This window comes from Rhopalosiphum padi, chromosome 3 (assembly GCF_020882245.1).
Source record: "Rhopalosiphum padi isolate XX-2018 chromosome 3, ASM2088224v1, whole genome shotgun sequence".
Classification (NCBI taxonomy): Eukaryota; Metazoa; Arthropoda; class Insecta; order Hemiptera; family Aphididae; genus Rhopalosiphum; species Rhopalosiphum padi.
Window position 1 is genome coordinate 81,075,389 of NC_083599.1, and position 72,089 is coordinate 81,147,477.

The 72,089-nt window shown below is 31.9% G+C and overlaps 10 protein-coding genes across 10 annotated transcripts; 7 read left to right on the forward strand and 3 right to left on the reverse strand.

Moving 5' to 3' along the window:
- Positions 1 to 480: 480 nt before the first annotated feature.
- LOC132926132 (uncharacterized) lies at positions 481 to 1,083 on the forward strand. The gene is made up of 2 exons (XM_060990471.1): positions 481 to 526; positions 593 to 1,083. The coding sequence occupies exons 1-2, from the start codon at positions 481 to 483 to the stop codon at positions 1,081 to 1,083; spliced, it is 537 nt and encodes a 178-aa protein (XP_060846454.1).
- Positions 1,084 to 10,190: 9,107 nt separating this feature from the next.
- On the forward strand, positions 10,191 to 12,208 carry LOC132926134 (uncharacterized). Its single transcript, XM_060990472.1, has 6 exons — positions 10,191 to 10,230; positions 10,497 to 10,871; positions 10,943 to 11,476; positions 11,581 to 11,675; positions 11,735 to 11,934; positions 12,082 to 12,208. The coding sequence occupies exons 1-6, from the start codon at positions 10,191 to 10,193 to the stop codon at positions 12,206 to 12,208; spliced, it is 1,371 nt and encodes a 456-aa protein (XP_060846455.1).
- Positions 12,209 to 27,417: 15,209 nt separating this feature from the next.
- Positions 27,418 to 28,998, forward strand: LOC132924500 (uncharacterized). The gene is made up of 2 exons (XM_060988862.1): positions 27,418 to 27,572; positions 27,654 to 28,998. Exons 1-2 carry the CDS (start codon positions 27,418 to 27,420, stop codon positions 28,996 to 28,998), a joined length of 1,500 nt encoding a protein of 499 aa, XP_060844845.1.
- A 2,445-nt stretch (positions 28,999 to 31,443) lies between these two features.
- Positions 31,444 to 33,360, reverse strand: LOC132926135 (uncharacterized). Its single transcript, XM_060990473.1, has 5 exons — positions 33,340 to 33,360; positions 32,868 to 32,986; positions 32,760 to 32,801; positions 32,453 to 32,646; positions 31,444 to 31,458 (listed from the first exon to the last, which is right to left on the reverse strand). Exons 2-5 carry the CDS (start codon positions 32,983 to 32,985, stop codon positions 31,444 to 31,446), a joined length of 369 nt encoding a protein of 122 aa, XP_060846456.1. The 5' UTR covers position 32,986; positions 33,340 to 33,360.
- A 1,437-nt stretch (positions 33,361 to 34,797) lies between these two features.
- Positions 34,798 to 39,177, reverse strand: LOC132926136 (uncharacterized). Its single transcript, XM_060990474.1, has 7 exons — positions 38,812 to 39,177; positions 38,067 to 38,338; positions 37,776 to 37,998; positions 36,872 to 37,135; positions 36,430 to 36,801; positions 35,061 to 35,591; positions 34,798 to 34,916 (listed from the first exon to the last, which is right to left on the reverse strand). The coding sequence occupies exons 1-7, from the start codon at positions 38,969 to 38,971 to the stop codon at positions 34,798 to 34,800; spliced, it is 1,941 nt and encodes a 646-aa protein (XP_060846457.1). The 5' UTR covers positions 38,972 to 39,177.
- Positions 39,178 to 43,335: 4,158 nt separating this feature from the next.
- On the forward strand, positions 43,336 to 43,839 carry LOC132924059 (uncharacterized). The gene has a single exon (XM_060988136.1). It carries the CDS (start codon positions 43,336 to 43,338, stop codon positions 43,837 to 43,839), a length of 504 nt encoding a protein of 167 aa, XP_060844119.1.
- Positions 43,840 to 43,901: 62 nt separating this feature from the next.
- Positions 43,902 to 44,327, forward strand: LOC132926137 (ATP-dependent DNA helicase PIF1-like). The gene has a single exon (XM_060990475.1). The coding sequence runs from the start codon at positions 43,902 to 43,904 to the stop codon at positions 44,325 to 44,327; it is 426 nt and encodes a 141-aa protein (XP_060846458.1).
- Positions 44,328 to 48,808: 4,481 nt separating this feature from the next.
- On the forward strand, positions 48,809 to 50,386 carry LOC132926138 (uncharacterized). The gene is made up of 3 exons (XM_060990476.1): positions 48,809 to 48,938; positions 49,602 to 49,864; positions 50,003 to 50,386. The coding sequence occupies exons 1-3, from the start codon at positions 48,809 to 48,811 to the stop codon at positions 50,384 to 50,386; spliced, it is 777 nt and encodes a 258-aa protein (XP_060846459.1).
- A 15,298-nt stretch (positions 50,387 to 65,684) lies between these two features.
- On the reverse strand, positions 65,685 to 66,626 carry LOC132926140 (craniofacial development protein 2-like). The gene is made up of 2 exons (XM_060990478.1): positions 66,321 to 66,626; positions 65,685 to 66,239 (listed from the first exon to the last, which is right to left on the reverse strand). The coding sequence occupies exons 1-2, from the start codon at positions 66,624 to 66,626 to the stop codon at positions 65,685 to 65,687; spliced, it is 861 nt and encodes a 286-aa protein (XP_060846461.1).
- Positions 66,627 to 67,758: 1,132 nt separating this feature from the next.
- Positions 67,759 to 69,444, forward strand: LOC132926141 (tigger transposable element-derived protein 7-like). Its single transcript, XM_060990479.1, has one exon. It carries the CDS (start codon positions 67,759 to 67,761, stop codon positions 69,442 to 69,444), a length of 1,686 nt encoding a protein of 561 aa, XP_060846462.1.
- Positions 69,445 to 72,089: the final 2,645 nt, after the last annotated feature.

Genomic DNA, 72,089 nt, shown 5'->3' on the forward strand with positions numbered 1-72,089 from the left:
TTACCAAAAATCCTAATGAATGTTGACAAAATTGTCTTAACGCGTTCATACACCGGTGATTGTTGACATTTACAACCAGTGTTTGGTAAATGTTGACCACACTTGAAACACGATGTATGTAAAAGGTATTTTTGTATTATTTTGTAAAATTAAAACATTATCGGCCAATCACAATATGCATTGGATACGTTTGGGCATTAGTATTATTATCGCATGAGACAATCCGATTGTCAATCGTTTGCTAGATAATATAATATAAATATACTCTCGTCAGTATCGACGCGTATTCTAAGTCTACAACTGTGTAAGTGTAATATTTTATTATTAATTGTATTATATTAAAATTAAAATTAATAATGGATCAAAATATAAAAGACATTTTTTACGAAAAGTTTAGTGAATTTTTTTTAAAAAAAAGGGAAGATAATTGTTTTTATTTAAGCACTGATAAATATAATAAATATATAAGTGAAGTTATAAATGCTAAACGATAAAAGTGATGACAAAAACCAAAATGAATTATTAAGTATGTAATTCAAAATAATAATAGCTATTACAAAAATAATTTAAACAAATATTTTGTATTTAAAAGACATAAATGAAAGGAAGGAGAATACAATTAAGAATAGAGCATTGGCACTAAATGGACTTCAAACACAAGCAAGTGTAATGCTGCGATCGTCAAACCAAAAATTTCCGTCTGCTCAAGTAGGTGATACTGTTCGAGTGCGTGTTCCAGATATCGATCGAGGACGTATGGATAACCAAAATATTTTGGCTGTTGTAATGGACGTCGATAATGACTTCTACAAATTAGGAACAAAATATGGAATTAACAGTCAGCTGTACACTAGAAATCAATTTGTAGTGTGCAAAGAAAAATTGATATCGTTAAACGACGTTTTATCCAATAAGACAATGTCTTTGAGACAGGTATCGACAGCTGCTTCCAAAAGTGGTGGCCAAGGTTATGCACGATGCAATTGTAAAAAAAAATGTAATATAAAAAAATTTAAATGTAAGAATGGGGGAGTACTTTGCAACAGTAAATGCCACGATAGCTTACCATGTTGTAATAAATAAAACTTAAAAATAATATATACTACTAAACTATAAATTAAAAAATTAATTTGTTAAATTATATATATTTATAAATTTATTAGCTATCTATTTGATTATATGTATATGTTGTCAACACGTCAACATTCACTAAATAACTATTGCGCATGTCAACAAATACTGGTAAATGTCCGGATTGTGAGATATTTGAAATAATTGATGACATTCACCAAAATTATCGGTAAATGTCAACATACACCGGTGACTGTCAACATTCACTGTCATGCGGTCATACACCTTAACATATATAATGATTAACTTTTTAATATTATATATTCTATAAATTAATTTGTATTCATATATACCTTTATAAAAACTGAACATAGATTAATTGAATAGAACAAAAATAAAAATTCGGTAAAACGGGAATTTTTACGCAAATCCAGTTTCGGAAAATATCAATTTTTTATTTTATTGTACCTACCTAATTCACAATATTCATAGGGACTTGACATTATATTATTTAAATTTCACTATACACTACTATGCATAGGTATAACATACTTTAAAATATGTAGATTAATTTTATGGTATTACTTATTTATTACACAAACCTATTTACACCGCTCTATGGTAAGTCAGTATCGAATCAAAATTGAATAACATTAATATCTATTAATATATTTATGTAAAAAAATAGATGTTAGTTTAACTGTGTTGACATCTACATTAATTTACAAATATATTTATAAAAATAAAAAAAATCTTTGTCAATGCGTTGGGTAGTATTATATAAATATTTGCTATTAAACATCTATAATATTATACTAAACGTCATGTTTTCAATAATGTTCAATGATTATGTGTGTACTTTTTATTTTTTGTGTCTTGTTGTTATCCTCTTTCTTTATTAAAATAAAAAATGTACAGTTTGTATCATATGTACAATAAACAAATAGAATTAGTCCAGTCATTTAACGATTTTTTGACGAATTAAATAGGAAAGTTTTGAAACTTTGCAAAAAGTTTGGTTATAGGCTCCTGATTAACCTAAAAAAAGTCGCCATCCCTCCGAGGCTCGGAGTGTCCGCTATCTTGGATTTTATTTGCGATTTTTCAGTTTTTTTAAATTATCTTTGAAAATCCTAATTTTATCTCAAAAATATTTCTATACAAATATGTAGCTGAAAAAATTTTTAACAAATATGGTTTCATTATTCTTTTTGTAATTTGAATATGATAAAGCAAAATTTATCTATGTGTTATAATATTTGACGCGAATAACTGAGAAAATAACCGTAAATACATGACATTTTGGCAGAATGTTTAAATTGGAATATTCTACATCACAAAATGTTCAAACAATTTTAATTTTTTTGAGCTATTATAGGGAATAATAAAATATATAATATATAATATACATGACTTTTTTTTATATATATAAAATCAAAGTTTAAATTTTTAAAATTCTACATAATATCGTTAGTTTGAAAATTATTTTGTAGTTTAAAACTTTTATTCAATTTTTATGGCTTTTAGGATTGAAATAAGGCCTATATTTAGTATATTTAGTATATTTTCATACGGACCTATAATCATGCATTGTATTTATTCTGGTAATTTTAATGAGGAACACAAAATTAAAAGAAAACGTCGAATGCTAGGTCCAGTTATTTTTAAATCTGCAATTGCCTTGGTCAATGAAGGTATGGCCTGTGAAACATATAGAGAAAAAGAATCTACGCGCCTTATGAAAATGGGTAAGAAATACATAATAAACATTGTTCACTCCAAATGTTATTTAATGTTTAAATTATTATTTGTTTACATTCGTACATTTTTAAATGTCATTATGTACCTATGGAAATAGAGACATTTATTATATCTATAATGTATACATATATACAATATAAAATAGCTCTACACTGTTAACTATACCAGAAAAGAACAACAATTTATCTAATAATGAAATCATTGAACAAATTTCTCCTTTACATTTAACCAACACATCATTTTCTCAATCAAGTTCACCTGAATATTTATACCGAACAATAGACGAGGGTACTGTAGAAATAATTAATAAACCAAACTATGAAAATAACAAGGATCAACCAAAAATATAGAAGACACAAATCATAATTTTGCAACATCACCAGCCAAACATATCGCAGATGGTAATAATGAAATCTCGCCAAAAATACTACGATCTAATTCCAATGAGTTCCCGGAAAATGTATCTACTTTACGTTGTCCGTTATGTAAATCAGGAAATCTTCCTTCGGCAAATGAAGGTCATAAGTGTATGATATGTTCGGTTTTAGTTCATGATATTCCATCTTGCTCTACTCAAAGAAAAGGGAACAAAGACCTTAGACTTTGTTTAGCTTGCTCTGAAGATGTTTTGGATGTTTTGGAAGAATTGGAAGAAAATAAATCTGTTGAAACATGGAATCGTACTTCGAAAAAGCAACGGAATTCAAAGTCCTACCTTTGTCCCAACCCTAACCTGCGGCATCTTCAGTTAAAAAGTTCAAAGCATATACAATCACTACCAATATTAAAGAATGGCTCGCGTGCACAAGAGTTAAAAATTTGTACCATTAAAAATCTCGGTAAAGTTATTATGAGTAATACTTGTGCATTCGTTACTGTTTCTGCAATTTTAATGGTATCCATTAATGATAGTGATGAGTACAAAGTAAAGGTCGACGAATGCAATAATGCATTTTTAAAATTCACTGCAGAACTTCTTACTAATGGTTTAACATCCAGAACATACTCAAAAAGAGCTGAGATCATGGTAATAAAATATTATCTAACAAAGTTAATTTTATAAAAACATATTAAACATATATTAAAAGGATGCTACATCTGAATGTATTGTCTTTATCCATTTTACTGTATATATAAAATTAGAATGAATTAACATATAACCATTTAAATGTATGATAATTATCAAGGACACTTGAGAAGTTTTCATTGATATTTTAATAAATAAATTTATTTAAAACTACATTTTTTCTACATTTTCAAATTATTTTAACTATTTTTGTAATTAAAATCTCCCAGATTCCCTAGATAATAATCCTATCTTTAAATTTTCTAATAGGTCAATTAACTCTAATTTTAAAATTATTATAGTAAAATGGATAGTTGTGAACGTACAATTTGCTATGTTGTACCTTTGTAAGACGGAATGAATACATCCCGCATGTGATGTCCTCTTAACATATTAATAAAATAAGATCAATATAAAATATAAATGTACATACCTGTATTTTATTCTAGATAAAAAAATTAAACCCAGAGTTGGAAATATTAGGATACAATACAACTTTGGCCAAATGTGAGACTGTAGCCAGTAATATATTTAATTGTGCACTGGCGGAGGTACCTTCAGCTTATGATTACATATAATGTAATATAAAAAGTTGTGGAAGGACAAATGAAGGGCCAATACCAATAAATATAATAACATATACTACAAACAATGATGGCCTACATGGATTGCAAAGTTATTTAAGGTCTAGAGTTAATATTGAAAAAATGACATGTGGTTAAATTAATGATGGCGAACCATGTGGAGGATTGAAAACAAAAACAACTACAATCTTCTTCTTCCAGTCTTCAATCCTTAGATTGGTTTGCTGCAGTTCTCCATGCTTCCCTATCATTACTCAATTCCTTTAGTTTTTTATAACTATTCTTCCCCATGTCACTCATTAATTGCTTCATATACTCCATCCTTGGTCTTCCTCTTCCTATATGGCCTTCAACGTCGCCTTCTATGACGGTTTTTGTTAGACTCTCATGGCGTAGTAGATGTCCTATCATTTTAGCTCTTCTAACTTTTACGGTATGCCATAGTATTTTCTTTTCTTTTATTCTAATTAGTACTGCTTCATTCGTTATTCTATCAATCCATTTAATTCTTAACATTTTACGATAACACCACATTTCGAAGGCCTCTAGTTTTCTTTTCTCTATTGCACTGATTGTCCAGGTTTCACAGCCATATAAGGCAATACTCCATATATATATTTTTAAGAACCTTTTCCTTACCTCTAAGTCCATACTATTGGTGGTTAGTAGGTGTTTTTTATTCTGGAAAGGCCCTCTTCGCTTGCGCTATTCTACTTAGAATTTCATCTTTACTACGGCCATCTTCTGTTATTTTACTTCCTAGATAATTAAAGTGTTGTACTTGTTCTATGCGTGCGTTATCTATGTATATATTAAGTTGAGCAGGGTTTGTCTTGCTGCACGCCATAACCTCTTCAGACCTAGTGTACTCAAAACAAGACAATGTTATGTAGTACCAAATGCCTGATACCAACTTTTAGAAAACCATACTAGATAACTGATGTCCTAATTTGTACACAATTGATTTTACAAGTGAATTACCATTATATTATTTTAAGAAGATAATATATCATTTGCTGTAACAGCTAAATCTTATTTTTATCATGTTTATGCAACTATCTAGTGTATATTTATTTTTTTATAATAATCATGAACCCAATTAAATACCAAAATCAACTTCGAACATTTTTTCTAAAATTAGAATACTATTAACATAAAATATTACAATGTAAATAAAACCAATGTTATTCCAAATTAAACTAGAGATCTCAAACAAATATTACAAATCGTTATCGATAAGATAATATTTTTTTATATTTATTAAATGTACACTAGAATAATGTACTCAAAGTAGGACATTCGGTAAATAACCATCACGATTACAATTACATATTGACGCTCAACTCGGTCCACGCGTGTCGTATTTTTTTGTTATTTCTAATCGTAATTATATTTTTTATTTTAAAATAATAACTAAAACTAAAAATGTCGAAACTTACACCATATGAAATTATGTCTTTAATACATGATGGCAATACATCCGATTTTAATGAATGCAGTGACGATGAAATTTCTTTTAATGTAAACGAATTTGAAGTCGATGCTATTAATTGGGATGAACTCGACGTACTTCAAAGAGAGCTGGAAATAGCAGATAATTCAAATGTCCAAGACTTAAGTATTTTAGTGAATGAAAACTCGATTGACGAAGAAAATAATCAGGTACCACATATTATAAATTCATCTATACAAAATAAATTTACTAGTGACTTTGCATGGGGATCAAATTTAAAATTTTCTAATAAAAGTAAGTTTATTAGAAATCAACTAATGATTTTAATCAATACCAAAGAACTGAATGGACTCCTTTGGATTATTTTAAGCATTTTATTCCCGATCAAATTATGGAAAACTTTTCGTTCCACACTAATTCTCGATACGTTGAACAATGTGGAAAATCTTTAAAAACTACACCAATTGAAATTAAAAAATTTTTTTGGAATTTCGATTTTTATGTCGAGTATGGGTTATCCACAAATTCGAATGTATTGGACAAAAGGAACTAGAGTTCCTTTAGTTTCAAATAATATGGCACGAGATCGATATTTTTTAATCCGCTCTAATTTGAAAATTGTCAATGATTTTTCCATATCGGATGAAATAAAAAAAAATGATTTTTCTCTGGAAAATACGACCAATTTTAGATAGTGTAAGAAATGGTTGTCTTCAATTAATAAGGGATACACATCTCAGTATTGACGAACAAATTATTCCGTTTACTGGCAACACTCGATTAAAACAATACGTCAAAGGTAAACCTAACCCCGAAGGACTTAAAAATTTCGTATTAGCTGATAGAAATGGCTTAGTTTTAGATTTTTTTATTTATCAAGGTAAAAAAACTACAATTGATCATGCCGATTGTGAATTTTCATTAACTTTAGCTGAATCAGTTGTGTGGCATTTAAGCGAAACAGTCCCACCCAAAACGTGTTTATATTTTGATCGATATTTCACCACTTGAAAAATTAGTACAGATACTACTAAAAACAAAAATTTTTCTACGGGTACAGTAATGAAAAATCATTTGCCAAAAAATATAACATTAATGTCAGATAAAGCAATGATGAAATCAAATAGAGGTACTTCAAAACAATATGTAAGAGAAGATAAAAAAATGGTTTTGGTAAAATGGTTTGATAATAAGCCATCCATTTATTATCTTCGGAAAGTGGAAAAGAACCAAAAGATACTTGCCGCCGATGGTCAAAAAAAGAATTTAAAAAAAATTGATGTTGAAAGACCTAATTGTGTTAAAAATTATAATACATTTATGGGAGGTGTCGACTTGTGTGATCGCATGATAGCTCTTTATCGAATGAAATCTCGAACAAATAAATGGACAATTCGTACAATTTTCCACTTTGTAGACTTGAGTATTGTAAATGCATGGATATTATAGAAAAAAATTATGCCATTGTTAGATTTTCGCATTGAAGTAGCTCGTACTCTCATTATGGATGGTGGAGAAGACACCTACGTTAGCGATTGTGAAGAAGATAATTCACAAGAAGAAAATAGAGGCTGGTATAATAATTTACCACCAAAAGAATTTCGTAAAAGTGGACAACATTTACCAGTAGCAGAGGAACTTAATTTCCCTACCCTAATAGATGTCGTAGAGAAGGATGCAAATTTAAAAGTCGTATTAAATGTGACAAATGTAATTTATTCTTGTGCCTTAATAAAAATAACAACTGTTTTTATAATTTCCATAAATATTGAATTTATAACTAATACTTGTTAATATGTTTAATTTTTTTATAATCAAAAACTTATTGTATTTTTTTGTCAACTATCTACAGTTAGTAGTAAAAAAGTTTTAATATTTTACTTTTTTTTTATGTTCATACAAGAAGAGTATTTCTAGTAAATTATATGAATTATTTTATTATTTTTTAAATTTAAGTATTTTTAGAGTCAAACTGTTACTTGTCAATTAGTATTTATTGCTTATTATTTTAAAGTTAAAATTTATTTTAATTAACTTAATTAAAAAATATAATAATTTATTTTGAATTATTATTTAACCGTATGTAAACCTAATGTCCTTTTTTGAGGACAATGTTTTAAGTTCAAAAAACCATTGATAATTGTAATCAAATCGCATACAAATAGTATTTTTCTTATCCAATATATGTGTACAATAAAATGTAATAAGATTGGTCACACTGAATTGTTGAAAAATTTTCAGGCGGTTCGTCGATTTTATTGCATGTCCTATTTTGTACACATTAGTTATCTGCCATGATTTTTAAATATTCCCTTCGGTCTGAAGAAGATAACCTTTGTCTTTTTTTTATTTAATCGCATTCCATATTTGTCCCATAATATTTTATTGACCTTAGTTAAAATATTTTGCAGGTCATTTTCTGTTTCTGCGCAGAAAGCGATGTCATCAGCAAATCTCAGAGCGATAATTGTTTCTCCACCTATTCTAACTCCTTGCTTTACTTCTATTCTTAGTTCTTTCATTACTTCTTCAATATATAGATTAAACAGCATGGGTGATAGGTTACAGCCCTGTCGTACACCCTTTTTAATTTTTGCTATTTCTTCTTTTCCATCTATACGTATTAATAAAGTTTGGTTTTTGTATAAATTATATATGCATCTTCTGTCGTAATACTTAATTCCAATTGAATTCAGAATATCGAATAATATACTCCACTTTACATTATCAAACGCCTTCTCTAAATCGACAAAGGCTATGAATGTATCTTTGTTTCTTCTAATTTGTTTTTCAATTAGTACTCTCAGTGTTAAAATTGCCTCCCTTGTTCCTATGTTTTTTCTGAATCCAAATTGATCTTTACTCAGATTTTCTTCTATCTTTTTATCTATCCTGTTTTTGATTATTCTGGTGATAATTTTGGCGGCATGTGTGATGAGGTTTAATGTTCTGTACTCTTCACATTTTTGTGTTCCTTTCTTTTTTGGAATCAGTACCACAATACCCTTCTCGAAATCACTAATGGTTCTTCCCTTTAAATATATTTCATTGCATATTTTGTACAGTTCTTTTTTAACAACTACGTCTGTGTATTTAAGTAACTCTGCTGGGATTTCATCTACACCATACGCTTTATTGTTTTTAAGGGAGTCCATCGCATGATCAAATTCTGCCTGCAAGATATAATCACCTTTATCATCCTCATCTACATTATCTTCTTCCTCAAATATCATAGTTGAATTATCTTCATATAATTCTTCCAGATATTCTTTCCATCTTTTAGCCTTTTGATCAGCTTCTAGTAATAATTCGCCGTTTTTGTTTACTAGGGTTCCTGCGTTTTGTTTCCTTTCACGAAAAAGCTTTTTGGTTTCTGAAAACGCCAGGTCAGTTCTTCCTTTTTTTGACTTCAGTCCCTCTTTGAAAAAGAAAATTCATCTAGTTGGTTCTTTGGGGGGGGGGGGGGGGGGTCAAAAGTAAACATTTTCCTACAGTTTTCAAAAAAATCGAGAATTGAAAAACAAAAAAAAAGCGACAGAAAAAACGGCAATTTTACGAAAAACCACTTTTCGACAAAATCGATTTTTTGATTTTGCTGTAACTCAAAAACGAATCATTGTAAATACTTAAAATTTTCACCAAATGTTTATATTATGATTATCTATTTACGGTTAAAGTTTCAAAATATTTTTTTAAGCTACTTATAGACAATTGAAATTTTCAACTTTTCTAAGTTTTTTTTCTTCAAATGCCGATAAAAAAAGTTTGGCTATCTAAAAAATTTTTAAAATTTAATACAAGGTTAATTATAAGTTGTGCTTATCGTAGTAAAAAAAAAAATCAAAAATCGTTAGTCACAATTTTTATTTCTAAGCATTTAAAGTTCAAGTGTTTATGAAATATATCAAAATTTAAATTAAATTTCATACGCTCATATTGCGTATGTTGGCTAAATACTCTTTTATTATATAAACAGATACTATAAAGTAACTAGAGTAACATATAGTAACTATACTATTTATTTCAAAATAGAATATATGACAATATTTAAATATAATATATCCTAAATCATCTCTGTTCAGAATCGTTTTTCGTATACAATGATACCTATCATTGCATTCAAATTTAACCTACCTTAGTCCGAGGTCCACCCCACCCCTAATGTACAGCAGAGCGATACTCACTTACCCGATTTTTTAAACATAATATTATAGGTGATGGTGACAGTTCAGTTTCTACTCGTTTGAAACAAATAATGCCTTACGGTCCTAAATTTTTGGTAGAAAAAATAGAATGTAGAAACCATCTTTTGAGAAATTTAGGACAGAAATTATCTGGTCTAGTAAAAAATACAAAGTACCCAATCCATATCAGAACATTTTTGAATAATCAAGTAAAATTAAACAAATTTAGATCAGCTATAACTATGGCAGTACAATATAGAAAATCTTTAAGGGATTGAAATAACGAACAAGTTAAAGGTTAATCGATTAATATTTCATTATTATATTTTAATTTAGTAATTATTTCGGATGTTATACTTATAATTAATCTAATTTAGGCTTACGTGAAGATTTTTCAAATGGGCCTTATCACATACTTGGTCAACATACAAAATGTGCTAGTTATTTTTGCAAGGGTTCAAAAATAGGACAAATTAACCTTGTACCAGAAGCTGAAAAGTGTGGGTTGCTTTGCGAAATTAATCAAATATATTCTAGAATCATTGATAATGCACCAAGTTTATTGTTAGATGTTGATAACAATATCTGTGAGCAATTCAACAGCGTAATAAATAAACATTTAGCTGGAAAGCGAATCAATTTTTCCCAGAAAAATTCCTATAACAATCGCGTTGAGGCTGCCGTTGTATCTTTTAATACTTCTGGGAAGTATATAAGAAATGTTCATAAAAAAATTACAAATAAAAGTCCAGGTACATAAAAAATAATAATATAGTTTAATTTGTATTTTATACAAAATTAAATATGGTTTTGGTCTGTTTAGGATGTGTAGGTAAAAAATATTTAGGTTTTAAACAGAGAAGGCTACTTAACAACCGTAAAAGAAAATTACAATTTTCCACCAGTAAGGTAAACAAAACAAAAATACGAGCAAAAATATCTACAGGTCCTGACGTAAACTATGGTTTAGCAGAGCCCTTGGAAAATGTCATGATTAATGAAGAACTAGAAAAAAAAAAATCTGATTTTATAAGTTCATTATTAATGTCGGTTGAAGCTCGAAAAAAAATAGAATTTAATACCCAAGATCAGTCTAATTCAACTTTATGGCATGTTGAACGTCGAAATCGCTTAACAGCGTCAAATTTCGGTAGAATATGTAGAATGAGGAAAAATACATCATGCAAGGCTACTGTCTATGACATTCTATATCAAAATACTACGTGTAAGGCTATGGAACATGGCAAACTAATGGAACCGTTAGCCAAAATTAGTTTTGAAAACTTAACCAACCACAAAGTACAAAACTGTGGTTTATTTGTAGATGAAGATATTCCTTATCTTGCAGCTACACCAGGTAAATATGAAATTATAATATAATTACTATGCAGTGATTTATACATAATTAGTTTTGCATATAGATAGGTATTACTTAATATATAATATTTGTTCATTTTTCAGATGGTTTAATAGGTGATTCAGCAATTATAGAAATTAAATGCCCATACTCTGTAAAAGATTATTTTAATATACGAGACGCGATATCAGATAAGAAGGTTATAAAATAAATTTAAAAATTATTTTAAAAATTAAATATTCCTATATATGATTCTAGATACTATTTTTGTACTTGGACAATGATGAAATAAAATTAAAAGTTCAAAGTTTATACTTCTATCAAGTTCAAGGTCAACTTAAAATTACAAAGAGGGATCTATGTTATTTCGTTATTCATACTAATTCTTGGACTCAAATTTTAAAAATTAAATTTGATTTGTCATTTTGGAAAACTAAAATGGAAGAACAATTGAAATTGTAATTAAAAAAAATATAATTTTTATCTATAATATGGCTGATAAGTTTAAAATATAATTGATTTTCTTATACTTCTAATAGACATTAACTGTCTAACATATTTAATACATTAATCAATTTTAATAGATGTCATTTTTTTTTTTTTAGGTTTTATATGGAATGTATGCTGCCCGAAATTGTGGATCCACTTTATCCAAAAAGGATGTTAAAGTCAGATATCAGAGAACCACACAGAATAATACAAGCTAATGCTGAGCAAAAAAAAAAAATGTAATTAAAATATAGAACTATAGAAAAAAACAATTATATATAGATTATCTGATTATAATATAGTTATATATATTATATTATTAATATAATTTTAATTAATTATACCTAAATTTGATTTTTTTATTTAAATAAAAAATTAGGCAATAGGTAATATTGTAGTTTTTATTTTATTTTATTTTATATTAAATAGAATTTTCAGCCAAAAAATTTAAATCGACATTTATAAAAAAAAACAAAAAAAATCGAATATTTCAAATGCCTCTAAATAGCAGAAAAATTAACGAAATATTTCGAAAAAAAATCATGTAAAGAAAATGTCACTTTAAACAACTGGTAGAAGTTTCAAATTTCTATGTCTTACACTTTTTGAATAAAAATAAATATCAAAAATCGTTTGAGGCTAAATCGTTGTTTTACGTGATTTCGTAATAAATAATAAATTGTTCATAAAAATTTTTGGTGTTAGTCCGGCAGAGTTTTTTTTACAGATATTCGAAGAAAAAATTATGGACAATCTGGTACCAAATTTTCAAATCTTAGCTATAAATACTTAAAATTTTATGAATTTTCAACTATAAAATAATTTTTAATTATATTTTAAAAAGTAATTAGGTTATAAATATAATTCGAGCTATGTTGAATAAAAGATTATATGCTGTATGTAATGCAAATATTATTTAAGTAAACAGGAGCTTTATTCAAGAAATGGTTTGTGACTTGGGCTAGGAACAAGCGCGCCGCATGCTAGTAAAGCAGTATGGAAAGTACAGAATTCATAAGAAGTACATGGGTGACAATATTTACGCAACGAGTGACTGCGTTGACGCTAAACGTTCTATACGACTGTCTGTGAGATAATAATATACCTCTCCCGCGACTACGACGCGCGGACCCAGTCACGTAGACAATGGGCGTGGCTACGGCCTGCCGAGACGGCGGCGATACGGCGCAGAACGCCATCTATCGAGCGTTGTATACGTTTCACTTTCGGTGTAGCGTCCTCTTAAGCCACTTCTTTGGAACATTTATATTTATTAATTGATTAAAAACAATATTAAATAAAGTTGTATCTACATTCAATTCAAGCTGTAATAAAATGTATGTTTCAACTGTGTTATTGTATTATAAAAAAAGTATACATATTTACTTTTAATTTTTCTGCACAGGATAAATAATTTCTTCAGATAAATTATTTAAACTGTCATCACTTAAAGAAATTAAACTATAATTATGATCATGCTCTATTGTTGGTATGCTAATACTTAGTATAAATGGTACAGCTCCTTTTTTAAGTCTATGTTTTTTTAAGCATATCTAAAATATATATTACAATATATCATATAAATCATAGGTATATATTAAAATAATAATTATTTATACCTAAGAAATCTACAGTTTTACATTGTACATAAATAATAATACATTAGTTAAATTGTGTTGTATTGAATTAAACTTAGTTGTTTAATTATATTTTATATAGGTACTCACAGAGTACTTTGAAAGTCCTTGTCCCGACACCCATTGATTAATAATGTCATATTTTTTAAAATGTGACGCACAAACTCTAAACAGGCTTTCTAAATTCATTCCAAGACTTTTTTCCCATTCTTTGAGCAGTATATTATCTTTTGGAACACCAAAAGACGATTTGTGCTGATTCGCACAAATCAACACACAACACTTCATTTTATTAATATTTTAAATTAACTGACAGAAAAATAAGTACATTTACAGTGTACACGCAAGTGAAATAAAATAGCAAAATACAAAATATTTTCTTCAATAACTTCAAAAAAAAAAATTATATTTTAGGCGGTAAAAATATTGTGATAATCACGAAAATGATATCTTAAAACGTGTGGTGATAACGGACGAGGTACGGGTAAGTTTCCTCCGTTATTACCGACAGTTGCTAATTTCGACGTATATGCGGATACGTCGAGACGCGAAGTTATTACCGCCCGTTCAAGGGTTAGGTAAAAGAGAAAAAATTAACACAGTTGTTTATTTTTACTCGGGCGCAAAACGCCGAAAGAAATCACAGTTTTATTGACAAATAAAATATGGTTAAAACACAAAAAAATGTCGTCGGCGGACGTAGTTCGAATGAACAACAAAAGTCACGCGGTAGGGGCGCGTAGCGTACAAAAGTTCGCGAACGAGCGAGGAAAACGGAACGACTTGTTCGTAGGAACGGCGCGAGCGAAGAGGCTCGTACGAAATCGCCTCACGGGCGACGTGCCGGCGATGAGAAGTAGTCGTGCGCGGAGGGGGGCACAGTCGCGACAGTTCGGGCGATGACAACATAACATAAAATAAATATACACATACAAAATATAATATAGTGACAGACTAGGGTTGGCAAAACTGCTCTCGCGAAAGCGAGTGGTGATACCGGCCGTATCGCCACATTACTCCCCCCCTGAAAAAAGATCGCGAGGTTACGTGCGATTTACATCCGTGGCGGAAACTGCGTATGTGTGGTCGGCGACGGGATCTTCGCGTGCGATGAAGGCTGGCTTGAGACGGTCGATTGAGATCCATGACATTGAGGTGTGACGCTGGACTTTGAACACTTTCTCACGTCGTTCGAGCACGGCGAAAGGTCCCTCGTATCTCGGCTGTAGGGGGGTCTTGACGGCGTCGATTCGTACGAAAACGTTACTGACGCGGTCTAATTCGATGAGTACGAAAGCGGTCCGCTGAGTATGATGATTCGTACCTGGGCTGTACCGCAGCTGGTTCATGGACTTACGCAACGCTGCAACGAGTTCCGGAGGTTACGGCTCTGCCGGTGCGGGGTGGAAATACTCGCCTGGTAGTCTGATTGTTGTGCCGTAAACAAGCTCGGCCGGTGTTTGTTCGATGCCGGCTTTGATGGTGTTGCGTAGCGCGAGGAGCACGACGGGCAGCTTGGTCGTCCAGTGTGGTGATTCGTGCGCGATTAGCGCGGACTTGAGCGTTCGATGAAAACGTTCGACCATGCCATTCGCCTGAGGGTGGTAGGGCGACGTTCTGATGTGCTGAATGCCGAACGTGGACATGAGCGATCGAAAAAGCTCGGACTCGAACTGTCGGCCTTGGTCGGTCGATATAACGTCAGGAACGCCGAAACGTGAAATCCAGTTATTGACTAGCAGTCGAGCGACCGCGTGTGCGGACATGTTGTCGATCGGCCACGCCTCGAGCCAACGCGTGAAACGGTCGATGACGGTGAGGAGATATTTGTGTCCGTTGGAAGACGGTAGGGGTCCGACCAAGTCGAGGTGTATGTGACCGAAACGTCGCTCGGGCGGAGCGAAAGGCGTGATTGATGACGATGTGTGCCTTTGCACCTTGGCTCGTTGGCACGCTTCGCAGCATCGGACCCATTTCGAAATTTCCCGGTCCATGTCTGGCCAGACGTACCGCGCTTTGATAAGGCGAAGTGTGGGGCGACGTCCGCCGTGAGCTTGCCCGTGAAGCGCGTTGAAAACCCGGCGGCGATGTATCAGTGGCACGAACATGCGCGCGTTGCCTGTCGAGAAATCGGAGTACAGGACGCCTTCCGGCGAGGTGCACGGTTGAAGAGATAGCGAACTCGGTTGTTTGCCCGCGATAATGTCTTGTAGCTGCGGGTCGTTAGACTGGTCGATTGCCCACTGCCCGAGCGAGGGTAGCGATGAGTTCTCGGCGATCTCGAGCCTCGAGAGTGCGTCGGGGACGACGTTGTCCTTGCCTTGCACGTGTTCGATGTCGTTAAAGAATTGCGAGAGAAAAGAAATTTGACGTACCTGTCTGTCGATGATTTTCTCGGTCTTCAACGTGAACATGTAGATGAGCGGCTTGTGGTCGGTGCGTAATGTCGTGAGACGTCCTTCGATGAAGTGTATAAAATGTTGCGTACCCGCGTAAGCGGCTAATAGTTCTCTGTCGTACGTGCTGTATTTTTGTTCTGCGTGGGACAATTTTTTGGAGAAAAAGCCGAGCGGCTGCCAGGTGTCATTGACCTTTTGTTCGAGTACGGCGCCCACGGCGATATTCGATGCGTCCGTGTTGAGTCGTAACGGTGCGTCGGGGACGTAGTTCGGATGAACAACAAAAGTCACGCGGTAGGGGCGCGTAGCGTACAAAAGTTCGCGAACGAGCGAGGAAAACGGAACGACTTGTTCGTAGGAACGGCGCGAGCGAAGAGGCTCGTACGAAATCGCCTCACGGGCGACGTGCCGGCGATGAGAAGTAGTCGTGCGCGGAGGGGAGCACAGTCGCGACAGTTCGGGCGATGACAACATAACATAAAATAAATATACACATACAAAATATAATATAGTGACAGACTATGGTTGGCAAAACTGCTCTCACGAAAGCGAGTGGTGATACCGGCCGTATCGCCACAAACGTATATGAGCGCTAGTTGTATATTCTTATAACAGTTTATCGAGGACACTTCGGGAACCACATTTAATGTTCTTATCACAGCTCGTTGCGCAACCAGTATATCTTTAATCGTGGACTCAGTATAATTGTTGGAGAAGACGTAACTTTTTGGAAATTACGGCATTTGTTGTTACTACAGTTAATATTTTGCACACAGCTAGGTTCTTCCTTCAATAAACCGTTAATAATATGACTTATATTGCACTCAGCATTAAGTAAATACACATTATTAATACAGTTTTGTGGTTCAAAAATAGTTCGTAGAAGTTGCAATCGACTGTTATAGATTTTTGAAGAAGGACCATGCAAAACAATTTCTTTTATAAACATCAGTTATTTATTCTCAGACGAATTAATGTATAAGCGATATGAAGGAAACTCAATATATCCCACGGAAATTCCAAAAAACAATGAATCAAATACACATGTATTGTTGATTATAATTTTTTTTTTTGTCTTGACTGCAAAGAGTTGTCAGATTTCCATTTTTTAGTAATGTATTTTTTCGTTTAACGTGTGTGTGCCTTGTTCATGAGGAGCCGATAAAGTTCTGGACAGGGTTCTAAATATTTAGTCCTCCTTTTTTTTGAAGTACTTGGCATATGAATCTTTTTTTCTTTCGAGTTTATAAGTGGTCCTGTCCTTATATTTTTTAGACCTCTCCAACATTCTTCTGCATTAAGAAGTGAATCCAGAAAGTGTTATTTAGAGTATGCGATAAAATTTGGAAAGAAGAACAAATGCCAACAAGCTGGCATGAAGCAGTCATCATACCACTACATAAAAAAGGGGATAAAATGGAGTGTGACAACTACAGGGGCATATCCCTCCTGAATACAGCTTACAAAATATTCTCCAAAATCCTACTGAAACGTCTGTTGCCATACGTAGACGAAAACATAGGCAGCTACCAATGTGGCTTTAGAAAAGGGAAATCGACAATAGATCAACTGTCAATCATAGGACAAATCATTGAAAAAAGGTATGAATACAGACAGAACGTATGACAGTTGTTCATAGATTTTAAAAAGGCGTATGACAGCATACATAGACAAAGTTTATATAACATTATGCATGAATTTGGGTTTCCGAGAAAACTGATTAAACTAGTCAAACTCTGTATGGAGAACACACAGTACACAGTGAGAGTAGACAACACAATTTCCACCCCCTTTACTGTAGACACAGGCTTGAAACAAGGGGATGCTTTGTCCCCAATCCTATTCAACTTGGTGATAGAAAAAGTTGTAAGAGAACTACAGTGCCTAAGAGGCAGCCTAGTAACAAACAACGAAAATGGACTGCGTATACTCGGTTTCGCAGATGACCTGGATATTATAGGAAACTCGCTTACAGAGATAGCAAATGCATCAAGGGAACTGGAAAAAGCCGCGGAAAAAGTTGGTCTAACAATAAACACAAACAAGACAAAACTAATGGAATTAATAGATAGTGACATAGACCCCCAACAAAGGGAAGGACTAAGTTTTGAAAAAGTGGAAGAATTCAAATATCTAAGGGCAACTCTGAGCATAAAGAACGAATGGTCTAAAGAAATAAATATACGTATAAACAAAGCGGAAAAAACCTTCTACGCATTACTGAAATTTCTTAACTCAAAAACGCTCTCGAGAAGATCTAAAACGAGATTGTATGTGTCTATTATAAGACCCACACTGACTTACGGATGTGAAGCCTGGACTACAACGGTGACGACGGTAAGGAGGTTAAGAACTTGCGAAAAATATGTGGCCCTGTGTTTGACACGAATGTGGGATGTTGGCGAAGAAGATTCAATAGAGAACTACAAGAAATTATGAACCTGGCTCCAGTTACTAGCTTCATCAAAGGTCAAAGGATCCAATGGCTAGGACATATCCTAAGAAGGGAAGAAAACGACCCTGTACGCGATGCTTTCGAGTGGAAACCTAAGGGAAAACGACCGAGGGGGACGTCCCAGGAAGAGGTGGATTGATGGAGAAGCGGAAGACCTGAAGGAAATGGGCATAGAAGACTGGCGTGTAATCGCTCAAGACAGAGAAAAGTGGCGGGATATTGTAGTGACGGCTAAAACTCTTAGAGAGTAAAATGGCCAAAAGAAGAAGAACTATTTTATAATGAAGTTAAATTTATACTTTTTATCAAATGGGTTTTAAATTTTTAGAGTTAAATAATAAATTGTTATATTAACTGCTCACCTTTGATATAAATAACAAGTTATACCAGACATAATTAAGAATTAAAAAATAATTATATTAAGAATTTGCAAAACTTGTTATTTTTGTTTTAAAGATTATCATCATTTATCACATTGTTATTATTACATTTTAAAATGTTTAATCAATTAATTTTAAAACACTTTAATTTCTTTAATGTAAATTTGTTTCTTTTTTTTCATAACTTTTCTAAACCATATCTAGGTACTTATAAATAAATCAACCTCTAATTCATTTGGAAATATTTCAACAATTAACTTTGCTATTTTCCGAAAAAACAAATCAGTGCCCCTAGAATAAAATATAATTAATTATTTGTTATTTGCAAGTACATATTTTAATATTTGCAAAATGTTTACTTATAAGATTGATTAAAATTTATAAATAATTATATATGATTACTTAAAAATATTTTAGAAATTTGTAAATGGATAAGAAAAAAATAAATTTGACTAAGGTACTTGTGTTGGTCTTGAAACAGATGGTTAATCAATAGCTTAGTTAATACATTTTGTCCCTCATCAGATAAAAACCCATTATTTAACTTGGCATTATCAGTGACATATCTTCCATCATTGGTTGTATTTAACAGTTCTAATACAGTCTATATATACAGAATATAATACATAAGGATCATACATCAATATATAGGTACCTACCATATATATTATATTTTTAAAATAAAACTTTAATTGAAATTATTAGCTTACATAATCAGTCCATTCCATAGGTTTGAAATTTCCATATTTAGAATGCAATGTTGTTGAAGAATTAGATGAAGAACATGGCCTTAAATATGGTTCAAATCTATTACATTCGGGAACCTTTGCAATAGCGCTGATTTTAAAGTTAACGGACTGACGGTCTGGAATGGACTGGACTATCTAGGTCAAACAAATTTGGACTGCTAGTGAAGTTTTCATTGACTTCAACAAACTTAGGTTTTGTATCACCATATAATATTTCCTCATTAGTTTCAGTATCCTATATATGTACAGAGAGATTGAGATCAGTAAAAATAACACCTACCTATGTGGATATGTCCTTTTATGATTTAAAGTAATGTAAATAATATTTAAAATATAATAATTAATAACCATTAATATACTTACTTCCAAAAGCTGGCCAAGAGAGGAAGAAGTCATGATATTAAAGTTGTAGGTGAACTGGTGTCTGGCGTTAAATATAAAATACACAATTACACAATAATCACTGTACTGAGACAATAAGTGAAAAACTGAAAAGACGAACAACGAGAACAAAAATACCGCGAATATCAAAAATATTAACAAAAGAAATACACAAACTAATAATGTTATTTATATAATATAAACAAGAACACAGCACATGTTAGTGCACTATCAATTATCATATCAACTAGGCTAGTCACAACAACGTGCATCGATGTTTATTTTAAGAGTAAAAATAATTCAGAATAAATCATTAACTTGTAGTCATTTTAATCATCAAAACATGTTAAATTAAATAACCTGGATTCTCAAAATAACAATTTTTACGAGTTATTTCAATACCTTCAAATAGTTGAAATATTATATTTAGATCAACGCTCTATTGCAGTTGATTTAACCTACAAATGCAGTTTACTTCAATTATAATGCTTGACAACATAGAATGTAGTTAAAACAACTGTCCCATTTCTATGTGTGTAGTCTGCAATTCGACGCAGTAAATAGGACGTAGATGGGACGTTATAACACTTCGTTCGACTTAAACTTTTTCCCCTACTATACGACATCAAACTTTCGACGTCAGGAGGTAAAACAATCCGCCGTAGGCGGATTGCCCAGCACAGGTATCGATTTGCATCGAATGAGGACTGATAGCTAAACACTCGATTACCATTTTTCGTACTTATATATTTTTTATACATTCAAAAAAGAACCGGGCAAGCCTCGAGATGAACTATATATGTATACCCGACTACCATTTCCAACCGAATTTCCCTTGGAACGATTTTCACTCGACCCCCTCGAAGGCGCCGGAGGCGGCTTCCACAAGCCGGGAATCGAGGCATATATAATAATAATTAAATAAATAATATTATTATCGACGCCACGAACGTCTTATCAATTCCCGACAACAACCGCCTTATCATCATTCATCCCGATAGAAGACTCGCAGTACTACCAATCAGCGGTAGGTCTTCCTTTTTTGAAAACTTTCCACTTTCAAGCTCTACCATCCGTCCTAGGGTATTCACTTACAGCGAGTTTCCCAAGGCTAGCAGCTACGCTGCTAGTCTTATATAATAAAACGTGAACGTGTTCGATCGTTGTCCGCCCGAGCGCTGCCGGTACTTTAGCGGAGAGCCAATCGGAAAATTACCTTTCTTATCGCTTTATCGCCTTTTCGCCGTTATCGCCGACGGCTTCACCCGTCGCCGGCGTCGCCGAAAGTCCCGCGATGTTTTTACTGTATCGTTTTTTTTTCGAGTAGCCGTTTGTGCGCTTACTTTGGCGTGCTCTTTTTTTCGCATTGACCGATCTCTTGGATATAATTTTACGGGCTAATACGTATATAATACATAGTATAATTTATATAATTTTTTTTTTTCGATATGGGCATTAATTCTTTGGATATAAAATATATAATACGCTAAATTTGATTAAAAAAATTACGATTTCTCGACGGACGTCGTGGGTAAAACGGTGCTAAGCGCCCGATTCGTCGCGGCTCGGAAACGGCTCAAGTGCTCGAGATTTGACGTCGGTGTTCAACTCGAACTGTAGTCGATAGGTTTAGGCGTTAGGATAGGTTATAGGATTAGGCAGGTGTGACGAGAACGAATCCCGCTCAGGCGGTATTTCCGGCGGCGCTTTGATTAACACTGCGAGTCGTTTTTTCCATTTTTTTTTTAACTTGATAAAACCTCATTATATTAGTTTTACGTACGATTTTATTTTACGAGTGTACTTATTGCCATCGTCGAGAGTCCAATGATTTGTCGATAGCGGTGTGCTAATATATCTAATAGGACGTAGATGGGACGTTATAACACTTCGTTCGACTTAAACTTTTTCCCCTACTATACGACATCAAACTTTCGACGTCAGGAGGTAAAACAATCCGCCGTAGGCGGATTGCCCAGCACAGGTATCGATTTGCATCGAATGAGGACTGATAGCTAAACACTCGATTACCATTTTTCGTACTTATATATTTTTTATACATTCAAAAAAGAACCGGGCAAGCCTCGAGATGAACTATATATGTATACCCGACTACCATTTCCAACCGAATTTCCCTTGGAACGATTTTCACTCGACCCCCTCGAAGGCGCCGGAGGCGGCTTCCACAAGCCGGGAATCGAGGCATATATAATAATAATTAAATAAATAATATTATTATCGACGCCACGAACGTCTTATCAATTCCCGACAACAACCGCCTTATCATCATTCATCCCGATAGAAGACTCGCAGTACTACCAATCAGCGGTAGGTCTTCCTTTTTTGAAAACTTTCCACTTTCAAGCTCTACCATCCGTCCTAGGGTATTCACTTACAGCGAGTTTCCCAAGGCTAGCAGCTACGCTGCTAGTCTTATATAATAAAACGTGAACGTGTTCGATCGTTGTCCGCCCGAGCGCTGCCGGTACTTTAGCGGAGAGCCAATCGGAAAATTACCTTTCTTATCGCTTTATCGCCTTTTCGCCGTTATCGCCGACGGCTTCACCCGTCGCCGGCGTCGCCGAAAGTCCCGCGATGTTTTTACTGTATCGTTTTTTTTTTCGAGTAGCCGTTTGTGCGCTTACTTTGGCGTGCTCTTTTTTTCGCATTGACCGATCTCTTGGATATAATTTTACGGGCTAATACGTATATAATACATAGTATAATTTATATAATTTTTTTTTTTCGATATGGGCATTAATTCTTTGGATATAAAATATATAATACGCTAAATTTGATTAAAAAAATTACGATTTCTCGACGGACGTCGTGGGTAAAACGGTGCTAAGCGCCCGATTCGTCGCGGCTCGGAAACGGCTCAAGTGCTCGAGATTTGACGTCGGTGTTCAACTCGAACTGTAGTCGATAGGTTTAGGCGTTAGGATAGGTTATAGGATTAGGCAGGTGTGACGAGAACGAATCCCGCTCAGGCGGTATTTCCGGCGGCGCTTTGATTAACACTGCGAGTCGTTTTTTCCATTTTTTTTTTAACTTGATAAAACCTCATTATATTAGTTTTACGTACGATTTTATTTTACGAGTGTACTTATTGCCATCGTCGAGAGTCCAATGATTTGTCGATAGCGGTGTGCTAATATATCTAATAGGACGTAGATGGGACGTTATAACACTTCGTTCGACTTAAACTTTTTCCCCTACTATACGACATCAAACTTTCGACGTCAGGAGGTAAAACAATCCGCCGTAGGCGGATTGCCCAGCACAGGTATCGATTTGCATCGAATGAGGACTGATAGCTAAACACTCGATTACCATTTTTCGTACTTATATATTTTTTATACATTCAAAAAAGAACCGGGCAAGCCTCGAGATGAACTATATATGTATACCCGACTACCATTTCCAACCGAATTTCCCTTGGAACGATTTTCACTCGACCCCCTCGAAGGCGCCGGAGGCGGCTTCCACAAGCCGGGAATCGAGGCATATATAATAATAATTAAATAAATAATATTATTATCGACGCCACGAACGTCTTATCAATTCCCGACAACAACCGCCTTATCATCATTCATCCCGATAGAAGACTCGCAGTACTACCAATCAGCGGTAGGTCTTCCTTTTTTGAAAACTTTCCACTTTCAAGCTCTACCATCCGTCCTAGGGTATTCACTTACAGCGAGTTTCCCAAGGCTAGCAGCTACGCTGCTAGTCTTATATAATAAAACGTGAACGTGTTCGATCGTTGTCCGCCCGAGCGCTGCCGGTACTTTAGCGGAGAGCCAATCGGAAAATTACCTTTCTTATCGCTTTATCGCCTTTTCGCCGTTATCGCCGACGGCTTCACCCGTCGCCGGCGTCGCCGAAAGTCCCGCGATGTTTTTACTGTATCGTTTTTTTTTCGAGTAGCCGTTTGTGCGCTTACTTTGGCGTGCTCTTTTTTTCGCATTGACCGATCTCTTGGATATAATTTTACGGGCTAATACGTATATAATACATAGTATAATTTATATAATTTTTTTTTTTCGATATGGGCATTAATTCTTTGGATATAAAATATATAATACGCTAAATTTGATTAAAAAAATTACGATTTCTCGACGGACGTCGTGGGTAAAACGGTGCTAAGCGCCCGATTCGTCGCGGCTCGGAAACGGCTCAAGTGCTCGAGATTTGACGTCGGTGTTCAACTCGAACTGTAGTCGATAGGTTTAGGCGTTAGGATAGGTTATAGGATTAGGCAGGTGTGACGAGAACGAATCCCGCTCAGGCGGTATTTCCGGCGGCGCTTTGATTAACACTGCGAGTCGTTTTTTCCATTTTTTTTTTAACTTGATAAAACCTCATTATATTAGTTTTACGTACGATTTTATTTTACGAGTGTACTTATTGCCATCGTCGAGAGTCCAATGATTTGTCGATAGCGGTGTGCTAATATATCTTATCGTCAACAACAAATTACCCATGTAATAACATATTGTAAATCTATTTATTGTTTATTCGTCGTAAATTTCCTACGACTATATTATATATCACACATATTTCGTTTTTTTTCTACGTTATAGTTAAGTCTGTTGCAGATAAAACCAATACCTGCACTATAGCAAACACCTTATAATATATATTAATATATATGCAATAACAAAAATTCATAACAGACATAAATGTACAATATATACATAATAATAAAATATTTAAAAACACGTTACGTTTAACAATATACATATAATTTAATATACGTCCACAATATATAAGTGGGAAATCGTACAAATATATTTGTGCGTGGGTGTTTCAGTATATAATTTAAAAAAAAATGTGAGTAGGTAGAAAATATAATAAAAATAATTAAAAAAAAAAAATTTAATTTATTGTTATTGCTTTAAAAAAAAGAATTAAATACATTATTAATTACAATAATAGTAAAATAATTTTAAACATAAATGATATTACTTATATTTATTTTTTTTTTATCATAATAATTGTACATTGACGTTCTGTTGGACTTAAACGTTACAAACATAATATGTTATAAGTATATTATACGTGTAAAACTCATACTCTCCTCATCTGTTATTGTTACACCGATTATGTAATAAACATAAAATAATTAAATTTATTATATTTCTAATGTTTTATATAATATCTACCTAATAAAGTACATGCAATTGTATGTAATATTTAATTTTTTTAACACAATACATTGCAAATTTAATCACGTATATTATATTTAATAATAATATATAATATTAATGAGTGTATTGGCTGATGTTAGTATTTAATATTTAATTTTTAAATACCCATTAGGTATATGCTGTAATGGTCACGAACAGATTGCCTACATAGGTGGCTTTATTATACATAAACTGATTTTCACCGTTGATTGCTGATTAATAAAAGTACTTTGACTTTCTTACGAACAAATCGACACTCTACTATCGACTTCCGTGGGAATCGAAACAGGGGTTAAAGAAAAGTTCTTATTTCACTGATTGCGCCCACGAGGTCTGCGATCCGACGAAGTCGGATTGCCTACCTGGTAGGCATAGTAGTTGCATATAAATTTATTTTCACGAGTGATTACTGATTATTCAACGCTCAAAAGACGACATTCGACTATAACAGTTTTTCCTACTTTCGACGCCAGGAGGTCAGACAATCCGCCGTAGGCGGATTCCGCAGCCGGTTATCGATTTACACCGGTAGAGGGCTGATAGCTAGACACTCAAAAGTCTACGTCTCAATCTCGACTTTCAAAAACTTTTCACATTCGAAAGAAGACCGCCAAACTATCGACAACTTATCATCATCCCGATAGAAGACTCGCGGTATTACCAATCAGTGGTACCAACACCGCGGACTTATTACCGCCAAATCTTCTTTTTTTGAAAACTTTCCGCTTTCAAGCTCTTCCATCCGTCCTAGGGTATTCACTTACAGCGAGTTTCACTCAAAGCGAGGCACGCTCAGAGCGAGGCACACGGGTGCTAGTCTAATATAATAAAACGTGAAGGAGTTCGTCCGTTGTCCACTTGAGCGCTGCCGGTACTTTAGCGGAGAGCCAATCGGAAAATTACAATTCTTATCGCCCTTCCGCCGTTATCGACGACGGCTTCACGCGACGCCGCCGTCGCCCGTGCCGACGGCCCCGCGACTCTTGAAGCCCGCTCTTATCACCGCCGTCCGGTATCGTGCTCCCGCGATTTTTTAATACCTATCATTTTTTTTTTTTCCGAAAATTTCGACTTTTGAGTAGCCGTTCGTGCGGTCTCGACGTGTTTTTCGCGTCTTCGGTGTGCTCTCTTTTTACGCGTTTGTTTTCTCCGGGTCGCGATCGCGTTGACCGATCTCCTGAATACGATTTCACGGCCTTTGAGTTATTTTTTTTGAATAATAAATCATGTTTTATATATATTACGCTAAATGTGATTAAAAAAATTACGATATCTCGACGGACGTCGTGGGCGTAGAAATAAAAAAACACGTTTAGAGTCGAATCGTACGGATTTCGTGGGTAAAACGGTGCTAGACGCCCGATTCGTCGCGGCTCGGAAACGGCTCAAGTGCTCGAGATTCGACGTCGGTTTTCAACTCGAACTGTAGTCGATAGGTTTAGGCGTTAGGATAGGATACAGGTTTTAGGCAGGTGTAACGAGAACGAATCCCGCTCCGGCGGTATTTCCGGCGGCGCTTTGATTAACACTGCGAGTCGTTTTTTCCATTTTTTTTTTTTACGCGATTTTATATCTTAAAATTTCGACATTTTTTTTTTCCGTCATAGATCATTGAATCATTATGACTTCATAATAAATAACCTCATTATATTAGTCTTACGTACGATTTTATTTTACGTGTGTACTTATTGCCGTCGTCAAGAGTCCAGTGATCTGTCGATAGCGGTGTACTAATATATCGGAAGGTTTATTCGTCGGTAAATTTCCTACGACTTTATTATATATCACACATATTTCGTTTTTTGTACGTCATAGTTAAGTCTGTTGCAGATAAAACCAAAAGCTGCACTATAGACGCTGTGCAAGCTGTACAACAGCGCTTTGTGGACAAATATTGTACTAATAGGAGGGAACATTAAAACGCATTATCACTTAACGTATATGGGATACAGTGATTTTTTTTTATTTGAATGTTAATAAATAAATATAATATTTATGTTAATGATAGATAATTAAAAACAGTGCACTACCTAGGTACTTGTTAATAATTTGTAATAAAAATAATCATATACCTAATATATTATATATTATTCATCTAATATTCTGATGATATTATTATTGATATTTTCTGTATTTTGATACGTAGGTAATTAAAAGTAATTTGTACTTGTTAGTTTTCATTGCTTACTACCTAGTAATTTTATTATTCTTAATTTTATTAGGTAGGTATTTTAAGTTTTTTTAAATCATAAATTCATAATGAATAATAATAAAAAAATAAAATGCAAAAAAATGTGTTGTGTAGTGGATTGTCATAATACCTATCAAACAGGACATAAATTGTTCAGCTTTCCAAATAGAAGCTATGAAAGAGAATTAAAAGCAAAATGGATAAATAGTATTAAACGAATCAAGTATGTTTATGATTATGATTTTTAATGTAGGTACCTATTTCTTTTCAATAACTAGTACCTATAAACAATTTCTATACTTAGTGTTGATGGATCACCATGGCAACCAAAAATGCATGATGTTGTGTGCAGTGCTCATTTCGTTGGAAACATTCCATCTAAAAATCCCAACAGCCCTGCCTATATTCCAACATTATTTCCTAACACATATAAAAAGATATCAATTAATGAAATGCAGCAAAATGATAGACACAATCGCTACAGAGCTAAACAAAGAAAATGCAATACTGCCACACCATTTACTATGACAATAAATGACTCAAATTTAGAAATTAATGAAAATGTGGTATCAACTAATTGTAGCCATGATATTGGAACTCAAGTAGCTTTTGATGTTTCTGACGTCCAATGTTTTTCATTTGAATGCACTTTTGAAAGGGGTAATAATTCAGTTAGTACATTTGTTGCAAGTATTTCTAACAAAATGCTTACTAATTCAAAAAAAATATTAGTTGATAAATCATGTGGCCCTATTTCTGACAATTTAATTTCATGTCTTGATTGTCAGAAATTCCATGGATATGAATCAATTAAGCACGAGTCTTCCCTAAAAGATTTAACTGGAACATCTTTTAAAGTATTTAATCTTCTTTTATCAATGATGCCTGAATCTTCTAGTAATAGTAATTTAAATTGTAATAATAAACTACTAATTTTTCTTATAAAATTAAAGCTGGGTATAACTTTTTCAGCACTAAGTGTGCTTTTTAATGTTCATCGTACCACAATCAGTAGAATATTTTTTGATACACTCACAATTTTAGTAAGTAAAACCAGTGCATTTATATTTTGGCCAAATAAAAAAACAATCCAAGAAACTCTACCTGAAGTATTTAAAATTAATTTTCCTGAGTGTCGCTGTATTATTGATTGCACAGAATTTAAAGTTGAGCAACCACCATCAGTGGAACAAAGAGTTTATATGTATTCTAGATACAAATCATGCTATACTATAAAAATACTTGTTGGAATTACACCAAATGGTTGTATATGTTTCCTTTCAAAGAGTTATGGAGGAAGAAGCAGTGACTCTTATATCACTAATGATAGTGGATTTCTTAAGAATTTAGAACTTGGAGACATTGTTTTGGCTGACAAAGGGTTTCCAGGTATTAAAACATTATGTGATGACCAAAAGTCTATATTGGTAATGCCACCTATCTTGCACAATGGGAGATTTACTGAGGAAGAAATAATTAATACTTATTCAGTTGCTAGTGTTCGTATACATATAGAACGTTTGTTTGCTAGATTAAAAACTTATAAAATATTAAATAATATAAAAATTGATTTTCTACCTCATATTGATGATATTATTAAAATGTGTTGTGTTTTAACAAACTTACAATCCCCAATTATTAAGCAATAACCAATGTACTTATATTTATTATGTTATTAAAATAATTATATATCAACTTACCTATACAATTTGTATACATGAGTTTAGGTTTAATTATAATTTAAGAAATATAAATATTACATGTATAATTAATTATTAAGTATGTACATATTATTTTTTTAATGAAAGATCTGTCAAATATGTGGAAAAATTAAACTGCTCAATTTTTGATACTGCCAAGCTTATAAAATTATTATTTCTTTCTACAGTAATCAGAAGTGGTTTAACATAATTAAAAATAAATAAGTCACATTTTGTTAAACCTGTACAAAACATTAAAAATTGACATTGTGTGTAATATGTATGTGTTGGTTTTAATGTTACCTTACCATAACTGTCATATTTCAGATAACTCAAGTTTAATTTTCCACCAGTCTCTATAGGTGTATTTGTGCATGAAATAGGGCATTTAATTTCCAAGACTCTGTCAACTTTACCATTCTTTATAATTAACCCATCTGGAGAAGCACAAATCCATGGGTATTCCGTATGAATAATTAAACCACACTCAATATAATCACATTCAGTATATGTTTTTAAGTAAGATTCAATTGCAGTTTTTTCAGTCATTATACCATAACACACATTTATTGATGCTTTACCTTTAAGTACAGAATTTGACATCAAAATATTAGCAACCTTTTGGTAAGACATTCTTGTATTAATAACTTGATGAGTTTTTGTAGCTGAAATCCTTATTTTTCGTTGTTCAACCCATGTTTTTGATTCAGACTGTTTGATAGTTTGAATAAATATCTTTTTCACTTCATTGTCATTGACAACAATATTGTTTAAATAGTAATTATATTCATTTATATTTAATGGAAACTTGTAAAAATTGTTGAAATTAGAAAAGTTAATTAATTTTTGTCTAACCAAAATAAAATCTAAACTTGGTCCATGTCTGGAATATAATTCATTTATTTCTGTTTGATCTACTAACCATTTTACACAGCTTTCACATTCTCTGTCTAATTCTGTTTTAGTTTCTACACTTAGAAGTTTACTGAAGCTACATGGAATATCAAGAATATTATAGTTTGAAACTAACTCAATATGATTTACTTCTACTAGGTCATTAGTTTTAAATTTTTTTTTTTTGGAATAAATAATTCTGAAATTGTTTTTCCTTTTTTGTATTTTTGCTCACCAGCTTTTGAAGGTTTCCCCCATTGTTTCTCAAAATCTGTTTTAGACTTAGCATCTTCTTGATTAATATAGTGTACCAATGCAGCAATGTGTTTACACTTCTTCCCAGCACCAGCTGGACACTGACATTCTGCATTAGTAACATTTCTAGTAGAGTCCAACTTAATTTAAAATACAAAGAAAACATACAATTTAAATATAAGTAGTAACTAGTATACTAATATACATATTATAGTTTTACTCTTTTGCTTACTTCAAGTTTAACTTCATATGGTGGGTTACTAACAGATGCTTGTCTAATTACAAGTGATTTAATAAATGAAATACCATCATTAATTATTACTTCAGTGCAATTTATTACATGTCCACTGTTAGCCAAGTTCATGCCTTTTTTATTATTTTGTACAACTTCGTAAAATATGGTTTGAAAACCACAAGTTATTACGATATCTGGGTTAGATGTCATTTTTAAAAATGTTAACACTACATTAAAGCTTAATAGGTAAACTAAATTAATAGTAGGTATTGGCTTTCTAATGTGCAATAATTTGAATTATTTGAGTTGGCTTATTAATTATTATTTTTGTCTTTTTATCTGTTAAATATCTTATCTATTCAAAATATGATAAATAATAATAAATCATATAATAATATTAAAATGTCAACATTGATTATTGCAAATAATATTATAAATAACAACAATATTAATTTAATATTTTAATTCCTATACATTATTATAATAGCATTTATCCCTCCATTAAGTGTAACAGTTGTCTCCCAGACCGCGCTGTTTTCCATAACTTGCACAGTGTCTATAGCAAACACCTTATAATATATTGAAAATATTGAGGACAAATATATATATATATAGTATAATAACAAAACTGATAAAATGTACGATATACACATAATAATAAAATATTTAAAAACACGTTACTTTTAACGATATTCATAGGTTTAACTATATACATATAATTTAATATACGTCCACAATATATAAGTAGGAAATCGTATAAATATATTTGTGCGTGTGTATGTGTGTGTTTGTGTATATAATATAAAAAAAATGTGAGTAGGTATAAAATATAATTTAAATAATTTAAAAAAAAAGAATCAAATACATTACAATAATAGTTAAATAATTTTAAACATAAATGATATTACTTATATTTTTTTTTTTATCATAATAATTGTACATTGACAATGTTCTGGTGCACTTAAACGTTACAAACATGATATGTTATAAGTATATTATATGTGTAAAACTCATACTCTCCTCATCTGTACACAAATTATTGTTACACCGATTATGTAATAAACATTAAATAATTAAATAAATTATATTTCTAATGTTTTATATAATATCTACCTAATAAAATACATGTGATTGTATGTAATATTTAATTTTTTTAACACGATACATTGCAAATTTAATCACGTGTATTATATTTAATAATAATATATAATATTAACGAATTAACACTGCGAGTCGTTTTTTGCATTTTTTTTTCGATTTTTTTTTTACGCGATTTTATATTTTAAAATTTCGACATTTTTTTTTTCCGTCATAGATCGTTGAATTATTATAACTTAATAATAAATATAGTTTTACGTATACGATTTTATTTTACGCGTGTACTTATTGCCATCGTCGAGAGTCCAACGATTTGTCGATAGCGGTGTGCTAATATATCAAATGACTATCTTATCGTCGACAACAAATTACCCGTGTAATAACATATTGTAAATCTATTTATTGTTTATTCGTCGGTAAATTTCCTACGACTATATCATGATATATTACACATATTTCGTTTTTTTGTACGTTATAGTTAAGCCTGTTGCAGATAATATAAAACCAATAATACCTGCACTATAGCAAACACCTTATAATATATTGAAAATATCGAGGACAAATATATACATATAGAGTATAATAACAAAACTGATGTATTGTAATAATAAATATATTAATATATATATGCAAAAACAAAAATGTACAATATATACATAATAATAAAATATTTAAAAACACGTTACGTTTAACAATATACATTTAATTTAATATACGTCCTCAATAAATAAGTGGGAAATCGTATAAATATATATTTGTGCGTGTGTGTGTGTGTGTGTGTGTGTGTATAAAATATATAAAAAAATTTAAATAAATATTAGACAATTTAAAATTTATTGTTTTTGCTGTAAAAAAAAGAATTAAATACATTAATTACAATAATATAGTAAAATAATTTTAAACATAAATGATATTACTTACATTTTTTTTTTCGGCCGCCTCCGCTGCCGCACCCGGGGCTTCCGCCGCCGCACCCGGCGCCACCTCGGATGTTCCCGGGGTTTCCGCGGTACTTTCCGGGTTCTCCGCCGCACCCGGGGCCACCCGCTCCGGCCTCTCACTGGAGCCTATCCCCGCCGCTGCAGGCCGCTTATATTTTTTTTTCGATTTTTTGCCTGTAACACGAATATACAATGGAATAATATACTGCTCACGAAAAGCACACGGGGCAAGTGAAATTTAATATATATATATATATATAATAATTATAAATATATAAAATACTCACATTTCCGCGCAATGTGACCGTAGCCGTTGCAGTTGAAGCAACCTGAAATAGAAAAATTATATAGAATTATCATAATGAGGTCTGCGGCTTAAATTTCGATAAACTTACGGCGTACGGCCTGTCTTGGCCGCGGGTTTGCGGGGATTACCGACGGGTTTGAATTACCGTAGTAATTCACCCGCAAACCCGGGCAATTGTTTATGGAACCGATGTTCAAGTTGTCCATGCTGAAATAAATTATAATTAATTAAGACACACACATCGTTCTTTTTTTTCCTATATAATATATATATAACGTAACGCGGTGACCAGATGTACAAACATATTTTAATAATTTTCCTACATACCTATTAGAATTGATTATTTAAATAATTTTTCATTCGAATATAAGTATTTAATTATTTAGAAGATAATATTTAGCCCAACTACGATCTTACAGTATATTATGCATTTTTAGCTCGAACCATAAAATAAAAATGAAAAAAAAAATATTTTCTTATGAAAAACTGCAGTACATGTGGTCATCATAATATACTCTAACTCAACAATTAGCAAATATAATTAAATATCATGTACTTACGTCTTCGGTGTGACAATTGGAAATGAACGGCTTTCCCGATTTCACTTTACGACGATGTCTGTTATTTCGTATACATATTATACCCACCTTATATTATATTATTAGATATATATATAAAATGTTGGTTATGACTTTATGAGCGATACCGTGTTTGAACGTCGGTTAAGAGGACGCCACACTAAAAGTGAAACGTATACAACGGCCGAGAGAATGCGCTGTTAAGTGTTTTCGCGATCCGCATGCACGCGACGTTTTAACCACGCCCACTACTAGTAGTCGGCGGCCTGGTTACGATTGTGTTTATACGGGAGCGATATTTATTATTATATGAACCTTCGTCTATGACGGATCGCGCGTAAATATACACGTAAATGGGTATATTATGCAGCTGTAATATTTTTAATATCCGCGGGTACCTACGTGATTTGTATTTAATACGTTATTAGATACTTACTTCATAAAATATTTATTCATTAAATAATACCTAATTTATAACAATAATCTAAACTAATATTATCTAAATATCTATAAATATTAATTTTGTAGTATAGTTATATACTTAGGTAAATGTACCTATTGCGTATACATTTTACGTTATACTTTAGTTCATGAACCTGTTGCCACTAACATATTTTTTTGGTAATTCAAAGAAAAATAGAATATTGACTATTGAGCACAATAACCTGTACCTACTTACTTACACACACTTAAAAATTAAATACATTATTTTATGTAGTTATGTAGGTAGGTATAAAGAGTTAAAACGATCTAAAACTAAAAACATAAAAAGATTAGCCCACCAAATTCAAGATTACAATAAGAAATTAATATGTATAAAGATTAGTAGTATAATAGTATAGATATTTACAATATAATATAATAATATATTATACTATAGTATAGTATATTAGTATACCTAGTCGCTAGTCTACTTATTGCAGGTATATAGGTGGTACATTTATATTTTATTTAATTGTTAGTCGCTCGTTTATTTTTTCTTTTATATAAGTGGGTTCTCTTATGTCTGATATAAGAAGTCTTTTCCCATACAGTGGATCAACAATTTCGGGTAAAATACATTCAGTGTAAAACCTAAAAACATACATTTATAATTTTTTCATGATACAAATACATTTAACTCGATAAAATTTGAAATTCCTTACAAATTTAACTTTTTGATCATTTTTTCTTCCCAAAATGTTTTGTCGTAATAAATATGTTCCACACTTATCCATTTTTTGGCGTAAACAACAAAATAACATACATTTCTACGTGTTATATGAAGTTGACCCATAACTTGATAATAATACTGATGATCATTTTTTAACTGAAGTTTATTTTCTTGTGTTATATTACAATATGATAACTAAATAAAAAAGGGTTCATTCTTATGATACATATTACATATAAATATTTACACGATTTTATATGTATAAATATAATAGTATAGTACTATAATTAAAACACATAGATATAGCTTACAAGTTTATTATTTACGGCATCAACACTGTTTTCGCTATCTTTTGCTGTGTATGGGCATTTTATTTCTACAATAGCATGATCCCCAACCAAACCATCTAAAACAAACAAATGAAAAATATTATAATATAATGTTATTCATTATTGATATTATTATTAATTATATAGGTAAATGTGTAATTTTTATCGGTACTAAATGAATACTTAATTAATTTACGACATTTTTAATAACAAAAAATAACCTGGACTTGCTGCTAAATATGGAAAATTAGTATCTATAACAAGCCCGCTTAATTGAACGTCCAGCTTAATGATCTCCTCTAGTTTTTTTCTAGCTTCATGTTCCATATTATGCCCATAACTCATTTGTTTAGATGTAACAGGAGGCTTATACAGTATGTTATGGACTTTGGTCTTGCAGCTGGTGTTTGGTCGCATTTTGCAAATTTCACCAAATCGTGAAGCTGTCAACCTAATTTTTCGTTCTTGAAACCAATTGGGATTCAAGTTTTGATCCCTCGTATCGATTTCAATTTTTTTTAAGTCAACTGTATGTAGATATTGAATAAATGAATTTTTCTTTTTTCGTAGTTCATCTTCATCTAAAGTATCCATTAGAGGTTCAGCTAACCCATAATGACTGTCAGGACCTTTTGATCGGGCACTAACCATTTTCTTCCTATGGATTTTTTTACTATTGTACAATTTCCGTCGGTTTATAGTATTTAGTCTTATTCGATCAGTATTTTTCATGAACTTTTTACCAATTGTTCCTAAAATTTATGTAATACAAATATATATAAGTATGAAGACTATAATTAGTGTTTTGTATAATAAATATTAAATTGTGTACAATTTATTTTACTCTCCAAAGTGTTATCATAAAACCAAAATAAAATGGAGTATATAGGTCACTATAATGTGTGTATTAAATTTTAATGAAATGATAGGTATCATTGTATACGAAAAACGATTATGAACGGAGATGATTTGTCAGTCTAGTATATATTATATTTAAATTAAATATTGTTATATATTTTATTTTATTAAAAGTAATTTATTTTTCAATTAGGACGGTTTGGCGATTGCATAATATGGCATATGGTTAATCAATTTTTTCCCAAAAATATTGCATGTAGTTATCATAATATTATTTATATTATCATAGGTATACTATATAGTATCATAAAGTTACTGTAGAGAAAAGTCTAAAAATCGAAGCACTTTTACAGTTTTACCGCTCAAAAATGTGCCGTCAGGCGTCAGACGAAAAATAAAAATTATAACACTGACTCTTCATTCTCCTTCTAAAATCGAGCCTCGTTTCCATAAAACAAATTAATATTTATTGTATATTGTAATGTTTTAAAGGGTTCGTCCCGTAATGTAAATGTAAAATAAAATAAAAATAATAAAAAAAAAAACACAAATCATTTAAAATCAATACATTCATCATTCCTTCAGATTTCAGAATCTAAAATAAAATAGTTATTATTGAATGATAAATAATATAAAATATGTTTATTTATAATGCATTTAAATTTAAATACTTTCACATAAATAGGTACAATAGCATAAAAGAATGTATATATATGGTTATTGGTTAATTACCTGGACTAAAATTCATAATTTTCTTATGGATTGTGCTTAAATATGCTTTAGAATTAAAGGAAATAATAGCTGCTTTTATTCTGGTCGAATAATTATTACTTTGCGAAAAATTTATTCTTTTTCCACCCACGTATTTATTGATAATTGAGTTAAATTGCTCGCATATATTGTTATCTAGATCTTCAATTAAGCTGGAGCTATTATTTACTAAACGAGATGTAATTTTGTCTATTTCTAGTAAAATACCACATCGTAATGCTTCTGGTACCATGTTGATTTCACCTATTTTTGACCCTTTACAAAAATAAGAATTACATTCTTGGTGCTGTCCAAATCTATGATAAGGTGCATTCTTCAAATCGTTTTTAAGATCTGAAAACATTTTTATAACGTTAGTATGATTAATTTTAAAACGCACACAACTATATTATATACGAATTACCTGCAATTTTTTGATTCTTTGATTTATCCAATATATCTTTTTGATAACTAATTGCTTTAGTAACATCAGATCGAAATCTTAGGATATTAGTCACGATAAACTTTCGTATTGTTACTGGATATTCAGTTTTTGTAGCCAGCATTTTAAGTTTACTTATATAATTGCGCAGCAAGTGATTTCGACACTCGATCTTTTGTATCATGAATCTAGGGCCATATGGTAAAATCTCATTTAGTCGTTTCACAACACTACTGTCTCCGTCCCCTATTACAAAAATCATAAGAATATTGTTTAAAATGTCAGTATACTAAAACTAAACCATACTTATTGTATAAAATCAAAAACGATTTCTGAGCGGAGACTGAGCCTATACGTTTGTAAAAATGTTTGCGATTTTGACTTAGTTTTTAATAATTATTAATTTGAACTCTAAACGCTTATCTAGACTGTCTAGATAAAAAAAAAATCGAAATATTTTGAAAACTTTATCGTGTATATTGTATATATATTATATATATAAAGCTAATATTAACATTTAGTAAAAATGTCAAGTACAAACAGTTTTTCACTTTTGAGTTACAGCAAACCTTGCAGAATAACGCATTTTCAAGCTTTTTTACTCACAAATAAAAAAACTGTCTCTTATATATTTTAAAATATTGTTAATTTATATCAAAAACGGGTTTTGCATAAATTTTCTTGTTTATTTTATTTTTCCCGAATATTTATAAAATTAATAGCAACTTATTTTGATGGTCTGCCCTCCACACATAAACTAGTAATAATAATTATAAATAAAAACACATATATAATTGGAAAACCAATTGCTAAGCTCAGAATTCAAAAGCTTAGGAAAATAATTGTAATTCATTACATGGTAAGTTAAAATAATATATAATATTACCAATAAGCTTATTAAATTTGAGTCCATGCATTTCAACGCTTTTTGAAAAACCTTCCACTATACCACCGGCCTCCATTGCAGTGGACGCTTGTTTCCAATTAAGAAAACAATTATGTTTTGGAATTTCTTGGCTTAGAGATTTCGATCTCTGGCACACTGCACAGTACCGATTTTTAATGCCGACAAATAAAACTTTACCAGTTTTGTACCCAATTATTGTAGCCTAAAATTGAATTTTGTATAATATATTATTCCTACATATCATTGCACAAATTATGGTTATTATCTTACCGCTCCTGATAATGCATCGTACTTAGTTTTGTAGCTGCGTTTAGACCACTGGCCATCCGCAACTACAGTGCACATTGGTGTACCATCAACGTCAGTATTTCCGCATTCTAAAGCTAATTGTCTCTCTTCGTTCCCAGCTTTAATCATTTCATCCCATGCTGTATCCTGAACAGCATTTCCAACTTTTACTTGATATTTTGAAAAAGAAGTAGCTGAGAGGCAAGGTATTTCGAGGGAAGCCGAAAGTTCATTTAATTGAGTAAATCCAATCCCTATTTTTTTTTTAAATTTTAGTAAAATTATTCAAATACTATGTACTACGTTCCAAATACTAAACAATAAATATTTGCAGTTAAGCTTTGATGTTTTGTAGAAAACGGATTCAAAAGGACTAAATTGTCCCCAGCGGATCAAAATGTCCCCGAATCAATAAGTCCCGTAACCAAAAATATTGATAAAATTATAAACTTTTTAAAATATGCATCTAATAGTATAAAATGAAAGAAATACGCCCTAAAATCAAAAATAATTCGAAATATAAAATAAAAAAAAAAAAAAAAAATACAAAATAAAATTTCAAAAATAGCTTTGTGAAAGCATGAAACACATTTGTTTCATACTTTGCTTTTTTGTGATTGGCAAAACAAAAATACAAATACTAAAAGTTCTTTACCCTTGTAATAATATTTAAATAATTTAAAAATGTCACTCTACAGATTATTATTTATTGCTTTTCTTTACATACCAATAGATAAACTTCCACTAACTACCGCTTTATTTATTGGTAAGTAATTATTTTCTGGTACATCTTTTTCCGTAGTAATTGAACTACTTTTACAACACATTTTACATTTAAATATAAAAACCGATTTATATCCTCTTCTACATTCCGACTGAAATTGCATATCTATAAAAGTACAGCCAAATGCTGAATCGTGAACGGTGTTTTTAATTTGATCGAATAAGTGAGATATGTCTACTATTCTTCTGCCTTCAAGAGTGCTATAAAATAATTAATATAATTCTACGTAATTAATTAATTATACGTTGTTACGTTAATAATAAATAAAAAGAAAATATAAATTTAGTAAATAATATTATATATTTTTTTATTTATTATAAAATATAGTGATGATAGTGTACATAACATAAATTTAATATACTTAGAAATCACTGTATCGGCATCAGATGACGAATCTACACATAATTCATGATTTTCAACATCAGTCACATTACATAAGGGTACACCGAACATTAAACTATTTCCTGTTTCTGTAATATCTAATGAAGATCTAATAGGTTCTCTATAGGTAAAAAAAATATTAATATAATAATCATTTAATTTAATAAATAATATTATGTTATTTTATATTTATAAATTGATTAAAGGTAAATAGTGACAATAGTGCACACTCTACAGTCTACACAGTACACAACATAAATTTTATATACTTAGAAATCACTGTATCAGCATCAGATGACAAATCTACAGATAATTGATGATTTTCGACACCAGACACATGAAAGGGTATACCGTTTACTAAACTACTTCCTATTTCTGTATCCAATGAAGACGTTTTAGGGCAATGTGTCATAGAATCGAATTTTGGCGTACTAGTTAGCATCGGTTCTCTATAGATAAAATAATAAAACGTTATGGTTTTTTATTTTTTTAAATAAAAATATATGTAGTTAATCTATTTTAACTTGCATAAACGATAACGATGGTAAAGATCCTATTTCATCAGTTCCTAATAAGTGAATCGATGATGTGCTAGGTTCCGCTTCCCTGTTTAAAGTATACCTACGTATTTCAACTGTACTAAAATATGATAATTAAATAATTATACTTACCATGTCACTGTTTTTTTCTTAAAATTATTAAGTCTACCTAAATTTTTTTTTTTTTATACTTGTACATCTCGACGGTGCTAGACGCTTCTTTTTGTCATTCCGACGGTCATCCATTTTTATTAAATGCACAAAAATCAAATAAGTAATAATTTTCGGATATAGCTAATAAACGCTGATGACCGATTGAAATTAAATAGTAAATTGATTACTGAAGTCTGGATTAAGTGTTCCCCCCGGCGCAGCGCCCGCAGTCTAACAAAACTATTTTGATTCAAAATATTATAATTTATATATTATATTAGTAGTAGACGATTCTTAGAATTTGTCGTATATAAGACAGATATAACTGATGGTGATACCATAGATCTCTATGTGTATACTGTATAATTTTTATAACCCATACAACGAAAATTTAATTGTATTATTGTAGATGTAGTATGTATTATGTATACGTATTTTCATAATTCAACGCAAACCACCGGGCGTATAGACATAGAGTTACCACAGATACTCAGACGCAGGAGTCCAAAACCAAATTATAATAATAAATAATTAGGTATATTATATTATTATTATTATTATTATTGCTCGACCCAATACGGGATCGTAGAGACGAGTAGACGACGTTATCGCTAATTTATATTCCGGCAGGCGGCAGTGCTATTTTTATTAGTACACACTACACAGAACGGACTGGTCTGGTTGTGTCATAGAGTGGGGCAGCGCCGCCGCCGCTAGAATTCACTGCAATGAAGCAGCCGCTAGGTGCGCCAGTGGACGGTGTAAGGAATTATACATTTTTTTTGGAAACAATGGAAACCCTTCTACGTACTTCAAATGCTACGAAGTCTTCAATGATCGTAGACTCATAAAAAATATACTGTTAGAAAGGCTATAATTTTTTCTATGTTTTGTTGGAAACCGATTTCTGGAATTTGCATTAACAAGCGAGCGTAACAGCATAACAAAATATCGTTTTATAAAAACGAATTTGCTTGTATTTTAGAAAATAAATTATATTTTAAATATCTGATTCCAACAAAACATAGTAAAAACTGTCACCTTTTAAACAGTGTATTACTTATGGGTCTACGACCATTATTTACTTCGTAGCATTTGAAATACGAATGCATTATTTTTGATGCAAAAAGACGGGTGTGGCGTCCTCTTAACGTGTTTACTGTATTATTGCAGGTCTTTGGATGGCGTGATGTACAACGCGGTAGTGGTGGGGTGGAATGAAGCGTCGAGCCGTTTGCCGAATTCTGCAGGCTACGTTTAACATCCGTGCAATACAGTTGTCGTAGCATTTTTTTTTTTTGTTTTTGTTCGTTTCACTTGCACATTTATACTCATTATTATTATTACACTTACTTATTTATTATTTCTTATAATTATAATTATAATTTCTCCAGTTCTTATTACCTATTCGTTCACTTTTTTTTTTCATATAACTGGGACTTTGCAGGAGACCGGTGAGTACAACATTTTATTTTCCTTCCATAACTGGGCGTAGGCCCGCGCCCACGTGTGTAAACAAACCGTTTGTTTAGGTTTTTGATTTTTTAACGAGTGCGATATAAATTACTTTCAACTATTATTCGAATGGCGCAGACATAGTTAACAGTTGTCATTTGTTATAGTAATAACCTATAACTGAATTTTAATTGTTTACAACTGTTAATTTTATATTATTATTAAATTAAATTAAATTATTATAAAATAATAATAAAAATAAATAAAATTCACAATATAACAATATATCAATCACATACTTTAAACACTATACCACTATACACTTTTTCATGTTATAATAATATACTTTTTATTAACTATATACTTTTTTTTTTTTTTTTAATGACTAATTTTATTTTATTTATGTGCTTGGTAGTATCACATGCACAATGATAGCACTAATGATTAATAATGAAAAATAATATATCTAATCTAAGCATAAAACAAATTATTAATTATTTAAACGTTATGCTCACCAAACCCTTATAGCATTACATCTATTAATAAGATATATTATTTGTTACATATATGCAATTATTATATTAATATATTAATATATTAAATATATATTATATATGTAATTAACTTAATATCAATTGATGTATCGCATTATGACTGTGCAGCTTTGTTACTATTATTGTTTATTATATGTTATTTTTTTTTCAGTTTCATCAATTCACGATACGTAAGTCCGCCAGAAGGGATCTGGCGGTTGTTTTCGTATGAAATGCACAAGAGAAGTCACACGATCGTTAGACTTCCAGTGCACTTGGAAGACCGACAGACCGTCTACTTTGCTCCTGGACAAGCCCAACAGCGAGTACAGAACGATGACCAACGTCGTACAAAATTGACAGAGTTCTTCACGCTCAACACAAACGACGTGGAGGCAAGGCAGTACCTCTATCACGAGATACCGGTGCACTACACGTGGCATCAGGCACAGAGAAGGTGGGTGCGGCGACAAAGACGGATGACCAACGAAACGTTGGCTCGGATGTACGTCGTCAACCCACTCGATCGTGACCGGTTCCACCTGCGACTGTTACTTTTGCACCGGAGAGGCTCGCAGTCTTTCCGGGACATGAGGACAGTCGACGGGGTGGTGCACGAGAGCTACGGGGCTGCCGCCATAGCGTTGGGACTCTTGGAGTCCGACCGCGCATGGCTGGTATGCATGGAAGAGTCTGCGGCGTTAGACACTCCCCGACAGCTCCGGTATCTCTTCGTGACGATATTGGTGATGTGCCATCCAGCGGAACCGCTGGCCTTGTTCCAAGCCAACGAGGCCAGCATGATGGAAGACTTCAATCGGCGTTTCCAAGACTTGGACCGTGCCAGAGCGACAAGTCTTGACGCCATTGGAGACCTACTTCGTGCACACGGAAAAACGCTCGGCGACTACGGGTTGCCAAACCCGGACGTCGGTTTATTGGAACCCGAACAGGACGACCAACTGTTCGTGGCAATAGACGTGGCGTTGCGGTGGGCGCAACAAGTGGTGGACATGAACGACGAACAGCGTACGGTGTACGATCGGGTGATGGCGGCCGTCGACGACAACCGGGACGTCCAAAAGGTGTTCTACGTCGACGGACCCGGTGGCACTGGAAAGACGACGCTCTACGAATGCCTCATTTGGGCGCTTCGCAACCGAGGGCTGTCGGTGTTGTGCGTGGCGTACACTGGGATCGCGGCGTCGCTCATGGACTGTGGTATGACTGTGCACTCGACGTTCGGGCTGCCGTTCGGTACTCTTTCGGACGAGGACACGTCTACCATCACCATGCAGTCCGAACGCGCTCAGAGGATACGTGACGCGGCACTGATCGTCTGGGACGAAGCGCCCATGTCACCGGGACCGCAACTCACGGTGGTCGATCGCTTGCTCAAGGACGTCATGAGCTCGGAATCGCCGTTCGGCGGTAAACCGGTCCTGTTCGCGGGCGACTTCAGGCAGATACTGCCCGTAGTCCGCAGGGGAAACAGGAGTGCCGTCGTCATGTCGTCGATCAAACACAACTCCCTGTGGCAAAACTCGGAGAAGTTTGAACTGACGCGAAACATGGGCGCCGGCAACGACGCGGTCTTCGCGGATTGGTTGCTCCGGCTCGGCAGCGGCCAACTGCCGACGGTCGACGGTGTCCCGGACACCGTCGAAATCCCTCGGGAAATGGTATGTGACGTTGCTGATTTAATTGATTTTGTTTACCCGCAGCACATGTCGTTGGCTAACGTCGACGATTTCGCTCGGAAAATCATTCTGTGTCCTAGGAACGAGGAATGCAGACAAATCAATCGCAAGGTGCTCCAACGCATCGAGGGCGCTGAAAGAACGTACACGGGCGTAGACTCTGTGGTGATGGACGATCCCGACGAGGTAGCAACCCCACCGAGTTCCTAAACTCACTAAAACTTAACGGCCTGCCGCCGTTCAGATTGACACTCAGGGTAGGTGCTGTAGTCATGTTGCTAAGAAATCTCGATCCTAAGCGAACACTGTGTAACGGTACAAGGTTAGTGGTCACCGAGCTCCGGCGACACAACTTTAAGGCTAGAGTGTTGTCTGGTAATGTTGATGCACAGGAGGACGTCGTCATACCAGCGATACCCATGACTTCGGGTAGTAAAGACGACGTGCCTTTCGAAATGAGGCGGGTTCAATTCCCAGTAAGGTTATCGTTTGCTATGACAATCAACAAGTCGCAGGGACAGACGTTTGACCGAGTTGGATTGCTTCTGTCGGTGCCCGTGTTCACATACGGGCAACTGTATGTTGCATTTTCGAGAGTGAGGAACGCTCAATCTGTCAGAGTCGGCATGTACGATGATGGCAATGGGCGGTTTGTCACAAAGAACGTTGTGTACAGGGAAGTACTACCAACGGGGTAACTGGTATTTAGGCAACGGTGAAATTGTTCACAACAAAAATGATATCAGATTTACTATTCCTAATTGCCATTCGCTATTACCATTGTTTAATTTCAATAAAAAATTCTGATATATTTTGTTTTTTGAGACTTTATAACCGGAGACTATAAAATTGTTTATATATATACAACATTGTTGTTGTATACCAATCATGGGTCTTATGGTCCACCGGGCGTTGGCCACATCATGGGTCTTAAGATCCACCGGGCGTTGGCCACTTGAAGTACCTAATCCTTAGGGATCCGTACATTTTTAGGTACTTCATGGACAGTTGGGTTATTTCTACAGTCGTGTAGCTGCTCCCGACTATTCACTGAGGAGAGATAGTTCGACAACCTCCACGTGGTTCTCTCTGGATGAGAATCTGCTTCAAAGCGGATTCGTAACTAATAGTCGAACACATTACTTAACATTTTTAAAGTGTATACCTATTTTTGTTTTTTTTTTTATCATGTACCTGTAAGATATCTGTAATTTTGTAATTGTCAATTTGTTTGTAACACATACCATTCAATTAAATATGTGCAATACCAATTCAACTATTGTAATTAATAGTGTATATTTTTTTTTTAGTATATATATATTTAACATAATATCTGTCATCTAATCACCATGAAATTGTTTGTACTTTGTTTTTGTTTTTATATATACACCATGTATTGATTTATCTGTACAACAATACAAGGTGTTATTGCTTTCAATTTATTCATAATGTACAAGTATATATCATAACAATATGTCTTATTTTTATTAGACTACCTATTGTATGCAAAGCTTTTACTTACTATAATGTATAACAATTTTTTTTATCACAATAATTGTACATTGACGTTGTTCTGTTGGACTTAAACGTTACAAACATAATATGTATGTTATAAGTATATTATACATGTAAAACTCATACTCTCCTCATCTGTACACAAATTGTTGTTACACCAATTATGTAATATAATAAACATAAAATAATTAAATTAATTATATTTCTAATGTTTTATAAAATATATATACCTAATAAAATACATGCAATTTTATGTAATATTTAATTTTTTTAACACAATACATTGCAAATTTAATCACGTGTATTATATTTAATAATAATATATTATAATATTAATAAGTGTATTGGCTGATGTTAGTATTTAATATTAAATTTTTAAATACACATTAGGTATATGTTGTAATGGTCACGATCTGATTGCCTACATAGGTGGCTTTATTATACATAAACTGATTTACACCAGTGATGACTGATAACTAGACATTAAAAGTCAACATCATCATAACTTAAAAAACTTTTACTTTGCACGATTATTTTTATTTTTAAAACACAAATACGATAAATGTGTGGTTATCCATTTGTAAAGTTTGTATTATTGTGAATTACTCATCAATTAATACCATTGTCGTAGCGTTGTACACTCAATATTCAATACATATAATTTTCACCCGTGCGTCGACAAACCTAGCTGGTTTTGTTTCCCTTAAAGCTTTTTGAAAGTTGAGTTCATACAACATTTTGATTTCACTTATTGCGCCGACGGGGTCCGCGATCCGACGCAGTCGGATTGCCTACCTGGTAGGCATAGTTGCACATAAATTTATTTTCACGAGTGATTACTGATTATTCAACGCTCAAACGACGACATTCGACTCTAACATTTTTTCTTACTTTCGACGCCAGGAGGTCAGACAATCCGCCGTAGGCGGATTCCGCAGCCGGGTATCGATTTACACCGGTAGAGGGCTGATAGCTAGACACTCAAAAGTCTACGTCTCAATCACGACTTTCAAAAACTTTTCACATTCGAAAGAACACCGCCAAACAATCGAAAACTTATCATCATCCCGATAGAAGACTCGCAGTATTACCAATCAGTGGTACCAACACCGCTGACTTATTACCGCCAAATCTTTCTTTTTTTGAAAACTTTCCGCTTTCAAGCTCTTCCATCCGTCCTAGGGTATTCACTTACAGCGAGTTTCACTCAAAGCGAGGCACACTCACAGCGAGTTTCACTCACAGCGAGGCACACTCACACCGAGGTACACTCACATCGAGGCACACTCACACCGAGGCACACGGGCAGCTAGTCTTATATTATAAAACGCTAATAATAGTTCCGTTCACTAGGACGGGGAGCGCTTGCTGTATTTGCTGTAGTTGCGTTCACTAAAAAAAGAATGCGCTCCGGTCGTTATCGCCGCGCCCGCCCGGATATCAAACTGATGGTGGACAACTATACGTTTATTACTTATATTATTATTATTATTGTTATTATTTACGAGCTATTGGGTATGAGACATATAATTCGTTTAATACATAATATTATTATACGTACCCAAATATTCTGTCGTGTGATCACGACGAACGATTGGGTATGAGACATATATAAATCGTTTAATACATAATATAAATATAATACGCATAATAGGGATATCGATAAAAAATATATTCAAAAGAAAATTAACGAGAATGTCTGTGCGTGTAATGAAATAAGAATTAAACGAGTAAAACGACGTACAACGCGAATTCGGAAACGGTTGAAGTGCTCGAGATTTGCTATCGGTCCTCAACTCAAACTGTAGTCGATAGGATTAGGCAGGTGTAACGAGATCGAATCGGGGCTCTGGCGTCATTCCCGGCGGCGCTTTGATTAACACTGCGAATCATTTTTTGCATTTTTTTTTCCAATGTTTTTTTAATTTTTATATGATTTTGCTGGCAACGTCGGTATATTTTTTAATGCGCTATGCCGAGTATAAATAATACATTTGTCAAGTAGGTATTGAAAAAATAACAACCAGATAACCTCCAACATGGGATTATGGAATTTTTACTTATTAGCTAGTTATAATATTTGTTTTATTTTTCATTCACTACTTTAGGAATATACAGTGCGATACCTAATTTATTGTCCAAACAATTACCTGCTTATCCTACACTGACGAATTTTTATTATGCGTTATCAACTTTTCTTTATCGTTTAGCCGATTTTGAAAATTTTTCAAAATGTTCGCTTTTTACCCGACTGACAATTTTTGAGCTTTTTTTGCCTCCCTTTATATTTGATTCGCCTAGCTCATGATCTCTTGAAGCCGTGGGTGTACGGTTTATATTCATGTGCCGTCCGCAGTGTTAGGAATAGATAACTAATTATTTATCTAGATAAAGATAAAGATAACAATGCTGAATTTTATCTAGATAAATATCAGACAATTTCATGTTTAATTTTGCAAATATTTAGTGACAGGTATTAATTAAAAAATATACATACCTAATTAAAAAAACACATTAAAAATAAACATAAAATAAAATAGTTTATTTTTTATATAAATTTTATTAGAACATATTATAAAAGTTATTCTCTGACTTGATAAATAAATAATAATAGTACAAAAAAGCTAACATTTGAAAAAAATAGTAATAAATGTCTATATTTTTGTTTTAACTTATTTAAAACATTTTGAAAATAAACAAAATAAAATAGTTTATTTTTTAAATAAAATTCACAAGAATATATTATAAAAGTCATTCTCTGACTTGATAAATAAATAATAATAGTACAAAAAAACTAACATTTGAAAAAAAAAAAAACAATAAATGCTTTTAAAATAATATACCTAGTTCAAACCATATTTGATCTACAGCATAAAATCATATCAAACGTTTTATTATTTAACCTATTACGCCTAGGTGTTAAAACTTGTATTGCCTTATTATTATGCTACACAATCCATGGATGTTGATTTATTTTTGTCGGTTCAACACAATAAGAAATAATAATTATTATTTGTTTATACTTTATACACAGTTCTATGAAACGGATATTAACTTTCGGCTAATGAAGACCATCCACCATCGTCTACGATGGTGACTGGCGGGTAGCAAGGATAGATGTTATCGCTTTTGCTATTATTAGTTGCTCTTAGTATAATGTAGTTACAACATAGATAACATTACATATTATTATTTATTTTCTATTTTTAGGTCTTTTCGTTATTTACGATGCCAGACTTATAAATTAACATTCAATCATAGGCGTATCTAGGGGGGGCTTGGGGGGGCTTAGCCCCCCAGTGCGAATATTAGCCCCCCCCAGAATTATTTGTATTATTTTTGATTATTTCGTCGTAAATGATCACTCTTGTAATTATTTATCGGCGATAATACTTAACATAATATTTTGTGAGTTTATTGTTATCAAGAGTTATAAAATGATATCATTTTAATCATTTTTATAATATTTATCTTCACTTGTACAACCAGCCGTTTCGTATACAACATCACGTTATTAATTTCCCTCCAAATTGTATTATCAGTTATCACACACTAAAACCGTCGCAAATCGCATTGTCGCATTATAAGTTATAACCTAATCTAGGATGACTTGCCGTTTGCAGTTTGGCTCAAGCGTTTTAAAAATTTTAAAAATATTTTAAATATGGCTAAAAAAGTGTTCGGTATATTTAATATACCTAAAAAAACAGGACCAATCTTACCATCTCTACCTGATTTAAAGGAACATTTACAAAATGTACAGCTTGTTATTGTTCACAATACCTTGGATTTAGGTGATTTAGACTCTGGACCAGCAAAACCGATATTAGAAGTAAGCATTATATTTTTATTACATCTATAAAATTTAATAATTGTCTTTCGCTTTCTGCTTATTTCTATATAATTTATCTAGGCATATCCTAAAACTAGCTTTGGGTCTCAAAATCGTGCTTTTTCTTCAACATTATATAATCAGTTTGAGTGGCTTGAATACAGCATTCTAAAAGATAGTATATTTTGCTTTGTATGCCGTAATTTTGGTACTGGTACATCAGAAGTTATATTTATATTAAATAAATAAATAATTATATATAATATTAATATTTATAATAAAATTATATTTTTTAGGTATTCTTTCATGTGTGCAAAAAGGATCATTTATTATACACCTTCATTTTATTAGCTATGTTTTAAATATAATCAATATTCTTAGCAAACAATTACAAAACGACAGTGGGACCCTTGGTCAAGCAGCCAGTTTAATAAATGCAGTCATAAAAACTTTTGAAGATAGTCGAAATCAGAGTAAAATATATATGACAATTTGGGAAACTATAGTAACATTTGCTCAACAACATAATATAGAATTAGAAGTCCCCAATAAAAGTAATAAATAGTTTAATTTTAGTAAGGTTATTAATTGATTATAACATATATCATATTTTCATTATTAATAGTATCTAAACGGAAAAGAACAGAGCCTGAATTTCTGAAAAATTTTGTTGTAACTACAACAACTGCAGCTGAACACGAGGACTCTAATAATGAAACTAATTTAATTGATTACTGGAAAGTACATGCTTACTATCCAATAATAGACGAGGTTGTAAATAATCTGAAGACAAGATTTTCTGCGGAGAGTTTGAATTTGGCAATTTCTATTGATCACTTTTTCAATCTGGACTATGAAAAAAGTTCATTTTTTATTCAACAATATAAGGTATGTTAAATGTAAATAAATAAATCAACTTAAGTGAAAACTTATAAAACTAATGTAACCCATAACTGAAGCATGAAAGTACTAACTAACTGTCTTATTACTTAAAGTTGTATTAATAATGTGTTCTAATTAATATAGGATTTACTGAAAGTTGATTTGAATTCACTTCAAGCTGAAATGATGGTTGCCAAAAACTGTATTCAAAACTATAATAATAAACCTGAACCGGGACCTGAACAAAAAAATCAAATAAATTTATTCAAAAAAAATATAACTATTTCAACTTTTCCTAATGTATATAAACTTTTAAATTTAGCTCTGACCTTACCAATTTCTTCAGCATCATGTGAGAGGTCATTTTCGACAATGAGACGTATCAACACATATATACGGTCAACTATGACTCAAGACCGTTTTTCCTCACTGGCAATACTAAATATTGAAAGAGATATTTCAAATAATATTGATTCTAATGATATATTAAATATCTATTCAAAAACTAATAGACGCTTGGAATTATAGTTGAAAACAAATAAATGTCTTATTTTCATTTAGTTTAGTGTTTTTTTTTTCTTATTAAGTATTATTATTTTTACAGCCCCCCCCCCCCCCGATATATTTGATCACCCTACGCCTATGCATTCAATATTGAAATACATGGTATAATAATATATTTTACCAAACGTTTGTTTTCTGTGTAATAGGTTTACGGTATACAGAAAATGACATAAATATAAATATTTTTAATTTTCAGATTTATTTAAATTTTTCAAGTCCATTAATATAAATTATCTAGATATGTACTGATAGATAACTAAAATTTTATCTAGATGAAGATAAATATAACAGAGCTGAAATTTATCTAGATAAGATAAAAGATAAATAACTTTTATCCAACACTGGCCGTTCATCGTGGTCTTAATGTCGATCACAAAAAATGACGCTGGACGGACGGCCGTCGGACTTTTTTGCCAATATTTTCGTTATCTTTAACCGTTTCGTCTTTTTACATGCTGTTTGTGACCGAATTGCATAGTAAACGTCTTTTAAAAGCCGTTTAACATGCGGTTTTAACTTGAAATCGGTTCGTAGCCTTCACAATAGCGTTTAGAAATGAGTAATGACGTCGGCGACCGACCATCTATACGTGTATATGAATCGCCATCCGGTGAACAAAAGTCCCACGAAAAAAAGTCCGATTTATTAATTTATTAGTTAATATTATAATATGTTATTACACAATATTATACTTATACATTCATACATTTTTCAACTTAAACCAAATTTAAATTTAAATAAAAACATTAGGTACAATAAAAATGTATAACCTTGGCCGTGAACTAATGTTATTTCCCACTTGAGTTAAAAACTCTTTAACACTTATATCGGATTTATTAATACACTCGCATAGTCGCATAATGTTCTAAGCCTAATGTTTTTTTTGATTAATTTTTATTTTTTTATTGTGTTATTGGATTAGAAATTTCTTTTGTTGTAGGTACATAACACTGCATCACACTTGCATTTAATCTTCTTGCTACATTTCCATCTTAAATTATCTCTTTGTATATGTTGTATCGTGTACAAAAATCCCCCATACACTATTTTATTTATGTTATCACCCTTTGTTTTTAATTTAAATATTTCACTTATTTTCATAAGAGTTGAATTAAAAAACACTAATAAAAACGTTAAATTTCACAAAATGTACGGACGTACGGTTAAAGCGTATACGTTACAAGTTACAACATTGACTGAGCACTTGGGAAAATAACCCTGCTTAATTCACTTTTAAAATGAAAAATAATTAAAGATGAGAGGTGAAATAAATTTATTATTTACGAGTCCATTTAAAGCGATAATCTATAACATATAATAATATAGCCGTAACACGATTGCGGACTTTTTACCTTTTTACCTGAAAAAAACATAACACGATTGCGGACTTTTTACCTTTTAATATTTGAGAAAAAACAACACGATTGCGCACCTTAAATATTTTTTCTTTCAGCAAACACAAATATTTAAATAAATTTACCAACATTAATAATAACTTAATACGTATAGTATTAAAATCTTATAATATATCACAGTAATTACGCGTCAAAAAAAGGAATAATATGCCGATATTTATTTATAAAAATAAAGAATTAAGATACACTCATAACGATGACAATAATAATAATTAATTACATAATTCGTATAGTAAAAAAAAAAGTATATGTATATACATTACAGTAACTTATTATTACGCGTCAAAATAAAAATATACATATATATATATAATAAAAATCAAGTTCTTTTAACTTTTTAGCACAAAAACGTGGTCCTAATATCAGCAAATAATCATTTAAAGATATTTCATTATTTTTATATTTTTCCCAAGTGTTAATTATAAATGCAATATTCTCTTCTTGCTCTTTACGAGGCTTGTTAATATTTTGTTGTTTTATACTATATATTTTTAAATAAGTTTCACTTTGAATATCCAATAAAATATGTATAACTTGGTGAATAGATGGATGAGAAGTATAAAACTGAGCATTATAGTGGCTATGGAAAGATTCTGGCCCATTGGTCGTTCTTGCCTCTGTTGAAGGTTCAGTTGCCCATAAAATCGGTGGGAAAGCGGCATCAGCTGATATATAATTGTTCAGTATATAATCAGTAAATTCAAAATTATCAGTAGGGCTATTTTCAATTAAATAAGTAAAAGCATCTTCTACATCTTCCGAAGGTAAAAATCCAAGTGCAAAAAATTGTTTCAACCATACACCTAGTTCAGATTTTGAATTATAGTTTTTTAATAAATTACTGTCACTTTGAATTTTCCTGAACCATGATTGGCCTAAATGAAATCTGCAGGCCATAATTTTGCAGTTTGGGAAAAAATGTCTAACAGCGTTGTGAGCACTCTTTTCAAAATCAAAATGAAAATTTGAACACTTTAATGAATTTTGTATATTTATGTCGAATCTTAAACATAAATTAATAATTGTGTGCCACATTTGTATATAAGTTTCAGTTGATTTTGAAATTAAAAAACAATAAATTATAGGAGCATAAAAACCATTTTGTAATATATGTATTGAATACAGTTGTTCAAAATATTTGGGTGCATATGAAAATGTACCGTCTGCAAAAATATGAGAAGATTGACTCAATAGTTCAAGATTAGTTTTGCAAGTGAATATAATTGGACTTGAAGTTTCTTCCATATGACAAAATAGTTCATCAGTATTAGTTATAATATTTTCACGACCATCTAACAACTGAGTTATCGCTTCCTCTAACGATTTTGGAATTTTTTGCATATTCTTTCTACGTTTATCATACATACACTTTCTCCATAACTTTATATCAGAATAAACCGGCTGGATATCGTTTTCGGTATTTATAAGTTCTTGCCTAATTATTTTATTTGGCCTAGTAAGAAGATCATTTTCACATTTTCTTTTTAAACGAGAACTCACAATTTGCCTATTAATAATATTTTTTGGAATCACCTCATGTGTATGCTCATTTAACATACTTAACACTTTGGTTACATCCTTGTCAACGAGTAAACTGGCAGAACAATTTTTATTCGTACAGTTATACCGAATGTTCCCACACTTTTTCAGAATTTTAAATTCACTATATTTATAATCTTCAACTAAAATACACGGCTTACCTTTTTCTGTTTCAAATTTTTTTTGTATTTGTTTCTCCATTTTCCCAAAACAAAATTGCACAAAAATAAAACGGAAATATATACGTTGCACAATTTAGACTGTCTCAATATAATATAACGTTTAGATAATATGACGTGAGAATGTGACCGACGGGCTACGACTATCACATTATAGATCTCTTTGACGTACAGTATTAGTTAATTATCAATAAAATAAAATTCGGTACAATAAATATTAACAGATGTGAATACTCGTACGTTGGAAAAGCACAGCAACTATAACACATCACTTTATCAGTTATTATCGGTTATTATAGTAATAAAATATTATTAGACGCCATATAATAGTATCCACTGGCCGTAACAATTGTGTATACGTAATACGTATACTATACTATTATAGGTGTGTTTCTTAAACTATAACCATTTATTTAAAATTATTTAAATATTTGTTTATCGTTATGAGTGTATCTTAATTCTTTATTTTTATAAATAAATATCGGCATATTATTCCTTTTTTTGACGCGTAATTACTGTGATATATTATAAGATTTTTTTACTATACGTATTAAGTTATTATTAATGTTGGTAAATTTATTTAAATATTTGTGTTTGCTGAAAGAAAAAATATTTAAGGTGCGCAATCGTGTTGTTTTTTCTCAAATATTAAAAGGTAAAAAGTCCGCAATCGTGTTATGTTTTTTTCAGGTAAAAAGGTAAAAAGTCCGCAATCGTGTTGCACCGAATAATATATGGTATAATGGTTAGACACCTATGGCAAATACTGAAATATAATAGTAGGTAAAGATTAGGTGACCCAACTTTATAAAATCACCAAAATAATAATATATATTACCTTTTGGACATTACAAATGTTACGTGCTATTTATTTTATTCATAAGTTTGAAAAAAAAAAAACTTTAGGGTATATAGTGTTTAAAAATTATATAATTAGATGTAATAATTAATATGAACTTAAATCGTTTAGAGGGTAGGTAAGTACCTAATAAAAGGCAATATATATATTTAGTATTTTCATGATCCATAGACCATAATATTAATTAGCATAGTATAATATACATGAATGTATACATAGGTACCTGGGACATATTTATAAAAATATGACCGTCATGACTCACGATGTTAGCTTTCTGACGTACATGAAGTTAGCCTCCTTACTTTGTCCTACCGAATCCGGACCAGTGCCAATATTTAGCAACTTTTTAGCAACTAATTGCAACCGACATAAAAAAATTTGCAATCTATTGCGTCATAGCGAAAATAATTTTTTAGATTCGGGGGGGCTAACTTCACGTAGCCCCCCGATTTCATGATACAAACCTTATACTGGTGGTAAAAAACTTCGTTCTAGGACTAACATTTAAAACTTATTTTAGATTTTTAGATATATTCAGATAAAACTTTTATAAAGTTTGAATACTTGTCAAGAATTAATGATAAGAAAAACATATTTAGGTATCTAAAGGTATCTTAGTTAAGCCAATACCTTTTTTCTTCATAGTATTTAATTAAATTCTAAAAACGTACTCCTGAAAAATAGTGCAAAATAATTAAGTCATATGCATATTTCAAATTTAAAACTTGGTTATTAGGTCTTTATTTTTATTTAATTTGTTTAATAAAATCACTGATATAATGTAGAATATATACTGTATAAATTATATACTTTTGTAAAAAATAGCCTTTTATTTTACAATATTAATTATATAATAAGAATAATGATCACTGATCAGTAATAATAACAACAAATAATAATACAATTTACATTCTTTGTAAAATAATTTAACTTTATATTGTGCCTTATATTATTATTGAGTATAATTATATTCCTAGTATCAATGATTACTAATATTTACTAGAATTTATAGTATCTAGGTACATAGTATTATTTTTAAAAAAATGTTTGTTTTTACATTTTACTTATTACGATATTAAAACTCCATATTTATAAATGCATTTTGCGTTCTCTCGGCCGTTACATACGTAACGCTGTTTTGAGTTTTGTGTGATACGTACTCTGAATATAAACACTAAATTTATCATAATGCGAGTTCTATTAATAAAAGTTTTGTGTTTTGAGGGTATTTTAATTTCAATGTAAATGTACACTCTTGTAAATATTTTAAAATAGATTAAATGATTAGCGTATATTAATATGTTATATTCATTTTAAAATAAAAATGTATTAATATAATCGTATTTTATTGAAATACTAAATAATCAATTGGTATAAATTACTGTTTATTACTTTATCGTCTGCAGTCTAGCTGGACGGACGGCTGCTTTTAAATTTACTAGTGCAACTATTATTTTTGTAGTTTTCAAACTATAATGGCATGTAATATGGTAAGTTATTTTTTGTACAATATCAAAATTAAATACAATTTTGTCAATACTATTGTTTAGACTATTAGAGACTATTTTTTTTTTTATTTGTAAAGAACTAAAATAGCAGAATATTTAATATTTTAATGTATGGTATATTTATTTAATATAATATTATTTTTTAAGCGATGTATTATAAAATAGATTTATATCACAAAAATAATTAAATTGGTGAGTGGAAGAGCAGTTCTAATTCAAAATATGTCATTTAATTTTTTTATGAATAGTTTCTATTAATGTAGGTCTAATATTGAGTGCAAGACAAGTACATTTTTTCATAACTAGTTACCGGCTTATCGGCATATTCAACATTTTAATGAGCCAAAAAACAGTTCCTATTTGTTCAATAGGTAATAATACTCTTTTTCCACTGAACTGTTTTTAGTATCACTTGTTTATTATTGTGGTTTTCCCTATTATTATGGTTTAATTACATTATTAATCTGTTATATTATTTTAATATTCTCATTTTTCGTTTTTATTTAATATATTTTTATGCTTAAAGATTTTTTTTATAATTAAAATTCTAGTTATTAAAAAATAAAACAATAGTTTATATTAATCTGTAATAGTTAAAATTTATTTCATTAACTTATTTCAATGATTGTCATGATTTGAGTGATTTGAGCGTGGTAAATTAACAAATTGAGCATTGAGGGGTTCTTTTCCAAAATTGCCTATTTCCATTTTCCTACAAAATGAGTTGTACATGGATATTATATTACCTATATGTAAAAAAAACATGATAAATTGAATGGCGTGAATAGTTTTTGACAAAATGTACTATTTCCTCAGTAAAATTCGATGTGAAAATTGATGTTTTGTTCAAAACCGCCAATTTCCGTTTTTAGTTAATTTCAAAATTCACCATTTCCATTTATTGCAAAATGTACTATTTCCAACGTAATTAATATAGAGCTTAAAATCGTTTTTACTTAACATGCCTAATTCCCTCTGTTATAGGCGAAATATTTGTTTTTTATCAATACTGCCGAATTCCGTAAACCTAATTGTAAATTAATAAGGTCATCATTATAATATTGATAACCAACATTTATATGCAAAAATTGTGGTCAGAGCATAACAATTTAATTTACTATAAAATATTCATTTTCCCATGAAACTTAGTCTGTGATTTGTAGGTCTATTAATAACTTCTATGAATATTATGGTTATAATCATTATTTTACAAGTACATGTTATAACAACAGTTAGGTAATATAGTAGTCAGTTACCAGTAATTTTCATATTGCTTTGCATCTTTAGGTTAAACGAGGTAGGAAGGCTTTGGTAAATCCTGATGATGTATTTAAAGTTCTCGAAAAGTATAAACATTGCATTTTTGAAAATGGTGTACAAAAAGGTTTGACTGATAGTATATGGGACACTTTAACAAAAGAACTTGAATACAAAATACCTAGGAAAACATTGTACATCTCAATTTTAAAAGACAGTCATAGTTATAAATCAAAATTACTTGATTTACCAATAAATGAGAAAAGTTATAAACCTGAATATGAAAGTGAAACACAGAGCACCGATAGTGACTATGAAGTTGAAAAATATTCAAATGACTACAGTATTAAGGATATAAAGAAGAAAAAATTTTAACTTACAATTTCCTATAAAAGTTATTGCAAAATGGAGCCAAAAAAGGTTTTCTATAAAAATAAAAATGGAGTCAGAGCGTACAACGTTTTGAAACAAAATGCATGGTCAGATATCATAAATGATCATTTTTAAAAAAAATATAAATTACCATGTAATTTTGTGTACAAACATTGCAAAGTAAATATTGATAGTTCACGTAGTTCACACTTCTTAATATTTGATGCTGTTTGTAAGGATTGCAATAACAGCTTACGAGGTTTGAGTGATACAGAACCACAAAAAGGATGCTCACTTGAAATAAAAATGTTGACACGCGATACTAGAGGGGAAGAATTAAAACACAATACCAAGCGACATCTTAAGGGATTAAAACGTAAAATTGTTGCTAAACAAATGGTAACAGACATTGCGAGTAACTGGAGGCGTAATCAAGCATCTTTATTTCAATTTGATCGTACTTCTCCTCCCAACTTGTATCATCAAGGTGTTTTACGTAAAGTGAAACAGGAACATAAAGACAAAACATTAGGTATAACTGTAAAATGTCCGATTTATTCTTTAGTGGAATTAAAACATTCACAATTTGCTACTTCAATACATTTTATTGGGATTGATCCGTTATTAGTTCATTATTGGAGTCAATTTCAGATAATTATATACAAAGATATGAACAAAAAATATAGTAAACTTTCAATAGACGCTACTGGAGGTGTTGTTAAAAAAATCAAGCGTACCACAATGAATTTACTTTCAGCTCACATATTTTTATATGAGGCCGTGGTGAGTACTGAATATGGCCAGCTACCAGTTTGTCAAATGATTTCAGAAAAGCAAGATACATTGACAATAGCTACATGGTTATTACAATGGTTACGGTGTGGAGTTAAAGTTCCTAACGAAGTCGTATGTGATTATTCGACAGCTTTGTTAGGAGCAATAATTAGAGCTTTTTGTGAGCTAAATATGCGTACTTATGTCAGTCAATGTTTTGATTTGTTAGTTGGAAAATGTGGAATACCACCGAATTGTTACGTTCGAATCGACGTTGCACATATGATGAAAATATTTTCTCAAATACCTTCCTTAAAAGGCGTTCAAAACAGAAATTTGAAACATTTTTATGTACGTTGTCTACGCATTCTCTTAACATGTACTGCATTTGATGACTTCACAATCACCCTGAAAGAAGTTTTAACTGTTGTAATGAGTGAAACTGATGGGTGGGTTGAAAGCACAGTTAAAACTCCATCAGAATTAAGTCGTTTATCATTATTATCAAAAATAAAAGGAATTAATACAGATTTTCTCAACCAGGAAGATAGAATCATTAATGACGATATTAATATTATTTTTGAAGACAGCGAAGAAGAAGAAAATGGACCGTATTTGAATGCTATTGAAGATTACTTGAAAGATATTGAAGAGTTCGCAATAAAACAATCAAAAGTAAAAGGAGATCGAATTTCAGCTTATTTTATTCCTAGTTTATCTAAAGTTATATTACGTTTATGCAAACATTTCCCATTATGGAGTAGTGTAATGACAAATATATTTCAGTCACCACATCCTATTGCGTCATCAGCATCCGTCGAAAGTGATTTTGGTGATTTAAAAAAACGTATTCTAAGATTTGAAGTTAAGCCTATGACAGCAGATAGATTTATAGCCACGCATTTGAACGCACTTGATTCAAGTTCTAAATTATTTAGAAGCAAGCAACTAAGATATAATGGAAATTCCGTATCGGCTTCACTTGATTCCAATGAACCAACAACAAATATCGTTGAAAAAAAAAATTATAATAAATATTATAGTGAAAATGCAAGTAGTCCGGCCAGTCCACACGGTACAGAACAAAATTCAAAAGAATTAAATATATCTGAATCGCCAGATGGCAGTAAGAATTTTTCAAATAAATTAGAACATGATATTAATAACGATATTCAAAGTAGTTCTTCTTCTATTGACTCACTTGATGCGTTTGAAAATTGGAAAGGACAAGGTAAATCTGATGTTCCTAAATTAATTATAAAAAACAAAGACGTACCAAAAAAAAGGTTAACAACATACATGGACCCAACTCCGGAAATAGATAGGTTAGTAGAAAAAAAAAATACCAGATCAAAATTAAATTCACTACTTCTAAATGGAAATATGAGTACTCCTTTGCAAATTAACAGAAACAAATTCTTAATCTATAATACATGCCCGTTTGATTCTGTAGCAGTTATTATAGCAATGGCCTATACAGACATTCGTTCATACAAAATATTTGTTGATTCAAATGAAAATAAAATGCTGTTATTTTGTAAATCATTGGCTTTAAATGGACCTAACCGACAAATATATATAGATCGCTTAGAAATACTAAAACCTTGTTTCCAGGAAACGGAAAACTTAACAAACATCAAAGTTATCAATACAGAATGCAATGTATCATTTATTGTTACGAAGTTATTACAAAATGCCCCATCTGCAATAGAAAACATTTGCTGTTCAAACATAAACTGTACTGATAAACAAATTTCAAGTCCATCGATAATTTTGCGATTTAAAAGTAATGGTTTAAATAGCATTCAAGAGCAGTTGGAAAAATATGTAGCTACTAGAAAATATAACTGTGATAAATGCACTGGTGATATTTATTCAAATAGAATATTAATGCAGCATTTATTCATAGAAACTGATGTATATGCTGGTAATAATTTATATGGTTTAGAAGATTTTCCTGCAAAATTAAACATAATTGACCAAGAGTAAGTACATTTTATTTTAATTGAAAAAATTAAAGTGAAAAATAGGAAAAAAAAACCTAATATTGAAAAACTATATTTTCAGGTATATACTTTATGGTATAGTGGCATACCATTCAAATCATTATGTGGCTCATTTAAGACGGTCTGAAAATAAATGGGAAACTCATAATGATTTAGTAAAAAAGATAAAAACTCACACTCAAAGTAAGGTAAACAAAGTAAACCCTCATATTCTTGTCTACATCCAAGGTTAAATAACTTGCAGAATAATATAAGTAAATTAAGATTAATAAAAATAAAAATTATACAATAGGTATAAAGTTAGATTATTTTACAATATACTACTAAATTTTATTATCATTTGTTATATAATTAATATTGTAAAATAAAAGGCTATTTTTTACAAAAGTATATAATTTATATAGTATGTATTCTACATTATATCAGTGATTTTATTAAACAAATTAAATAAAAATAAAGACCTAATAACCAAGTTTTAAATTTGAAATATGCATATGACTTAATTATTTTGCACTATTTTTCAGGAGTACGTTTTTAGAATTTAATTAAATACTATGAAGAAAAAAGGTATTGGCTTAACTAAGATACCTTTAGATACCTAAATATGTTTTTCTTATCATTAATTCTTGACAAGTATTCAAACTTTATAAAAGTTTTATCTGAATATATCTAAAATTCTAAAATAATTTGTAAATGTTAGTCCTAGAACGAAGTTTTTACCACCAGTATAAGGTTTGTATCATGAAATCGGGGGGCTACGTGAAGTTAGCCCCCCCGAATCTAAAAAATTATTTTCGCTATGACGCAATAGATTGCAAATTTTTTTATGTCGGTTGCAATTAGTTGCTAAAAAGTTGCTAAATATTGGCACTGGTCCGGATTCGGTAGGACAAAGTAGGGGGGCTCCGTGAAGTTAGCCCCCCCGAATTTAAAAAATTATTTTCACTATGACGCAATAGGTTGCAAATTTTTTTATGTCGGTTGCAATTAGTTGCTAAAAAGTTGCTAAATATTGGCACTGGTCCGGATTCGGTAGGACAAAGTAGGGGGGCTAACTTCATGTACGTAGCTTTCTGTACCTATAATAACGCATTGTGTGTGTATTATTATATTATGTCTGTATTTAGAATACTATAGAATGTACAAACTACCTATATATTATGATGGCCGTGTGGACAATGGGGTGATTAAAAAATAATAATATGACTTTAAACATTTTATTATATAAGTTTATGTTATAAATAATATAAATATATTTATTGTTGTTATTCTACAAACGATGATAAAAATGGCTATGGTTACCTAAAGATACCAACCCAGGGTGGTTTAATATAACAAGTGGAGGGAATGTACTCAGTGGCGTGTCCAGAACTTTTTTTATGGATGGGCCACAAAAGTTAAGTTCAGAATGGTTTTATCCCCTCCTCGTATTATCATTTTTAACATCCGAAAGAACCGTCGAACGTATAGAATTTGAAAACTGTTTCAAAATTAGAAAAACCACGATTCATCATAATTTAATTCGAAAAGGACGTGACAATTCATTAGCAAGAGATTGTAATTTATAAATTTATTTGATCGTTTTAATCTAACTAACGTTAAACTTTAACGTGGCAAACTGAAAATTCTCCAGAGGCCAGTGGCGGATCCAAGGGAGGGGTAAAAGGGTAAATACCCCCCTCCCTTGAGCTTATTATATTTAAATTTTATAAATTTATAAAACTATAAAAATGTTGTCATTGATACCAGTTTGTAAGAATAAATTGTAAATGGTGAATATTAATAAGTAATTAATGTTTACATTAATAAGTAGGTATGAATAGTATCTGATGGATATATTTTAATTACCCCCCCCCCCCCCCCCTGATGAATTTCTGGATCCGCCCCTGCCAGAGGCAAGTTACAAATATCCAAGTATTCATGCATAAAAAATAATAATGTATTAATATAATATAAGGTTTAATTATAACGAATTATATTTCAAATCATAATAGACTACCTATTGAGTATATCATGTTACATTTACTTGGGGACCCACCGGCTACCATCCACCTGGCACCCATATATTTAACCCTAGATTGCTAACCATACGTCAATGTGACGAACACTGATATTTTATTGTTGCTATTTTTAGGGCATTTTATCTAATATCATTAAACCCTCCTTGTATCTCTCATATATTATGTCCTATATCTATCCCGATAACGTTTAGCGTTCTAGCATGACTAGTGACTGTTCAGCCGTTGATTGTGTAAGAATTACTTCGCCGAATTGACGAATGGTAAGTAATTGCAGTATATTTGCATTCGTTTATTTGACGAATCGTTATCAAAATATGTTATTTTTTGTTCGTTCATGTGACGTATCGTTATAAACAACGGTGTTCTTTTGTAAAATTGAAATAAATGGATTTATTATAAATATTCAAGATGGCACGTGAAATAATGGATGAGAATGATGTACTGAAGGCACTGGAAGAACTGGAAGAACAAGATAGTGAAAATGAAGATATAGTAGAAGATTGTGAAGACGACAGTGATGCTGACCCCGACTATGACCCAAATCTAATCGAAGAAGCAAATTTAGAAGAAGCCATTTTAGTAATTGAAAATTCTGTTGAGAAAACGAAAAAGAGGTCTAAAGTAAATAAGCCGAATGTTAATGAAATTCCAACCATCGAAACACGTCAGAACATACCACGTGAGTCATTAATTTGTTTTGATACAGATAATGTTGTAGGAAAAAATGGATTTACATGGAAAAGTAAACCTTATTTGCTTCCATCTACTTCTAAGACCGCCACTAAAAACATAGTTCATATTAGACCTGGGCCAACAAAAAATGCTATTTATGCATCAGAGCCACTAGAGTGTTTTTTTATTATTTTTCTCGTCTGATATTTTGAATAAAATAATTAATCATACAAATGAAGAAATTTTTCGTCAAAAACAAAACTATACACAGAATAATAAAAAAAAAAGTACTTTACAAAATATTAATTTAAATGAATTAAAAGGCTTATTGGGTATTTTAATCTCATCTGCTGCAATTAAAAATGGCAACATCAAACATGACAGCAAGAATATCCATGCAAATGTTAGAAGACAAAAACAAAACACAAATTTATCATAATAGACTATTATTAATATTGGAACATTTTGGTAGTAAAATAGAACTGTTAATTGGTGGACTTAAATCAGTAGATACTACAATTACTGCAGCATCAATGGTGGGACAAGACAATGCAAAAAATGCCATCTTTCATTGAAAGTAGTTTCTGTGACAAAATGTATGTACTACTCCTATACTAGAAGTAAAAAAAAACACATATCACTAAACATTTTCAATGACCAAATAGTTATTCAAAATGAGCTCGAAAAATTATTTGAAAGTTCACAGAAAACTTGCTCATATTGTGGTGAAAAAAGGAAGACATCGATGGAAGCCACTACACACATGATTATTGAACTGAATTCAATTCCTATTATAAGTATAATACAAATAATTTAAAATACATTTTTAGAGATTTTGGGGAGTAATAGTTAACTACTAAATTATTTCCCCAGATTTAGAAGCATCGACAAGTTTCACAAATATAGATGAGGTACCATTAGATTTAGTGAAACAAAACTTTGTTAAACCAATTAACTGGAAATTAGATGATATTCCAAAAATTATAACCATCAATTATAAAAACTATTATTTAAGAGGAGTTATAATATTTCATGGAGGAGGCAGATGTGGACTGAGGAGCGCCACTGGACACTATACAGCTGGTACATATAGAGGGTAATCAAAAATGGGAGGTCTATGATGATATAAGATCCAAAGTAATTCATCAAGCCTCATCTTACAAAACTGATGTCGAACTTTTATTTTATACTATTTAATATTTCGAATAAGAACAAATATGTATTTATAATAAGTAATAATTAATAAACATACTTTACGCCATTTACTCCAACATTTGGAAGTGCCGGGTAAGGCATTCAGTGTTTCGGCAATAGTTGCCCACCTTTTTTGTGCAACCTTTTGGGTAAATGTTTGTGTAAATTTACCAGCTACCAGTTGAGGATCACCTTTCAACAATTCATCTAACTCTTTCATTTGTTGCTGAATTGGTCGAGATGACATTATAAATATAAATTATAGTAAATTAAAAAATGTTAAATTATAAAATGTGTACGCCGCACCAAATGTGTTAATTTTTAATAACTATCGTAGTACCGTCATTCGATGATAATACGATAAGATTTTGATTAGTATCAATACAACATATTTTGCCGGGAATATTTCTGATATAAATGATAATAAATCAATGTTAGGTTTTACCATTGTGGTTCATTCGATAAGATTATGATTTGTTGAGATAATCTCGAATACACGACTAATTTTTGTCGGTTGGCATTGGAGAATAGCGTTTTGTAGTCGACTACGACAAAGTCGATAGAGTTTACTCGTATGCGACTTCTTATCGACCGATTTTGAGAATAGGGCCAAGCTGCGGACTTGGAGTCAATCTCCGAGGACGCCTGGTTAACTGCACCAGGGCCATCGTTGGAGGGGCTGCCGGAGATAGAATACGGAAAACCGTTTTTTACTTCGGTTGGGACCCCGGACCGGTCATAAAGGGGAACTAGGCACGCAAGCAGCCACAAGCGGTGGTGCAAGCACAACCTATACCTCACGATACCACCACCGTATCGGTACAAGTACGCCCTGTGTGGCGGTTTGGAGGGGGAGTATGACACAGTACGTTACGGTCGCCAGTACAAAGTACAGGCACCACAACGACCGGTCTGCACCTTATCAACCACCACTACGCAAGGTCGGTCCAACATAGTCAACTCTCCCACCTCGCCGCAAAGGCATAGGGCGGGACGGGAAGACAAGTCAGTCCGGACAAGTATCGGCCGCCTAGTATCGTTCTCTTTTTCTACAACCGTCACATTGACAACACGGTTTGTCTTTGTTTATTTTATTCACACGGAATAGTAAAGTCATTGAAACCACGTTTCTTTTCTCTCAAAATTGTGAGTACCATTTTTCTTTTGTTTTACTTCACCCGTTGTTGTAAAACAAAAACTCAATGACCTCAACATACCCACACGCTGTGTACATCGACACTGTGGTCGTTTGTATTTTTTTTATTACTGTCGTTCGTCGTCGTTGTACCTTTACTCGCCGTGCGTGATATCAGTAATTACTGTGTGAATATATACGTGCTAATAAATACTGTGTACTGTACTTACACCGGTGTTTGTCTTTTATTTTTTTATTGTATTCACCAACGCCCACCACGAGTTGACCCTCCACTGCGGAACACTCAGTTCCAACTACTGCCGTAGCCGTGTCAGGATGTATAGGCTGTATTTATGGTATTATCTTTTAGCATTCTCAAGTCATATTTCATTGTTGTTTGATTTCTTCTTGTTAGTTTCTTATATACTACATTACATTTCATAATGAGAAGATTATGGTCGCTGTTCACGTCAGCGCCTGGGTATGTTTTGCATCTATGTACTTGATTCCTGAACCTCTTCCTCACTATGATATAGTCTATTTGATATCTTCCGATATTCCCCGGCATTTTCCAAGTATATCTTTTTCTGCGGTGAATATTTTGGAATGTATTAGTTATGGTCATATCATGTTGCTTACAGAAGTCTACAAGGCGGTCTCCTCTTTCATTTCTAGTTCCTAGACCGAATGCACCGACTTCTTGACCCTCTGCACCTTCTCCTACTATAGCATTCCAATCACCCATTATTATTAAGTTATCTTCTCCTTTTGCTAGTTTGCAAAGCTCTTCTAGGCCAGAATAGACCTCTTCTATAGCGTCATCTTCTGCATCTGATGTGGGAAAATACACTTGGAATAGTACTATATCATTTGGTTTAGTTCTAAGCTTAATCAATATAAGCCTATCGTTGCATGTTATTTTGTTCACTATTTGGTGGCCCTATTTCATATTTATAATAAATCCTACACCCGCTCGTCTTGGTGTTTCATCACCAGAATAGATAACGCGGTAGTCGTCTGACCAGAAATCACCATTTCCTGACCATCTAACTTCGCTAACACCTAATATGTCTATGTCTAATCTCAACATTTCTAGTTTAATATTTTCTAATTTGCTAGCATTTAGCATGGTCCTAACGTTCCACGTTCCGATGTTTTTCCATGGGCTTCGCTTAATGACGACCTGAGAAGCCTTGGATCTTCCTCTGCCAGTACTGATATTTCCGAGTATATCTGCTTCCGTAACTTCTACGTCTTCCTCTACTTGATCCATACTGCTTTACTAGGAATTTTAATGTGGTGGATTTCTTCTCCTTCCACGTCGCAGTTGATGAGCCAGTACTTGGAGTAACTTCAAGCTGCCTCATCAATTCCTTCCATTGCCGTTAGTTCTGTTGCAGAAATCGCCAATAGTCGGTAGTAGCGGTTACTGCTTCCCTCCGCTACCTCCTTTTAATCGCCTCTTACGATGAGCAGGAGTTACTGTGGTCCTATTCTAACCCCGGACCGCAGGGGTAAAAAAAGTATCACTTGAAGATACAGCTCTTGAATAATTGATATATTTCCTTTTTTTTTTTAATATTATTTAAATAACTATTCTTATTCATATTATTATATTATTATTAGGTATTATATAGTAAACTATAATACAATAAAATTGATTTTGTTTTTGTTATAAAATAAGGTAACACGCTATAAATTATACAAGTTATCATTATATTGAAATACCTAAAATAATTATTTTATTTTTCGTTTTAACTATTTTGTTTTATTTTAATATAAAAAAGTATATTAATTAAATTCTAATTTATACAAAATAATATTATATTAAAAAGTGTAATTTTTTTTTTATTGTTTGATGGCTTGACCTAATTTTATTATTATATTTGTATTCATAACAATACAGGTGATTTGTTATATTCATAGAAAATAACATTCTTTTTTCTTTTTTAAATATTTATTGTAATTTGTAATTCGCTATAAATTATAATTCTTCAGTACCTATGTGTAATTAATAATTATACAGTAGAACCTCATTAATTCGGACCTCATTAGTCCGGACTTCGCTTAATCCGGACAGCCATTAATAATACGTAAATTACGCTAGTTTATGTCATAAATTAAAATAAACGAGAAAACGAATTCTAAAAATATCCTATAGATGCTGGTTATTTCGATTACATATTTATCACATAGCTTATGCCATAGATTAAAATAAACATGAAAACGAATTCTACAAATTTCCCATAAATTCGGGTTATTGCGATTAAAAATTTATCAATATCAATAGTCATTAATGTTATCCATATTGTACAGTATACGTATTAGCGTTAGTCGGTTTCCTGATACGCTTCGGAGTGTTTCGTGCCTATATCGTTTCGTAATTTATACTTTATCCATAAACGATGTCGTTAAGTAAACCTAGTCAAGGTAAAAAGCGTAAGCATATGTCTCTTTCTCTTAATGATAAACTCTGTGTAATAGAAAAACTCGTAAAGGGAGCGTCTGTGTCTAGCATTTGTGCGCAATATGGGATTGCCAAACAAACCGTCTCGGACATAAGAAAGAAAAAAGACGATATAAGAAAATTTGTTCTAAAATTGAATGTAGAAAAAGAATCAAGTGTTGTAAAAAGAATGCGGTTGCCACTAGATCAATCTCTTGATGATGCAGTTTACAAATGGTTTTGTCAACTTCGCTCTACCGGATTGGCTGTCCGTGGAGTTGAAATTCAGGCTGCAGCGGATAGATTAGCTAAACAGTTGAACATAAATAACTTTAAAGCCAGTTCGGGATGGCTGTTTAGGTTTGGAAGGCGTCACAATATAACAAATAAAAAAATATGTGGTGAAAGTCTCAGTGCCGACAATGAAGCTGTTGAGCCATTCAGGAAAAAATTAAATGACATTTTAAAAGCTGAAAACATACTGCCTTCGCAACTGTATAACTATGACGAGACAGGGTTATATTGGAGAGCATTACCAGACAGTACCCAAGCGTCCAAAGCTGATAAAAACACGCCCGGTAGGAAGATCAGTAAAGACCGAGTTTCTGCATTGCTGTGCGCTAATGCTGATGGAAGTCATATGTTAAAGCCTGTGATTGTTGGAAAAAGTAAACAACCACGTGCAATAAAAAATATTATGGACTCTTTACCAATTCACTACTACAACTCGAAAAGTGCGTGGTTCACTTCAGACATTACAATAGATTGGTTTCACAAAAAAGCAGTGCCAGAAATTAGAAAATATCAAACAGAAATTTTGAAAATTCCTGACAACAAAGTGAAGGCCTTAGTTCTACTAGACAATTGTCCAGCACATCCACAAGTTGAACAGCTTACTAGTGATGATAAAAAGATCACGTGCATGTTTTTGCCAGCAAACACAACTTCTCTGATTCAGCCTATGGATCAAGGAGTCATCTACACAGCCAAACGTCTATACAAAAAGAAGCTTTTAAATGAAATTTTAGAAGTCGAGGAACCAGCTACCGGAGAAGAAGATAGAAGAGGTTATAAAACGTTACAGAATCTCAAAGATTACAATATCAGATCCATGATTTACAATTTTGCGTCTGCTGTTAGCGATATAAAACATTCAACTCTGATTAACTCGTGGAAAAAACTTTTAATAAATGAAGATATTGAACTAGATACGGCTGAATTAGAAACAGAGGATTTTCTCAACATTTTCCATCAAGGAGGTGAGAATTCAGCTACACTGGAAGACATTGAATTGTGGCTAGAAGCAGATGAATGTGATCTAGGTTATCATATTTTAACAGAGGAGGAGATTGTTGAAAGTGTGACCGCTGCAGAAAGCTCTGAAACAGATGAATATGATCAGGATGAAGCAGACGATAATGTAAACCCTAAGCCAAAACTTGGCGAAATTAAAGATCATCTAAATATTGTCATTAAATACGTTGAAGATAACAACAATGAAAACATATCTGCGTATTATGAACATTTAAGGCATCTTCGTGAGTTAATTATTAAAGAAATCAATGTGAAAGAAAGACAACCAAAGATTAGCAGTTTTTTTAAATCAGTAAGCGTGTCAAGTGTGAATAACGAAGGTGAGCCTTAATATGTATGCACTATATTAAGTGTGTAATGATTATAATACCATTATGTATCATGTATTTTTAGGTTAAATATTGTAAGACATACATATGTATTTATATTTAGTTTGAATAATAAATTAATATCCAATATATTTTTTTTTAAATTTATAATTTACGATTTTTGGTTATTTTGTTTAATCCGGACTTTCAATAATTCGGACAACCTAGAGCCCCATATAGTCCGGATTAAAGAGGTTCTACTGTACATATATAATTTACCTAAAACTAAATTAAATAATATTATTATAATTATAAATTATAAACATTTATACAAAATACAATAATAATGTATTAATGTTTATACCCACTGTGCAAAAAACTGTTACAAACATTCCAGAAATATACATTTTTAAGTAACAGTGTTAACATAAAAATGTAACGTTCCCTGAAAGCTTACGTAATGTTCCAAAAAATATGAATAGTATACATTTAAAGTTCCCATGTAAACATTACAATGAAACGTTCCATCTAACTTACCTTAATGGTTTTGAAAAAAACATTGCTTTGTAAATGCGCAATGTTCCCAATACGTTACAAGAATGTTCCAGTAAAACATAAGCTCCATAGTCTATATCCGATAACATTATATATATATAAGATTATAAGATAACATTTGTAACGGTTTTTAACGTTTTTTAACTAAAAGTCTAAAAATATACAATGTATTGATATTATTGTACACTAACACTTATACACACCGACATACGTCTACATGTTATCGATGACTACTATAGTCTATTCAAAATAAGACCGGACCTCGGCGGCGACCAGTTTTCGTTCGCGACGGTCAGGCACCTCCCCCACCATAGAACGCGTGTCAGGCCGAGCCACAGAAATAAGCCACGCCCATTCGCACAACTCGGCCGCCGAGGTCCGGTATTATTTTGAATAGACTATATAATATCCATTTCATTGTCTCATTGTTAAACTGTCCGTTCACTCGCGATTATAATAATATTTTATTACCGATCATTTAGATCAACCAAAAACTGATCATCATTTTTTTAATAGTAGTTATTGACTATTAAGTTGTTATTTTACATATTTTATCTTAGAATAATATGGCAAATTTGTATAAAAAGGTAAGTTATATTTCATACCATATCATAGCTAGTTATTCAGTTATATTAGTTCCTTCGTTCTGTATAGACGTGCATGTATGGTGTAATTTGTGTGTCGCTTATCTTAATTAATAATTGTGTAATCCAATTATTTATTACACAATGTTGTGCAATGTATATAACGACGATATTTACGAGGAAGATGAACTGAAATGTTCTACATGCAATGGATTTTTTCACTTTGGATGTGCGGTGTTGAGAAAATCAAGTTTTCGGAAAATGTCAAAAACGGCTAAACAAAAATGGTGCTGTGCTAAGTGCAAATTCCCAATTGATGCTAAAACCAAATCACCTACTGTGAACGTTAAGAAGGGAAATGAAGCAAGTGTGTTAACAAATGAATCATTCAGTAATTTAACGGATTCTGTTAAATATATGAGTGATAAGTTTGACTCGTTTGGAGAGCAACTACAAGAACTTCTTAAATCTATGAAAGACATGAAGGAAGAAAACAGAATTTTAAAAATTCAAAATAATAATTTACGTAATGATTTAAATGTACTATCGAACAAATTGAATAAACTTGAACAAAAGTCACTAGATAATTTCATTGAAATTGTAAACGTACCGGAAATAATAAATGAGGATTGTAAAAATACAGTTAAAAAATTCGAGCCGTCGCGGGACGTCTGGCAGATGTGAAACATCAAACATTTTCATTTTGTAATAATGTTGAAAATAGATGGTGAATAAGATGAAATAACTTCTAAATTAATGTCATAAGACTATTTTGTTTTTTATTTCCATATGAAGTACTTAAAAGATTTACAAAGACATACAAAAATATACAAATGTATTAATGCAACAACTTTAATGAATATTATCTATTGCTTCGTCAATTATTTCTGTGACAGTAGCAGTTGATGCTTCTAATAGTACATTTGCTGGTATCAATGTAACAATTGGACGATGATAACTGAAATATGCAACAAAAGCACGTGACATAACGTTATTATGGTACCTTGTGAATACTCCATCTATAGCAGTTCCATATCTGGTTGTTGCTTCACTTGGATCATTATTAATATGCAAACTAAATTTTTCTTGAAGGAATGTAATTAATGGTAATAAATTGTCTCTAGCGAAATTGACATTACAATCTCTTGCTAAAATTGATGGTAATTTATCCAAATTCTCTTTCAAAAGCATCGATCCTTCGTGACTATATGAAAGTAATCGCCGAAGTAAAAATGCAATGATATTGTCAATTTTTTGATTGGGTCAAATGTATACAATGACCATGAGAAATCTTCTTCCGTCATCCATAACAATTTGAGAAGCACACAGGTGACCTACAGGTGCTTGATTTACGTTAATTTCTGTAGCATTTTGTACCATAAGATCTATATTAGTAGTCGAAGTGTGAAAAATATTCGAGTTCTGATATACGGCAACTCCAGCAGCTCTAACATTTTTTCGTTTAAAGTGAGCAATACAATTAAAATTTGGCAATTCGAATGATTTATCATCAGGAAGCCATGTTTCAG

Coding starts and splice junctions, on each gene's coding strand:
- LOC132924500 (XM_060988862.1), top strand. CDS start 27,418: ATGAATAATAATAAAAAAATAAAATGCAAAAAAATGTGTTGTGTAGTG. Junction 27,573..27,653: donor AATAGTATTAAACGAATCAA/GTATGTTTATGA, acceptor TTCTATACTTAG/TGTTGATGGATCACCATGGC.
- LOC132926134 (XM_060990472.1), top strand. CDS start 10,191: ATGCCTTACGGTCCTAAATTTTTGGTAGAAAAAATAGAAT. Junction 11,676..11,734: donor ACGCGATATCAGATAAGAAG/GTTATAAAATAA, acceptor ATATGATTCTAG/ATACTATTTTTGTACTTGGA. Junction 11,935..12,081: donor ATGGAAGAACAATTGAAATT/GTAATTAAAAAA, acceptor TTTTTTTTTTAG/GTTTTATATGGAATGTATGC.
- LOC132926140 (XM_060990478.1), bottom strand. CDS start 66,626: ATGGATCAAGTAGAGGAAGACGTAGAAGTTACGGAAGCAGATATACTC. Junction 66,240..66,320: donor AAACACCAAGACGAGCGGGT/GTAGGATTTATT, acceptor ATATTGATTAAG/CTTAGAACTAAACCAAATGA.
- LOC132926138 (XM_060990476.1), top strand. CDS start 48,809: ATGGCTAAAAAAGTGTTCGGTATATTTAATATACCTAAAAAAACAGGA. Junction 48,939..49,601: donor TCACAATACCTTGGATTTAG/GTGATTTAGACT, acceptor CATTATTAATAG/TATCTAAACGGAAAAGAACA. Junction 49,865..50,002: donor TTTTTATTCAACAATATAAG/GTATGTTAAATG, acceptor TAATTAATATAG/GATTTACTGAAAGTTGATTT.
- LOC132924059 (XM_060988136.1), top strand. CDS start 43,336: ATGAGCTCGGAATCGCCGTTCGGCGGTAAACCGGTCCTGTTCGCGGGC.
- LOC132926141 (XM_060990479.1), top strand. CDS start 67,759: ATGTCGTTAAGTAAACCTAGTCAAGGTAAAAAGCGTAAGCATATGTCT.
- LOC132926137 (XM_060990475.1), top strand. CDS start 43,902: ATGTTGCTAAGAAATCTCGATCCTAAGCGAACACTGTGTAACGGTACA.
- LOC132926136 (XM_060990474.1), bottom strand. CDS start 38,971: ATGCAATTTCAGTCGGAATGTAGAAGAGGATATAAATCGGTTTTTATA. Junction 37,999..38,066: donor ACGATGCATTATCAGGAGCG/GTAAGATAATAA, acceptor ATTCAATTTTAG/GCTACAATAATTGGGTACAA. Junction 35,592..36,429: donor AATTATGAATTTTAGTCCAG/GTAATTAACCAA, acceptor CATAAATTTTAG/GAACAATTGGTAAAAAGTTC.
- LOC132926132 (XM_060990471.1), top strand. CDS start 481: ATGCTAAACGATAAAAGTGATGACAAAAACCAAAATGAATTATTAA. Junction 527..592: donor AAACCAAAATGAATTATTAA/GTATGTAATTCA, acceptor TGTATTTAAAAG/ACATAAATGAAAGGAAGGAG.
- LOC132926135 (XM_060990473.1), bottom strand. CDS start 32,985: ATGGACAACTTGAACATCGGTTCCATAAACAATTGCCCGGGTTTGCGG. Junction 32,802..32,867: donor GCCAAGACAGGCCGTACGCC/GTAAGTTTATCG, acceptor TTTCTATTTCAG/GTTGCTTCAACTGCAACGGC. Junction 32,647..32,759: donor CGGTCACATTGCGCGGAAAT/GTGAGTATTTTA, acceptor TTCGTGTTACAG/GCAAAAAATCGAAAAAAAAA.